This window comes from Ruditapes philippinarum, unplaced genomic scaffold, assembly GCF_026571515.1.
Source record: "Ruditapes philippinarum isolate M1 unplaced genomic scaffold, ASM2657151v2 ctg4881_1_1_1_1, whole genome shotgun sequence".
In the NCBI taxonomy this organism is placed as follows: Eukaryota; Metazoa; Mollusca; class Bivalvia; order Venerida; family Veneridae; genus Ruditapes; species Ruditapes philippinarum.
Window position 1 is genome coordinate 2,156 of NW_026854523.1, and position 72,089 is coordinate 74,244.

At 31.6% G+C, this 72,089-nt stretch overlaps 3 protein-coding genes and 1 long non-coding RNA gene across 4 annotated transcripts in view; all 4 read right to left on the reverse strand.

Moving 5' to 3' along the window:
- Window positions 1-10,814: 10,814 nt before the first annotated feature.
- LOC132740355 (adhesion G-protein coupled receptor D1-like) lies at window positions 10,815-26,313 on the reverse strand. Its single transcript, XM_060728240.1, has 13 exons — window positions 26,209-26,313; window positions 25,427-25,473; window positions 20,050-20,200; window positions 19,293-19,399; window positions 18,611-18,713; window positions 17,881-18,031; window positions 17,308-17,377; window positions 16,216-16,282; window positions 14,906-14,991; window positions 14,212-14,341; window positions 13,589-13,630; window positions 13,068-13,148; window positions 10,815-11,808 (listed from the first exon to the last, which is right to left on the reverse strand). The coding sequence occupies exons 3-13, from the start codon at window positions 20,194-20,196 to the stop codon at window positions 11,782-11,784; spliced, it is 1,011 nt and encodes a 336-aa protein (XP_060584223.1). The 5' UTR covers window positions 20,197-20,200; window positions 25,427-25,473; window positions 26,209-26,313; the 3' UTR covers window positions 10,815-11,781.
- Window positions 26,314-28,818: 2,505 nt separating this feature from the next.
- On the reverse strand, window positions 28,819-30,085 carry LOC132740358 (uncharacterized). The gene is made up of 3 exons (XR_009627142.1): window positions 29,991-30,085; window positions 29,594-29,713; window positions 28,819-28,891 (listed from the first exon to the last, which is right to left on the reverse strand). It is a non-coding gene; the product is annotated as an uncharacterized LOC132740358 (long non-coding RNA).
- Window positions 30,086-33,104: 3,019 nt separating this feature from the next.
- Window positions 33,105-38,933, reverse strand: LOC132740360 (plasminogen-like). Its single transcript, XM_060728241.1, has 7 exons — window positions 38,701-38,933; window positions 36,972-37,071; window positions 36,037-36,091; window positions 35,318-35,549; window positions 34,743-35,015; window positions 33,954-34,211; window positions 33,105-33,178 (listed from the first exon to the last, which is right to left on the reverse strand). The coding sequence occupies exons 4-7, from the start codon at window positions 35,544-35,546 to the stop codon at window positions 33,105-33,107; spliced, it is 834 nt and encodes a 277-aa protein (XP_060584224.1). The 5' UTR covers window positions 35,547-35,549; window positions 36,037-36,091; window positions 36,972-37,071; window positions 38,701-38,933.
- A 32,623-nt stretch (window positions 38,934-71,556) lies between these two features.
- The window catches only part of LOC132740353 (adhesion G-protein coupled receptor D1-like), a 5,918-nt gene continuing 5,385 nt past the window's right edge, over window positions 71,557-72,089 (reverse strand). The window contains exon 5 of the mRNA XM_060728238.1: window positions 71,557-71,613. Within this exon, the coding sequence (XP_060584221.1) occupies window positions 71,557-71,613 (57 nt within the window). The remainder of the gene's footprint in view (window positions 71,614-72,089) is intronic.

The following is a 72,089-nucleotide window of genomic DNA, read 5'->3' on the forward strand; positions in this document are numbered from 1 at the left end:
TTTTCTCCCTATATGTTCATTGACAAAAATCCTCTGAATACCGGAACCTCTGAATTCCGAACACCGGACTATTTTCTATGGATTCTAATGTTAAACATGCTTAAAAAATCCTCTGAAAACCGGACAGCAATTTAAAGTGTCAACTTTCTGTTTACTTTAATGTAGATCTAAACATTATCTCAACAGGTGACATGTTCAATTACCAGTTAATGGTAATCTCCTTTTATCTATGCAGGTGTGAAAACACTTATCAGTATGTGTTAATTTCTTATTGTCAATTAAATTATAGCTCTTTCGTTAAATTTGTGCCTTTCCTTGTATAGATTGATTTTTCAAAAATGTTTTTAATGTGTTATGTTTTTTTTTTCAACTATAAAATATCTAAAAGAGTTGGGAAACTTTGGATAAATGATTCCTGTTTTGCTTTAAATTTTGATCTTGAAGTTACCTTTGTTTGGATATCAATTATATGCAAAAATACTAATACAAAATTCATTAATTACATATTTCAAAGCTATGAAAAAGGTATTATGATATATTTCAGACAATGTGTTGTTTTACTTTCTGAATTATATTCATGGATTTGCATAATAAAATTACTTAAGACATTCTGATTCAGTGCAAAAAGAAATTAAAATGTGACCTATGTAAAAGAGTTGAAAAGTAAATACAAAATAATTGAACAAAGTCATTGTTCAAACACATCATACTTATCAATAAATGTATAAAACCTCTGAAAACCGGAATCCTCTGATCTATAATTATTATATTTTTTCTTGATGTGATAGAATGGAAATAGATATTAATTCTTCGTGTATCATTGTACTCAAACCGTGCATTATTCTACAACAATTCACTTTTCGCAATTGATATCTATTTATTAAACATTTTGATACTTAATCGTACTTGAAAGTGATATAAAAATAGACATCATTACTTCCAACAAAATAATAACCTGTTCTACAAAGATCTTTTAAAGATAAAGTGTTCACAATTTAGCTTCTCATGTATATTTTGTGAACAAGTTGACTAGTAATCTGACCCAAATTTTAATTTAATAAATAAGTTTCAATGTTTCAAATATAACAGTCTTTAATCCTGCAAGGCAAAGAAAATTATTCGCACTTGTTTACATTTTCACTCCTAAACAAAGTACACATGGTATAAGAGTAAAAACGCCTTTACCATAATTATAGTATCTATTTGTTATAAACGAGAGTTTGACCATGGCGATGAATTTATTGTTAGTCTTTGATTTGATTACTAAAGTCTAATGAAGATAACTTAATTTTCCAGATATTTTGCCGTACTTTGCTTCTTGATGCTATGGAAGAAATAATCGTTGTTTATGTACAGTATTGATGATATGTAAATATGTAAATGAACAATCCTTTCTACACGCGTCCTTAGTTGATTATCATGCAATATATATTTCTATTATAAATGTATTAAACACTCTTTTTTAACAACAATCTTTTATTAAATCTGTATGAATGTAGGCATGCATGAACATTTTACTTACTTTATTGAAATAAGCGGAATAAATTACACTTGGATTAGATATTATTTGAAAGACAATTTACGTAATAATATTTTGCTAATAATCAATATACACCGTATAATTTCCTTAACAATAATTTTTCAATTTGTGGCGCGGAAGAATATTAAGTACAATTTCAGTAAAACAACGAATTCATGTCTAAATGCTTAAAAACTCTTAATTTGAATGCAAGTATTGTCCAATTATACGAGGGGTGTTCAAATATGAGAATCAACTAGGCCAATATCTCGCTTTTAACCACTTTTTGCACAAACTATGTACAAGTACCGCAAAGATCGTTGTGTAAGTTCTCAATTGATACCATACATGTTTAAATCAAGATTTTCAAGATTTTATTTCAAGATTTTATTGATAAGTCTTTAGGCCTCCGGCCCATAAACATTTACAACATATATATAATATACATACATAAACAGTGAGTGATACAGACATGATTAAATACAAAACTAACAGTATTTCAGTATTCATTGAAAAATATCTAAGAAACCTTGTCTTTAATCTAATGCATAGAACAAATACATTGCAGTGTTTCTAATTTCATTATCGTTAGACATTAATGAATAAAATTTAACAAGTGTTGGTAGCATTCTGTAATTTTCCGAAATATTTTGGCAGCGTATATCATTATATAGAGGACAGATTAACATAAAATGGAACTCGTCCTCTATTGAAGTTCCACAATAAGGACATATACGTTCTTCTCTACTTAAGCCATAATGTCTACCTGTTTCAATAAGAAGATTGTGAACAGAGCATTTGAAAGAAGCAAAACATTTTCGAAATTTGACAATATCTAGGACATGTACATAATATTCAACTGTAAATCTTGTTTTATATGATGAATAATATGTCAATTTCTTATTAAGCATACATTTGGCACTCCAATTTTGTAAATCAGTTCTGTCTAGCTTTGACAATAGCTCGATTAACGCTATATACTCGTGTATACTAAAGCTAAAATGGTTGGGAAAAGGTCTCCTTTTACTGAACAAATACGGTCCTATATAAGGAGCCGCTGTATTGTTTGTATACTGGCGAAAGACATATTTTTCAAATATGTTGTGTTCATGGGAACAATGAACTTTCTTCTTCATCTGCCACACGGTGTTGTAAGAATGTTAAAAGTGGCGTGGATAAAGTAGAAGATGCACCTTATGTTAACTGAAACTTCCTCAAATTGTTTGAAAAAGTAAGGGATTTGATTGCTACTGATGCAAGATTCACAACTAGGTATGTATAGCTAAATGCGTTTGTATTTCTGTCGGAACCACCCATACAATTCTCAGTCGTGATTTGAAAATGAGAAGAATAAGTGCCAGATGGATACCCAATCTCCTTACAAAAGAGCAAAAACTTGCTCTGGTAAGAATTTCCAAACAGTTGTTAAAACAGTTCCCAAAAACAACAATCGATCTTTTGCAAATATCATCACTAGCGATGAGTAGAAGGTTCAGTTTAAGGCCCAAGCGAAAGACACATAACAAAATATGGGCAACTAAAGGAAGTCAAATATCTTGCATAGCAAAATGCACCATAAGCGTCAAAAAGGTCATGAATGTAATTTCGTTACCAATCAATGTCCTGCTATTTGAATTGCTGTACCAAAGGGTATATCTGTAAATGCCAAGTTTTAAAAGGCAAAGTCCTTCGTAAATTAAATTAATATTTCAAAATCCGTCGACCAGCAACTGGACCCCGTTGTGTCAGGTTGTTGCATGACAATGCTTCGTAACACAAAGCGTACATTGTACGAGAATATCTGAAACAGGAAATGGTTGTCGAGCTACCGCACCCTCTTTATTCGCCAGATCCTGACTCTTGTGACATTTACTCATTTCCGAGGCTCAAAAAAACACCTTGCTGGCAGAAAATATCAAACGCAAGAAATCTCGGTTCGGCTATAGTATATCTCGAACAAATTATGAACACGCATTAAAAATTGGATAAAAAGACTAAAACTATGTATATCGCATGGTGGTGGTGAGTGTTTGAAGGATTGATACAACTATTTTTTTGTAATGCTTGTTGGGCACTTCTGAAAATTGACACAGTTTCATTTATATTTGAACTCCCCTCGTTTGCAACAATATCAACATCATCATCGTTGATTTAATACGCAGGTGTGTTCCTCTACAAATCACCTTACTCTGTAATTGGCAATACGCAATAAAGTAGAAAAAAGTCGCAAAAAGTTTTTTCTCGTATGCCACATTCACAATTCAATTACAACGAAGACTGAAAACATAAACATCTTGCCAGAATTTGTGCTAAGAAAAAAAACTGAATTTAATTTGAAAAACTGTTTGATATATACACGCAGTGAACCACTAAAAGAAAATTTATTTTTGAATTGAATTAAATAAATCATACCTTAAACTTTTTATTCAATGTTCTGATGCAATAAAATCTTTAAATGTTATAATAATGTTCGGTTATAAAGACGATTCCAAATTCACATTAAAAAAAGCTTTTACAAAAAAAAATGTTTTTAGAAAACATATATTAAATCAAAACAATCAAACTGAGAATCAATTTGCATCATACATGAACAAGATACCAACATATTTGTTATTTCTGCTTCCGTTTTACTTTAACATCACTCTATTCGATCTTTTTACCAATAAGATACTTTTGCCATTTAATGTCTCATCATTTTTTAATCAGGTCAAATCAAACAAATGCTTAGTACTACGCAATAGTTATTTGCACGTAGGGCACAAAATGGGCGCAATTTAACGAAACTATTGCAATAAATGGGTCATTATACTCCTCCCTCATTTTCCTTTGATGAAATTATTTTTTAATACAATGAGTATTACGTTTGTTCATGACTTGAAAACCCCGTTTTCGATATACATATTTGTTCCAGAATGTAGAAAAACTTTGAAAACAGTTTGATTGAATGCTTAATACTTAATATGCAGAGCGTATAAAACAAGTCATTATATGCTAGTCTTCCGTTATTAAATAATTGAAATGTTTATTAAGATACACCTTTTCAAAGTTGTTTATACTACACGTCATAAGACTTTGGGTTCAACAACCTTTTAAAGATTGTTGATAAAAAAGGTTGTTGATACAAAATATACAAAACATGTTGTTTTTGTCTGGGTTTTCTTTTTTCGAAGACTATTGACCAAATACTTGCAACAAAGTTCAGCTCTGACATCTAATGAGGTCGACAACTATAATTATCACCTGCAACAACATATTATTACGACAAGGGTAAGTGTCTTTAATTATATAGATGTGACATGGCTTGATGAAACAAATGACCTTAAAAGTATCTCGTAAATAAAGTCAATTCATGTCGAACATTGCAAAAACTGATTTATTTAATAGGTTTTATTTTTATGTTTAAGAGTAGTGTTTCTAGTATTGACTATATACTAAATGGAATGTTGCGAAGAATTACCCCCTTATTAAACAAATCTTTCTTTGCAATATACAGTTCACAACTGTCTTATGTAAGTAGCATGTTGCAAACGCTTTAACTTAAAGACTGATATTACCTAGCACGTTACGTGTTCTGATATTTATGCTTTTTACATAATTTTGATAATGTTTTCAATGTATATTTAAGTGAATGCCATTGTGAACCTGGCGTATGAAGTCTCTTGATAATCAAAACGCAATAAGAATGTATATTCAATCGCACTAAATACCAAAAAAAAAAAAAAAAAAAAAAATAGAATGATAATTACAATTTTTTTCATGACATGTAAATACGAAACATATAGCTAATATATTATGAAAGGAAAGTAAATACTATTTTTACAGAATGGTTGCGGTAATCTGGACGCATGTGTCAGTTTAAAGATCATTGCGATGCATTTGCGCAGCATATTACAGATGCGAAGTGTCTGGTCATGCTTGGTCAATGACTTTTGTTTACTTAAATTACTTAATTTAAATTACAATGTGTCAATACCATCAAACATAACACATAGCTTATATACCGTTTATTGTGGTTTTTATAGTGATGGTTCCAAAGATATTCTTCTTGCATGGCTCAAGTTAGGTTTACATTGTATAAACACAATTAATACTTGTATCCTTGAAGTAAGCATTTGTTTTAGAGAACAACTTTTCATAACAATTAACGTATTCTTGCAAATAATTTCATTTTATCATTGCCATTTTTCTGAACGCTTGTTTCCAATTTTGACCATAACATTTCCATGTAATCGCATGAAGTAGCATGAGGGAGAGTTAGTTAAATGTCGAGTTTGTTTAGGTGATATAGTGCATACAAGACTAAGTATGCATACTTGATCAATATCCTATTTAACTTTTTTTTCGCTTTATTATGTTAAATTCTTTAAAACATGTAAGACAAAAGACAAACAATTTTTCATCAGGGCTGGTCATAAAAAGTATAATCAATGTTTAAGCTTTTGAAATGTGGTAAAATATTTTTTTAAATATAAATAAACAAATCTATGTCCACCTAACTTATATTTTTTTATATTTTCTAGTATTTTTATTGCAGTTGTTCGATCAAAGTTTTAAATCCCGAAAGAAATGGGTTTCTTCATTACACCATAATATTCTTTGTTATTGGCATTATGCCTCCTTTTATAACGAACTTTTCAGAAATCGACATACAACAAATCTCAAATTTATAAAGAAAAATCTAGCCCTCGGATTATATTTCTAAACTGTCTTTTAAAAATTATCATATTTCCTTTAGAAATTGTATTAACTAATATTAACCGACAGTGTACAGTTGTTTCGCTGAGTGAAGAATTTTAGAAATATATGTCATTAAAAATTTCTGATAATTACATCCTCCCAAAGCAGGTATTATAGGCACTTTTTGTAATGTTTTGTTACATTTTCTAGAGTCAGAAATTATTGTTGATAATTTAAACAACCGTTTGTCATATAGTTATAGAAAATCGTTGCATGTAGATGTCAAATTACTTATTGGCATTATGAACAGATAAATGTATCAAGATCATGTCATGGTATAATATCTTGTTAACATTTGGCAAATACAAATGTGTATTTTGTGTCTGACCTTTTATACAGATTTTCTTCAGATATTTCCTTACATGATAGTGAGACATTTATTTAGTATGATTTTATTAATTGATTTTGTAATGCAAAACAAGTATTTGCTGCGGTGAACAAAAGCAGACATTCTACCATAATATTCTATGTCATAGAAAACTCTTTATATCATAGAAAAATATTGTTCAGTCGTAACTGATATCTAAATTAAATTAATATTTTGCAAGAAATTGTTTATTTTACTTAAAACATGATCTACGAAGCAGCCGAAAGAACGTTTTGAAGTTGAATAAATTTGTGTTCTAGATTCGGAGCTTAAATGCTTAATTTATCCAAAAAAGGTGTTTATATATTTTACGAAGAACAATATAAATAGTTTGCCTGAATAAACCATTAATTTGGACAAAACTCAACTTCGTTTGTACCACTCATATAATGCATTTCCGACAGATAAGATACCGATATGTTTTATAAAACACGAGGTTTAAAATGCAGTATGCTTTGTTACAGACATAGGATGGAGTGTTTGGTAATTTTCCAGATTTAAAATGTATTCTTGAAAAGTTCTTATACATTCTTTTGCTATTTGCTAGACCTTTTGTATCACTTTGGCAATAAAATCATTGATTTCAACAATGTTCATGTTCTGTACAAGAAATAGATTATCACTGTTTCTTTTTCTGCGATTGTTATCGATCTTAATCATCAAGAATCTTAACAAACAAAATTGTGTTAGCCTTAATCACCTGACAAAATAGATGCAATGTTTACACGGAATGTGTCATCGTTCCTTTCACAACAATAACAATGGAACAGAAAACCTTTAAAAAAAACTGTTGAAATATGAAATTTAATCTCAGACTTTGGTTTCTGAAATATATTTTAAGGTGAGTATATTACAATTGCTAATCTCTACCAATTCATAATTTTCAAAAACACAGTTGGAGCACAGATGGACGTATAATTTGCTCAATTTATAATTTTATATAGATTCTGTAATAGATTTACGTGGAATAAATAGCATTTGGGTTTGTTTTGTTTGCTTAAAAATAAGCATTGCATTCTCTGCTAATACTTTGTTGAATACTGTTCAGCTAAAGCATAGACAATCACCTTGTACCTTGTGTTTTCTGTTTGTGTGAAATCATTGCGCTTGTAGAATATATGGAATGCAAGTAGTCAGTATGTTCTTGACTTTATAAAATCTTCTTCTAAGTTCTGTTCAAATGTATTTTAAAGCTAAAGTTGTTTCATTATCTCGGCGATTGGGTATAATCCAGTTTCAGCGATTGAACTGGTTCGGAAAAGGACAAAGACCATTTGTGGTGGAGTTTTATCACATGCTTGGAAGATAATGGTATAAAACGGCCGAATTTAATTGTTCTTAATCGTGTGCTTTTCACCATGTCTCTTGTATATAAGCACATAATGATATATTTGTTTATCATAAGTCTAAGACGATACCACCATAATGTATCGATAATATACTTATGTTATATGATCTAGACATATTGACAGGCGTATTAAATAACTTGAGAATAAAGCGTCGTATAATTGCGATAAAAATTCAGGTTAAGGCTGAATCTTTTCATGTTATTGATATGTTATTTTTGCATAACAGTATTATGAAGCTGTGTCTAAAATCTTGGAATAATGAGTAAAGAGCTTTTCAAGTGTATGAGTTATTTCTATAAGGCTTATTTGAAAGTGCGATACTGTTTATGACTGGTTAAATGACTTTTAGTAAAGAGAGATTACTGTAAACGGACGAACTGCTTAAGCCAATCGGTATGTTCTTTTTGCGTATATGCAAGGTATATATGAGACATTATTGCATCGATGCAATGTAAGTTTTCCTCTTATGCAGCCATGCGTGTGAATATTATGCAACACTCATGTGTTCAAGCACGATCGTAAGCGTTCAATTTCACAATTATATTGATATGTCCTTCTTTTTTCCATTTATTAATAACTCCTGTTAAAAGATTTTAATTGAATATTTGACATGTCATACAACTATCATGATCAATTGAGCAACGCTCCTAAAATGCTAATTATTTGTAGAGCATTATTGCGTTATTTAAACAACTGGAAAAACAAAAGTAGACAAGTTGGTGCAAAAAAATCTGTTTCGTTTTTACATAAATATTATTCACGTCCGAGTTTCAGGACACTGATCTGTTTTAAAAAGAAAAAAACAGGGTTTAAAGAATTGAACATCTATGCTTGATTACTTGTAAGAGATGTGATGCTAGGCAATTTTCAGAGTGGCAATTTGTTCTCTATGTTTTATTGCTTTGCTTTTGACAGCTTTGTTTAAATTTAACAAAACATGTTAAAATTCAATACTTGTGTTTGTAAGTGATAATGTTTTTATTTTTCATTTAGTTTTATCTTTTATTTTTATTTTTGTATCGCATTATCTACACTGTTCAAAAACCTGGAGTTGGTGTTTTATAGTGAATAAAAGTATGCTTCAAAAGAAAAAAAAAACAAGTCTTTAACGCCTTACCTTCCATATTTAGGCATATGATTTATCTAAACACGACCTAATATTTTATTCTAAATTTTATATGACATCATTATTATGTTAAATGAAAAATATATTACCTGTAGTGTTTTCTCGAAAATGGTGGACAGAAAAACTTTATTATTGATTGATACAAACATTTAACTTTTTAATTGTCAATTGTGTTGACGTGGTATATTGTTCACTGAGTTTATCCCTTATACTAATCACTTCGTTTAAATTATACAAAAAAAAATTTATCATCGGAGGAACGAGTAAGCGTGGGAAAACTACTTGAATGACGATTAATTTTAATACATTATTGTAAAGTGTTGATTGAGAAACACATAATTGTTAGATTGACATCTTTCAAAGAAAAAAATATGCTGCTATCATTCAATTATTAGAGAGGTGAATTAATTTAATCAGTTGTCGTCACCTTTATGCAAGTATTAGTAAAACTCGACTAATCCGCAACTGTTGTTCGCTTTAGATGATGTTCTATCAAATGCAAGATACATATTCAACTAAATTTGATAACGTATTTAACCTATAATTATATATTATTGATGTCATTGCTAAAGAATATTACATACAAATTATTTTCTTATATCTTCAGGTCGCCTCCTTTTTTCTTTGAATAATTTTTAAAAATATCTCGACAAAAACATAATTTTATAATGAGCCTTCCTTGTTCGATGTTTAACTATTCTTTTCGATAACTAACATTAAATTTAGTAACTGTTGAAGGGAGGTTACTCTTACAAGGTGTTATTTACAATACCATATGTATAGGTCTTCTTGATAATGTTTTCGCTAGGAAAATTGGCGTATGTTTAAGATGTCGTCTGCTTTATATTGATTTGTATAACATTGGTATCGAAAAAGAAAAACTATTTCTTTCTTATCAATATCACTTTTATACGAGGAAGGTATCCAGTCAACTTACGGAATGACGGTGATTCTATTCAGGTGCATGCTCGTGCCTGTAATAATCCAAGAAGAGGAACCTGGGGTCACGGCTATTTATCAACATAGTTCAAGTCCATAAATGACATTTAACATAGACAATGCCTACTTTTGGTGTCTCATATCAGGATAAGCGTTTGTTTTAACAAAATAGCGCTGAAATCGGTTCATAATATAAACATTCAGACCCCGTCAAAAAGGGGTTTTAGAGGGGGAAAAACAAGATTTTTACTTGTCCCTTTTTAATGCCTGCCCCCCAATATTGGTATAGATTTAAAATCCCCGTTAATGCTTTTTTGTTGATGCAAAAAAGTACGATATGAAAAAAAAAGTTTATATTTTGATTTCATGATAAAAAAAGCTAAAATTTTTTATGTGATACTTTTTTAGATATTTGTGCTCCTTAATGTACCTTTCTTTGTTCATAGGTTAGTACAAAAATTCAAAAAAAATTTGCCAAACCTACTCATGTTTTTAAACGTGTTATTCCAAAGGATCTGATTTTTAGTTTTGGTATCTTTGGATTGGTCGCAGGGTATTGGTTAAGTTTGTCTGTTTACTAATAAAGACATTTAACTTGAAGACTTTCTAAATGTAATACGAAGTTCAATCCTTTGCATTGATAAAATACAATTACAAATATGTAATCTACTTTAATCTTACGGCTTTGCAAGAAACAGTTATTTACAAAAATGGTGATACATATATAGTTGTGTATAGTTTAAAATGGTACGATCAATGTAAAGTTAAACATTATAAGTGACCGTGATTCACTATCAATTAAAATATGAACAACATTTAATATAATTATATAAACATTTCATAATATCAGAATAACAATTCGACATGAACTACAGTGGGAATGGCCTTTTATTTATTCTTTGCAAGAACGCATTTGTATTTATCCATATTATATAAAAACAAAAGAAACAATCACACATATTTGGAAATGAAAATACTAGGTTAATGCAATATCACGTGCACAAGATGTTGTAAAGAGTTGAGAATTTGCAGTCGTCTGACAGATATATATATTTGGAATATTTCATTGATCGACATACATATGGAAAGCTGAAAATTAGTAGATGTCTGGGGGCGTCCGTGACCGAGTGTTTAAGGTCGTTGACTTCAAACCACTTGCCCCTCACCGCTGTGGGTTCGAATCCCGTCAGGGACTTTGGATTCTTTCATGTGAGGAGGCTATCCAGCTAGCTTACGGAAGTCGGTGGTTCTACGCAGGTACCCGTTCGTGCCTGAAAAAATGCACGGAAGGGCACCTGAGGTCTTCCTCCACCAGTTAAGCTTGAACGTCGCGATATGACCTATACTGTGTCGATGTGACGTAAAACCCAAAACAAACAAACAAAAACTAAGATGTCTGGGAAATCGATGATTACAATACTTTATCAACTGATCCATTGAAAACAAGATGGATCCATGGACATATACAGACAATTGGCATACTGGCATATGAAACATTCAATATTTGATTCGAAGGATAATTGCGAATATGTAGACATCCAACAAATTAAACATTGATGGATCCATTGAATTTTGTAAATATGCGTATGGCAGACAAACATTTATTTGAAGAACTCTATCGATGTATCCATGGAAAGCTCTGCATGAACAGATATTTGACAAAATGATATAATAGAAACACTCTAGTTTAAAAAGACAGATCAGTTTTTGTAGTCCTCATCCGATAAACTCATTCTTCTTTTCTTCAAAATTCAGATGTGTCCTGTGTTTTCTTAAAAAAGAGAAATAAGAATGAACTGATTTTGGAAGTTGACACCCGGTATATGTAGATACAATTAATAGTGAGTTCCTTTTACCATTTTTATGATAATTAATCCATTACCGCTTGTGCATTTTGAGGGCCTCCTGTTAAAAGATCAAATTGCTATGAAACTATAAAAATGCTTTAATACTAATCAAACTGGACCATTGCCCTTTGTTACGGTATGCTCAATTGAGGGGACATCTCAAAAGTGCCAAAAGTGACTATTTTGCGTTGACTTTTTCCATCAAAAACGATTTCAAAGTGCTGCAATTTCTCAATCGATTGAGATAGAGTCCCAATTTTGATGGAAAAAATCAACGCAAAATAGTGATTTTTGGCAATTTTGAGATGTCCCCTCGTTGCCATGGTAACAGAAAATTTAAGCCTGAGCATGCTTTGGCAAGGGCTATAGTCCAGTCAACATTTGTGCTAAGTTTGATTAGTGTCGAAGCAGTTTTTATAGTATTATAGCAATTTGAACTTGTAACTGGAGACTTTTAATTTTCAATGAAAAAAGTCATTTTTCACAAAATGCTCATGAAGTAATGGGTTAAGAAAGTTGAACTGTTTAGGGCCTAAATAGGATATTTTTCACTATTTGTGGCCTCAAAAAGGGAGGGAGTGAAACGTCATGAAAGCACGTCTATATGAGGAAAAGGGTTAAGATATTACACGCCCATTACGCCTCCGAAATGTTTTTGCTTTCATTTCTCAATGCCTTTTTAATTTTGGTTTCATCTTACATTTTCCAAAAAGTTACTCGTCGGCAAAACACCTGAGCATCTAATACGTTGTTTATATTATATTCATGTTTAAAACTCACGTTTTCCTTATCAGTTCTTAAGAAAAGAAATTACTTTATTCGATTCTGAGCCATAATGTACATATAATTTATAAGTCATTTGCAGGCCGCCGTTAGTTCGTAATTCAAGGCCTATCCTGCTGTATAAGTATTATGAATTTATCCTCATTCAAAGTTTTCTGAATTAAATTATCAATTATTAGAAACAGAACTACCAACAACATTGAACGTGGTCATATAGGACGGACGTATAAGATAGCTTGGTTCTGTACTGGTGACAAAATAATAGTATGATAAAATTAAATAATTATGTACTGAAATTACAATTTATTTAGCTAAAATTTGTATTGTAACCCATAATTAAATATAATTTTCAATAGCATTGTTTTAATAGCATTGTTTTTATAAAAAATGAAGTAATTACATTTTTCTTTCCTTCAGGTACTCCGAAACCCTGCGACGACTGGAGCCACTTGTGTCTTTGTTTTGAAAATGCATCTTTTATCTGAAATTGAAATCATGACACGTTATGTTGATTTTATTTACATTTAATTACATTAAGGAAGAAACTAACATAACCACGACAATCTAGTAGGTAAAATGGTGATAATTGTGATATCAAAATCACATACACAAACTATTTTGTTCTGGACTAACTTCTTAATCTCAATTTAAATCATCAAGATTATTTCGCTTAGTGAAAATTCTGAAATACAGCGAGAGCAATGAACATATAAACAAATAGCATGACAACTGAGCTATCTAGATTAGCTTAATATCCTGAAAATAGTAAAAGATCGATTAAACAGGGAAATTATTTTGTTTTAAACCTGTCAATAGACAATGCCCTTTTTCTAAAAAACTATAATTATAATTAATTTCAACGGAATAAGGCTACAAAATATAGTGATGATACCAATTATTTCAAATAATTAAAACGGTTACCTTTTTGTCCATCAAGCAGTGAAATATGAATATTAGCAGTCCCTGTAAATTATATTAATTCTGATCAATACAAAAAGGTCATTAAGAAAAAGAAAATATTGATATTCTAGACAATGGTGTCCTTTTTATATTATTAAAGCAACATACGAACATTTATCATTGTATAATGTTCCGAAAAGAGTACAAATGCAACGAAGATAATGCTTACCATATCTATTTCCTGTATCAGTTTGACACTATTTGTGGCCCTTGATAACTTAAGGGATACCAAGTTTTCTAATACACAAATGTTATGCTGCGCTACTTCCAACGTATAGGAAATTACACACCGATCGCAGTTTAATATGGCGTGGAGGCCTGTCAGCTTCCTAATGTAAGACAATCCATGGAAGCAAATTGCCTAATGCTGGGTTCGAAAGCGTAAGGCGTGAGTCAATGATCACAAATTGTGAATACAAGTTATCGGTCTAGACCGACATGGACTGTTCCAAATTAAAAGCTAGGTAAATACATATCACATATTAAGCAGGAAATAGTTCAATAAACAGTCCTATTACTTTTGTTTATTCGTATGTTGCAGTTTTGATGTAATTAGTGCCATAAAGATTTAAATTACTGGATACCTGGAAACTGTTAAGAATAGCAAATATGAACTGGAAAACAATTGACGTGTAACTATTCAAAGACAATGCTCCAAACCCCCAGGTCAGACCCATCACCGGCATGAGCACCAATATGCAACGTAATGCTGCTCTGAAATCATATGATAATTATATGACATAATAATAAAATCAGTTTTCACACTTTTAAGTGCTAAAAGTCCTTTATAAACATATGGAAAATGCGATATTGTATTTCTGTGCGGATCCACTGCAATAGGAAAGTTAAAGACACCATTAGAAGGCAATTCTTTGTTATTCAAACATTAAACAAAATGTAATTAAAATAATTTTAATTAAACCTACTTATCATCTTGAATGTGTTACTCATATTCGTTAAATGTCCCTTTGTAAATCAATCTTCGTCTGTGTCAATAATTAATATATTGATTTCATAAAAGTGTTTATTAATTGCCTTTAAAATACACAGGAAATATCTAATTTGCAAAGATGTTAAACTGAAAAGTAATATTTCAAATGAAATCACAAATAATCGACCATTGAAAGTCAAAGGGTATTTCGTATTGCCTACACAAAACTTTTACAATTGTAGAAGAACATTTCACAAATAAAATTTGAAAGCAATTAAATTGACATTTAAAGAAAGCAAGGTGCACTTAAAGTTACAAAAACAAAAATACACAAAAAACTGTCATACTTTGCCCGTCCTTTGTTTGATTTCTTCGACATTGCTGTAGTGCCGCACATTGTCCGAATCACTAGGACAACAATTATAAAATTAACCTGAAATAAATTGTTTAAAACAAGAGCATGTTAATCAATATATTAACAAAATTAATCCATTTATTAATTATTTCTTTTTAATCATCATTTTCAATCTAGCAACCAAATAACTTGTTAGTCCAATTTTCAATTTTGTTTATGAAATATAACTCAAAACACATATTGTCCTTTGCTACTGACTTTGAGGTGTTTTCAATCGTGATCAACTTTTATTTATGCCCTGTGACAACTCACGCCAGGAGCAAATACATTAAGAAATGGTTCAATTCCATGAAAATTAAATGAATTTATAACGTTGTAAGTTGCACGGATAGTCGCCTCGGTTTTCTGAAGTCCCAAACGAAAGATTAGTTTAAAAAGTTGAAGCTGGACTAGCGTGATCTCGATTTCGCTACTTGAAAACAACTAGAATGCTGATACTGATAGAGTATTTCAGCCATCTTACGGAATGATGCTGACTTCATAAATTCGTTAAAAATTATTTCACAAAATCAAGCCATCTAAGAATGAAACACATTTCATGCAAATGCGAGTTGAATATGTACTTTCCAAACTTAATAAAGCGCGTTAAATACGATAATATGTCATATTACTTCTACGTTGTGATATTTAGGTTAATACATTTATAACGACATATATATTTTTTATTCCCATTATATCCTTTGCAAACTAATGAATACCACATACCAAGCTCTACATGTCTGTCGTCAAATGCTCAATTAAACCTTTTTATAACAGAATTGAAACCGAGTCAAATAATATTTTACCTTTCTTATCTAAAGGAGGACAAGCCCCCTTTTGAAATATAGGTTCTAGCTATTAGCTTAAATGATTTTAGAAAAAGTAACATTACACAATATTCCAAAAAATGGTTGATGTCCTAAATCATCAACGCTTTAGGCGATAATTACCTATGGCCTTTTATTCTTATCAAAATTTGAATTATTAATAAAGCAAAGCAGTCTTCGATAAGAAAACAATATTCATACGATAGACATAGATAATATTAATGTCGTTATCATCCGATGAAGCTCAAACCCAAGCAAGTGTGGTATTATCAAGATGATTAAAAAGAATGACTGTCAAAAAATCGACATTACAAACGTTCAAAATTATACATGTAAGCTGTAATAATAAAGCACACCAAAAGGAATTGGTGTTACATTTTCAACATTTGGTTGAAAGCTGATCTGTGTTACAAGAAAATAATTCAGACATACATACCAGTATAACAACAAGAACAGGAGCAAGAAAAGCCCATATCAATCCAGTATCAGTCGATAACCAGCATCTGGAACATAACTAGTTTCATTAATATATATTTTACATGAAAACATTGTTAATTTTAAGTTATATAAAACTTTGTTCAGTTTATGTGTAACCTTTGCTAGGTCAATCAGCTACTTTCTTGTTGATACAATATAAGTTAAACAAAAATACATAAATTATAATGTTTATTATATTAAGCGTTTATTCTGATTGTTATAAACAGCATAAAGTCAGTCTTGATTGTTTTTTGGTAGGTTTTTATAACTATTTGGGCTATACCAAAGAACGCACCGTTTTAGGCTTTTGAATAAAACATATGTAATTGCTCTATTCGTACACATATATAACATAATATTATCATAATATAAACACAAGATGAGGAAAAGGGCTGAACGACGAGTTCTTACAACATCAGCAAACGGTTCTTCCCTGATGTATGTATTTTTCTAAAATTATTAAGACAGTTACAAACTGTCTGTTTGTGTAACAGTGTTAATATCATTTGTTACTGTTTTAAGTTTGCGCTTGTGCAATGGCATAGAAAAGTCAAATAACTCCAATGCCGCATGTGATTTTATTGGTAGATGGCACAAAATAACAATACAATTTCGTAGTTTTATGATACCAAGTTTCATAATGAGACCAATAAGAAAATATGTTTAAGTATGTACAGCACAAATGTGACATTAAGTGCGTTTGCAAAATAACTGCGCATGCACGTATACATCAACGAAGAAGATAATATGTTTTCATTAAACGAAAACAAATAACCAAACGAGGAATTACAGGTTATAAGCATACTTTTCTGCAAAAAAGCTCTAATGCACATTATTTTCGTTCATTTGCAGAAGCTCACACGCAGATTTAAAGATTTAAATTATCCCTCGCCCTTCGGGCTTGGCCCTTTGAAGGCGCACTCATGCTTCTGTAGATGCTGTTGTACTGACAAAATGTGCATTTAACCTATATTCACAAATCTATCAGAAAAAAAGCTGAATGTAAAAACTCTTTGTTTAAAAATTGTTTCATAAAATAAGACAAACTTACGTCTGTTCGGTTCCATATCCATGCAGTTGTGATACAGCCATAGATACCACGACTATTATTACAGCGATGACTTGAAAATAATGGATATAGTATTTAATTGTAACATACATACATGTGTTATTGTTTTCCCTTGTTTTCTATCACCATTAAGTGTTTTTTATTATTTACTCGTACGTTTTATAATATAAGAAACTAAATGAAATATATTGCAGGATTAAATAAAAGCCAAACCATCTCTTGTATACAAAAGTATCTTGAAAAGTATATAACTTTGTGTAAACCTTTTCAAAGTGTCAGTAAAATCTAAATAAATGTTAATAAATAATAACGTATTACTAAATGAATCAGATTTTATGACACCGTCTTGGTATTTATCAGAAATATCCTTGTCGACAATTTACTCTGCAGTAAGAAGATCGGACTTACGGAAATGACCGGTGCATTATTCGGGGCAAATAATGGGAAAATGCCAAAGATAGTACTTAAATCCTGCGTACAATGGTAATATTATAATGTTAAAAGGAATATGATGAATATGATGATAATCTGATTTACTCAAATAAATATATATACCATAAGACGATATCATAAGTGGTATCCCGGGTTTTCTAGTACCCAGTGGTTTGAGAACCGCATACGAAAGGTTACATCCCTCTGTCAGCATTCCGAAGAAAACTATAAGAAACACCAGGTGAAGAAGTACTGCCATTGCTGTGCAAACGTCCTACAAATTGTTAAAAAGTATCAGATTTAGAAGAGCGGAACTATTAAGAAACAAACGATTTCTTACAGAAAGCTCGGCATAGAAATAAAACTGGATTATTTTATTTAACACAAAAATCAAATTGTTCATGCTGAGATATGTTTGGCATAGAATAAACTTCATATATATATTCAAATACATCTGCTTAGATTTAAATTGTTAATTATTGTGGCAAATGCCGGAAAATCCGTTCCCAACATGATTTTAACATTTGACATAATGACTTTGTAAGTACAGAATTAACAATATAATCAGGAGATTAACATGCAGTAAACGTGTATGACGTATGTCATCTCCTTTCTACACCCATTATAATGTACAAAGCAGAATGGCGCGAAAACTTGCACGGTGCTATACAGTGCAAATTTTAATTACATTATTGCTGATAAACATTTTAGAGTTAAGTAAAAGTAAAACAATCAGAAAATTTAGAAAACGACATAACGTTTTATATTCACAACAAATATTTACCAGGTATTCTTTAATAAACTGTTACAAAGTCTTTGGTTTTAGTTTCGTAATGTTCAAATATGTCATTACCTTGTTTTCTGTTCTGTTTATCCCGGCAAGAAACAGGATGTAGGCAACAATTAACCAACAGGATAAATTCATGTGAATGATTGATCGCACAGATTTAATGAACCTGAAATAAAAGATTTATTTATTTTTAAAAATTTAACCTTCAGAATTGTGTAGTTTAAGTATAAAGCCTCGTCAAAAATCGGCTTTGTTCGCCATTGTTCGTGATTTATAAAGATCTGGAAATATACAATTTCACTACGAAATAACACTGCCACTGAAATGTCGAATATGAACCACCATCTCTATGACAAAAAACATTATTTAGGTCAATCAATGCTCATTTTAAAGGCCTAAATGCCACAGAAAATCTTCTATTTTTTTTAATTAAAGCCTTTTATTTTCATTGTCATATTATCGCTTTCAAAAACAGAAGGTTACTTATCAGCCAATTACATATTACACCATCTTTGTCTTATGTTGTCTTTTGCTAATAAGATCATTTATAGTGATTTAGTATTTTGGCTAATTTTACTACATGTAATTTCACATTCAAGGCTAATTCTCCAGAGAATTTGCGTCTATTTTTCTCTTTAAAACATTATTCCTATATTTTAAGAGATAAGGGTTCGATTTGTTTTGTTTTGTTTAAGTTGTCATATTTTTATCCCTATTTTGTGTAATATAACGAATGACTGCAAACCTCCAGAAAAATGCATGTATAGCTACACCGAGAACTAGACATATTATTGAAACGATACATCCTATCATGGAAATGACTGATAGTGCCTTGTTATTATCTTCGTCAATCTGCAAGTATAAAATACATTATAAAAAACTGCAAAAGGCCCAACCCAAATGAAGTTGATATGATATCTGCAAAAACATTTTAAAATGTCTACGTAAGTCCAAATAAATTGACATTGAGGCATGTAAGTAAATATATAAGTAGAACTTTTCCAATTTCCTTAATTAACTCGTATTAAAAAAAAGTTGACAAAAAATAAGCATTTTACGCCGTCAAATACAAATACATGACAAGCAATACATATCTTTATTTGCACAAACGCACTATTCTTACACCATACAAAATGCTTCTGCAGTAAATGCACTTAAATTTGAAAAATACAAAATTAGAAGATTGAATGGCCCTTACGTAAGGATCGCTTACATGCCATTTGACAACATTCTTGATCAATTAAAAAAGTTAAAGTGATTTGCGCATATTAAGTCAGAAAAGCGGGTACTTTGGCAGTACCGACCTTGCTAGATAAGCTCTGTATGAAAACATAATTTCTCTGTCTGTCTGTAGCGATTTTTGCGGCAAGCATTTACTAAATCATGACTGATTGATATTTATTTGTCATCCGCCGGTGTGTCCGCTGACACTTAGATTTCTTCCTAGATGCAAAAACTATTTATAGCGGTGCAATATGCAAAATTGTTTAGTAATAACTCACCTTTGTAGATGATGAACGTGATGTAGAAGATGGACTCATAAGTAAAGCAAAATTAGTAAGATGATTGCAAACGCACACAACAGCATCTTTATCCTTTTTAACTATTTTCTGTCTACATCCCTCGTCAGACCAGTAACCTCGTGACATTTCGCTTCATAATAAAAATGCATTTATCAATATACTTCACATTACATTGACTTTCATTGGAAAATTATGACGATAGTATAACTTAAATAAAGAATATTGCAAATGTATGAAAATAGAAAGGGAAAGAAATCGTGCAATAATATAAAGAATTGACCGGTCATTTGACCAAATATATAAAGGCTATTCTTTTTTTTTCTTCTATAAATACAGGTCTTATTTTTATATGAGTGGCGCTAACCACGAGCAGAATATGATAAATTTCATACCACAAGATAAAAAAAAATCCTGTATTGATGAAAAAACATACTTGAATTTTCTGTGTATTATATAAAATTTTGTGAATTGGCAGAATTTATAAGATAGTAGTTCGGCGACAGACCTGTTAAAATACGGAAAATATGTTTCACTGCAGAAAAAAATAAATTTTTACAGTGAAAATACGGAAAATGAAAATAATAAACATTTTTTTATCAGTATTTCTCAATATTTCCTTAATAGATATATAATAAAACAGATATCTGCTATATAATCCTCGTTTTGTGGTTTTACAACATAAAAACCAATTAATATATGTATAGTTATATAACCGCATTTGTGGTGCATGTAATAAAACCAAGCATTATACAGTTTCATTAACCTTTTTAACAGTACTGTTGTAAATCTCATCAAACATTGTTCTTCATAAATTAGGATTATAAACGGGAAACTCCACGGTAACACTAAAGTTCGTATACGAATTTTAACATGCAAATGAAGACTATAATCAGTTCGTAGATGTGCTACGTCACAGTGTTATAGTTGCTATACAGAACACAGCAAATATAAGATGTTCATGTGCAAACACACTTTAACCGTTTTAGCTTCACGGTGCACTTAGCATGGCGTTTAGCAAATAGTAATCATCTGATAAAAATATCAAATTTGTATGAAAACATCCGTTACAATGCGGAAATATACCGTTATATTATGACTGCTACTTATCGCCATGTTCGTTGATTTAATATTGATGTACGGATAAACCGAAGGCGGAGTTTCATATGCAAACAGAAATTGTACTTCCGATTTCGCCACAATGAGGTCGCAGATATGTATGCTTATAAAACTCATTTTGGCTGTCTTGACACCATAATAAGATCTGGAGTCGATATAAAACCCAATGTTTTAATGAAATGTCGCTATTTCTGTTTTTATGAAATTTATTTAATGTAGCTTTAAATAAGTTATACCTGTGTGATTATCACATAACACCGTTTCATTTAAGGTTATATTAACCGGATTTTCGGAACCTTTCTTAATCAACAATAATTCCTTTATTACAATCTATTTGCTTGCATTTTACGTTTCTATTGAGCAGAACTTTCTTTAAAACAAAATGACAATAACTTAATTATTCAATTATTTCAGATTATTTATAAAATGTGATTTATTAAAATGCAACATTAATAATGAACATAATATGTTTTTTGCTGGTATTGAAATCATACAAACGATGAAATGTTGGCTGAACTTAAAACTATGAAAACTATGCTTGTCGAAGAAATAAGAGCGGTCAAAACGGATGTTGCTGGTGTTAAAAACGATGTTTCGTAATTAAAACGCGATATAGCTGAAATAAAATATAATATAACTAAACTGTCTAAGGAACAAAACATTATTGAAATAAGGGTTGGAGAATGTGAAAAGGATGTCGTAAAGTTGCAAGATTTGAGTGACAATTTGAGGATTGATACCGAAAATATAGATGGTCGATGCACCGAACACGAAGATAATGTTTTGAAGCTTTAAAGTGACGTTGACTTTTTCGAAAAATATGCGTATGCAAACAAATGAGAATTTTGGGCTAAAAATAGACCCTGAGGGTAATATGACACGCAGCAAGAAAAACGTTATTCACAATGTTATCAAAATTGCATATGAAAGAATTTGTAGGCGTTCCGATGATATTAAACACTTACAATATTTTGGTCAACTTACCAGTGATAGTACACCACTTACAATAGTCCACTTCCGGCTTCAGGATGACAAGGCTCATGTCTATACTGGTTAATTTTGATTGCGTGACAAAGGCATTCGCGTTGGTGATGATATAACTGTACGTCAATGTAGGTGCTTGAATGAGCTGAAGGAAGAGTTGGTCGTAATGGATGTGTCTGTTTGGGGCAGTAAGTTGTTTTGTAACCTAAGCAGCAAAATGTTGATGATACTCATTTAAAAGGCGTGCGTAAATTAACAAATGGGATATCTAAAAATGAATCTCAGCAAACCGTCGCCATCACACATTTACGTTTATCCGAACACAGGTGATGTAAATGATATGGAGGTGGTAACCTCTGGTGATGAAAAGTCCGTAATTAAACAAATACAGGAAAGTTTCATTTTCCAATGACTTACCAATGATTACGTCATTAAAGCAGGGATAAACATGTGGTAACCGACTGTGTGTTTTAATAACTAAATACTGACAATTGCGAGAATACCGCAGGAGTTTATTTGAAAACATTTTACAGAGAAACTTCAAGCCGGTTGACAATATGTTAAATAATAATAATTGTGATATTAATGGTATTATACAAAAACATGAAATCTAAATGGAAAAAAGTTACGAAAATAAGGAAAAACACAAGAGTGAGTTTGCATGGTTTGCTGCAAATTGCAGACAAGCAAAACAAAAATCGCAAACATTGCTAAAAAACTTTAGAAAAAGAAAATATTATGAAACGTTAAATGTTTATTTAGAAATAGAAATATATGTGACCATGCACATTTGTTGTATAATAAAAAGAATTTATCTAAAGTAGTTTCATGCGTTCATGACCCGCGTAGATTGTTGTGAGAAATAAAATATTTACTTATTAAATCTACAACTGAATCTTACGTATTATAAGATGACCAGTTTAATCATTTTAAAGATCTGCTTTCTAGTAAATGCAAACAGCATACTGAAACCTGTACTAAGGATGTAGATTTAAACACGCATTTTGATGAAATTGAGCGGTTAATATTTAATTGAATATCTCGGATGAAGAGATACTGAAAAAAATTGAATCACTTAAAATTAATAAAGCTTCATATGGTTATCATTTGCCGCAGCAAATTGCTTTCGGTGTTCATTATTTATTATTCAGTAAACTTTTTACGAAAGGTTAATTTCCAACTAGGTTGGCCATTTCAATATTATTCCTTTACATAAGAAAGGAAATTTAAATGATCCTAATAATAAAAGTGGCATTGCACTTGATGTACTTTGTAAAGTTTATATTACAATTGTTACCAAACGGCTTAATTTTACGCCGAACTTGTTAATAACTTTTTTGTGTTACCAAAGCAGGAATAAGAGCCGGATATTGTATTGTTGATAACACATCTGTATTGCAATCTATTGATTACATATTTTAATATAAGACGCAGATCTTTGTATGTAGGTTTTATAGATTTTCAGAAGGCTTTTCATTCCGTGGACCACACAATACTATACGATATTTTGAGAAGAGATGGAGTTACGGGCAAATTGTATAATACAATTAAAAGTATATACTTTTCTGTACAATCATCCGTACGCTCATGTGGGAATCTTTCAAATAATTTTGAATGTCCAATAGTACTTCATCAAGGTTTTAGTTTGAGTCTTATTATGTTTGCTTTGTTTATTAATGAATTGTATATCTAAATGTCGGAAAAAGATATCAAGGTATCCAACTTTTTCCGGATATTGTTGAAGTATTTTTACTTATGTTTGCCGATCATATAGCACTACTTTCAGATACAATTGTCGGTCTACAGAAACATAACCCTTGCTACAACAATATTGCATTAGTAGTAAAAGTTTTAACGTAAAGTACTTGTATTTAAAAAGGTGGTCAGTTATCTAGAAGAAAATCATGTAAGAAGTATAATGGTAGCCAGTTCGAAATTGTTAGCGTTTGGAATATGTTTTAGTAACAGATAATCTTTGTACAAAATGGCTGAGGCTATGTCAATTAATTTAAAAGCAAAACATGTACTTTTGTTCATTCTCAGTTTATTTCAATATATTTCTTGTTTACCATATAACATATTTTTCAAGATTAACTATTGTAAAGTAGCATCCATAATATTATAAGGATAAGAATTGTGGGGTATTAAAGACAATAAATTTGTAAATATTGTACAATATAGCTTGTAAACGTTTTTTGTTGTTGTTTGTTTTCTTGTAAGTGTCAATGTTTCTGCTTGTAATAACGCTATTCTTGGCGATCTGGGTAGATACCCAATGTATATATTTACTGCAAAACGTTGTATTAGATCTTGTTTGCGGCTAATTAACCTTTCTAGCGATAGATATATATACTATCATTTATAGTTCTATCAAAAGTTTCTTAATGACCAGTGTATGCAAATTTGGCAATAAGAGTGTAAAGAAAATGTAAAATTAAATCATTATACACGTATTATCTTTGCTAGTTTTAGAAGCTCGTAACATTGTTAAATGGTTGAAAAGGGTAGACATATTAAAATCGATAGAGAATATCGTACTTTTATGCTTTGCGAATCAATGTTAGAGGACGAATATCACTTTCATTTCGTGTGTTCATGATATGAAATTTACGTTCATCTTATATATCATTGTATTATTATTGATATCCGACTGCTGAAAAGTTTTACTCTTTGATGGCAACTGAAGTCGAGTCATTGACACGTAATGTTGTTATGTATATTAATTATGCAATGGCAGAAAGAGACAATTTTCTCAAATGTTTTGAATACCCAATGTACAAATATTGAGATTGTATGTTTAATTATATTAGAAATTTGACTATTTCAATATATCCCCAGCAATGCTGATTTTTATTGCATATTTATGCACTGTGTATTGACCGGATGCCTTTTGAACAATACAGCTATTGAATTAATTATAGTGTTACAAAATAGAGGAAGCAAAGGTAGCATTTTGTTTTGCCAGTAGTTACCCAATTAGTTTACCATCCAGTTAGTTTTGTGTACATAAGATAAATAAAGTAATTATATTGATCTGATTAGCAAGTCTTTTTAGAAGCAGGATACATGTTAATCAATTATCTCACTAGGAAAATATGTCTCTTTTTTTCCAATTAACTCGCAAACTAAGTAGCTAATAAAAGTTAATATAAGTGTTTAAATGCTGGCACAAATACGCCACCATGCAAAATACGTCAACAAAGATAATCTTTGATCTGCGAAAAAAAATATTATTGACATTAATATGATACTTTACCTCTTCGAGTCCTTCCAAAAAGAACATCTCGCATTATCCAACGAATGCTGAATATAAGAAACAATAACGTTTAACGAAAATATTATGCACTACTTAAGAACATCTCTTGTACTTTATGAACAGTTTTTGTATCAAATATCGACGAATTTGATTAAAAATACTTTTACGCAAGTATTACAAAAAAGTGCCTATGCATTTCTTAAAAGAATTTCAACCGATTGCTTTCGTAGCTTAGAGGTTAAGGACACCAATATATAATAACTTGACGCTCACCGCCCCATCAGATAATTTCGATTCTATCATGTTAAACGGCCTATATGACGGACGAACAATGGTCTCCTAAGGTACCCGTTTGTGCTTGAAAAAATGCACGAAGTGACAACTGTGGTCATTTGTCAGTCTTTCCAATTTTAAGTCTGTCGTCAGTTAAGACACCAAAACATCCAAATCAAGCTACGCCATGAAGTTGTTAAGCACATTTTTGTTGATCTATCTTTAAGTTAGACCTTTTGTCTGACCCTTAATTGATGCATAATCAGATATACGTGTGGTCTTCAGTCATGAGTAAGAATTTTAAAGATATTAATGAACACTGAAACATCAAAAGTACTAATTTTTTATTTATATCTAAATTGAAATTCCGCTAAGGTGGCCTTAATACGTCAACATAATCTTCAATCTTCAGTTCTTCAATAACGCCGTGTTTACATTGTCCGTGAACTTACCTACAATTGCAATGTTATATCATTTTGGAACATTTGATTTGAAAAATTTTGACTTACGTTAAACAACTGAAATGTAATTTCCACTGGGCTAACAAGTTGCCGCTTCAGGCTGGGATGAAATGTAAATGATATGACCGGGGCATTCAGTTGAAGACCTCCAGACCTGATAAGAAACAAAAAACAAAGAAATGGCGACGAATTTCTACATAAAATATGTATAAATATCTGTCATAGGATAATTTTTCAAATATATATTTATGAAATAAGTTCAGAACAATGTTATAAAGCAAGCATCTGAGAATCATGACTCTACCTTTTGTTAAACCCCTACCCTGCTGGAATTGATAGTTAGCATTTGTCACCGGTTAACTCTTCAGTCGGACCACGTTCTATAGTGTTGGCTCACTTTATATCTCAAAAATTGAAAACAGATAGTTTCAAAAGATGAAAGCTTGAAAAGTTAACCATTTGATATGATATTTAACATTTAACATATTGGAATCAATTTATACAAAAAATATAGCCAAGTTAAGCATTTTTTATAACGCACAGCATTTTGAATTTTTTTTTATGAAAGCAATCAATTTTTTAGCATTTGAAGCCAAAAAATTGTGAAGAGATAAAGACATAACTAGTATGTGTATATCATTTTTATGTTATTTTAGAGTATTTCAAGAGTTTTTAGTAAGGTACCGCGTGTATAAATCCAGAATCATGCTAAGCAAGAAAGTACAATATTATTTAACATACCCATTTTACAAAGTTTTATAACCTGGTATAATTGATAATTTTCTTAGCAGTTGCAACTTACTTATCTATGAAACTCTACATTATATATATACTGAACAAGCAAAGAAACTTCCCATATGCTTCAGTGGAGATATAGTGGTATTTAAAAAAGTCCTAATATCAAACGAGTACATATTTTCACGCAAACGATTATGTGTCCGACAAAACAACTTTTACCTCGATTTTAACTCGTTTTTGCAGGAGGAACCCAAAGAACGCGATTTTAACATGCATGCGCGGACCACATTCGTGTAAATTTTATGAAAAGTTTCAGCGCAATTTTAAAGACTTTCATATCAATAAGAAAACGCGATGAATTAATTTCTCAGTTTTCCTTATTTTTGATATGCCTAGAATTCGGCAAAATTTACGCGAACGTGTCATTGGCATGCTCAATGCTAGTATGACGATGAATGCTATAGCTATGAATATTGGATGTTCTACTCGGGCTGTTTGACACCTTAGATAACGTTTTCAAGTAACATGGCGTACAAAAAATATACCACGAAGTAAACGTCGACTCGTCACAGTGCGTGCCGAAGACCGCTATATTCGAAAGACCCACCAGCGCAATCGTATCCAAAATGCCAGAGATACAGCTGCTAACACCCCTGATACACATAACAACAGTTTATCTGCCCAAACAGTGCGCAATCGCTTGCGCGACAGTGTGCTCTCTGGAAGTCGATCATTGTTGACTGTGTTTTGGGTGACGTCACAGCGTAAATCTTGTAAATTGGACATGAACACACCAATGCTAGCTTAGACAACAATTGAAAGCATTCTTTTTTCTGGCAAGTCGAGGTTTTCATTCATCGAGCTGATAGCAGGGTTCGCGTATACCGTAGGAGAAATGAACGTTATGCTGACTGTTTTTGAACGAAACTAATTTTATGGTGGGAGATTTCTGTCCTGGTCTGGACAGGTATAACATATGGTTTTAGCACTTATTTCGTCGCTATCGAAGGGCATTGGAACGTCACCGAGATAAAATACACGAGAGACATGTTATCCCACTGTTTCAAAAAAAATGCTAATATTTTTCTTTTTCAACATGATAATGCCACAAGCAAAACACCTAGGGACTCTATTATTAATTTTTTCAGGGCGAATAACATTGCATTTATTACTGACACGTCTGATAAACGTCCTGATTTAAATTCCATTGACCATCTTTGGGATAATTTTGACCATCGTGTAAGATGTCACCCTTTTCCTACGTCAAACGCCATTTACCTAAGACAAGCCTTAATTCAGGAATAGAACAACATTCCACGAGCCGAAATCAAAACGCTGATTCCAGACAGTCCTTCGTGCTGAAGGTGGTTATACCCGATATTAATTTGTGATTTTGTAGGGCTCCCCCTTCTGCATTTAAACTACCATTTCACTACTCTTGGACATTCTCGTCTCAATATTTTTTCACGAAATTCTCTTTTGATGCATATAAATCTACTTTAATCCTGATTTTCATATGCGTATCTCTTCCCTTTAATTCAGGGGAAGTTTCATTTTGTTTTGTGCAGTATATTTTTTAATTATAATTATAAAAATATGATCAATCAGCACAAATAATTGAACAATGCATGTGTTATAGACCTTCTTACCAATTCTAATTAACTGGATCATTTTGAACTTCTTCATGCATTTGGTAAAGTTAACAATGGGTCGTAAAAACTGAATTGGAAATTTTATTTGCATGCAAACAAGTATTTTATAAAGTTGTACGGTCACGAGATGTAATAAAGTCTTTGTTATTATAAACAAAACATTCAATAGATCATTGTGGTGATATTACATTTGCAAACAGGAGATTATGACGTAAAGTTGAATTAATCTTCTAAGAAAATTATAATTTAATATAAATAAACCTACATAGTGCTGTTCGTAAAAGACGGTATAATCATTGAAAGATTTCTGTATATTATTCCACTAAAAGATTCAACAGTGCCTGCAAAGTAGTAACATTTAAAAAACACACATTATTTCATATTACAATTTAAGCATGCATTTAAAAATATGATTATTGTGTACTGATATTTTCAAAAATTAAAATATCAGAAATAGAAACAATAATGTAATAAGAAAATTATTGTTAAAATTATAAAAAAGGGCTTCTTGGAAAGTTATTTTTATCAGGAAGTTTCTTCCATGTTTTGAAAGCAAACATTACTCAGGTCACGTTGCTTCACAAGTCATTATTATTTCCGTTTAAATAGCAGTTGATAAGCTTATTGCTGCTAATACGCAATAAGATGAAAAGTGTGAGCATAAGAATTTAGAAACGTTATTTTTCATAAGGAAGTTCCTTCCATGTGATGAGGGCAAACGTTACACAGGTCACGTTGCTTCACAATACGTAATTATTTTCGTTCGAAGAGCAGTTGATAATGCTTCTTGTTGCTTTTACTCAATTCGACGGAAAAGAGTGGAGCATAACAATTTATACGATTTTACTTTTCATATATTTCTTAAATAGAATATTTTAAGATGACAATGAATTATATAACAGTTGTGAAATTGGAGAACGTATTTGATCCATAAAACTATGAAAAATAATTATTATAATTAAGTTTAATAGTAACAAAAACACATATTTTAATCGTTATTGTTTGCAAACATAGTTTGATACATGTAAAAAAGGACAACATACTGTCACAGTCAATCAAAAGTTTGTCCTTCCTTGGTCTAGCCCACTCTGAGACACCTTCTTTTTCACGTTCAGGGAAATTCAGAGCTTCGCTACAGGATTGCACTGGTCCCATTTTTAAATCTGCCATATAATAAGTGGTTATTAATTACGTCATTATCAGATTAATGTATACTTTTATGTTAACATGAAATGAATTAGATTCTCTATTCAATTTGATTTTAAAATCGATGTAAGCGTTTGATATTATTTTGATAAGAATTCCAAATGCAGGATAGTCTATTTATCGGCATTTAGTGAAATAAATTGATACTACGGTGTAATTTTCTAAACAATTCATCTTAGAGAAGTAACTTTGAAAATCAGTTAATTTCTAATTTTTAAAATAAGAGAGGCGTACACAAATTTGACTTTGATATCTCTGCAGTGACATTTTTTGAAGTTGTCGATATCTTCTCCACAAAACTGTCTGTTATCTTCAGAACAACGTCTGGCCCGGAGCCTGTCTAAATAAACAAATTATGATCAGAACAAAGTATTTACCTGTCCAATGTCTTATAAAAAACATACTTAAGGCAGAAGAATGTCTGTCACAGAACCAGTCTAAAAGCATGTATTATAATAAGAATGATGCCTATTCTATCCGAGAATCTGCTAAAAAACTTTACAAAAGAAAAACAATGTCTAACATGGAATATGTTTATATAACAAATACCATGACGGGAACAATATATTCGCAGTAAGGTGTTTATGAAAAGCATTTCATGATCATAACAATTTACACCGATTGTCATGGAATGACACTTAGTTGTCACATTGAAGGTTCCTTGATAACCGTCGTATGAACACATCTCTTTCTTAATTCAAAATTTCATCATTACCATAACTAAATGTTGAATTCTGCTGAAGCCTGCGCAGGGGTGGGGGGGGGGCTTGGACGGTAACTTTCACTTTTTAGTACCCTCAATCAAACTGAACCTGCATCATATTCAATTTTATAGTTTTCGGCGTTCTTTATGGATTCCGTTTTACTCTATTGCATAAGAATTACCTGATTTATGTTCACCTTCCAAGTTTGTGTTGTACTTTCATCCAGAATATTGTTCATTGTTTGTAAATATGCCTAAAATTAAGCAATATATGTTGTTGTTTTTTGCAATACCAAAACGTTCATTCAATTTTTTATGCTGCTATCTTTTTTTATGTTGCTATCTAGTTTCATGTCCATATGACATTTTACATGTCTGTATACTACATGTAATCCAATCTGTTAATCAGTTAAAGCACACTTGGGTATTTTATTAAGTGATATCTACAAACGGCGTTTTAGAATTAAATCAGTAACAGAGCTCATCTACACAAAACAACCATTGGAGAGGTATTTTAGCTAGAAAATTTTTTTATGATCTGAACAGCATGGCAATGTCTAAATATATTAAACCATCAGTGTAATACTGAGCTGCCACGCAGCATTTTACTATTAACATCCTGTTGTAATTCTGGCGTGTTGGGCTTATAGAATATGGACTGACATTTCAGAAATTTTATTAATCATGCACTATACTGATACTAGTTAATATTTTCAGGTAATATTTTTAACGATTTTACGTGATGAAATTATCTTACGTTTGTTACATTTTCAATGTTTGTTGTGTTGACAGTTACCACATCAATTATCTTTGTAAGTGTATTAATTGCAGTGTCTATATCTCCGATAAAAAGTGTACTGTTCTCGTCATTGTCGGATGTCGCAATTGATAGGTCATCTAATATTTCAACTATATCTACCTGACCAGTCTTCGTGTCCTCAATCAACTGTTATACAAGAAGAACAACTTGTGTACAAATTAAATAGTTTCAAAAACAGCCATAAAGGTATAAAGAATAATTTCGATTTAAGCAAAGCGTTAGTAAACCTTTTTGGATACTGAAGTTCAAGCCAAGAAAAATGAAATGTATAGATTTCCTTAGTTGAAGCATTTTCTCAAAAAGCGGTGCCAATGTACACATATTGATTAATATTTCTTTTAATGAGAAAGTCATGACGATTCCATTTGAAATCTAATTTATTTACATTTTAAATTCTCTGTTTGAAGAATATATCATTTATTTATTATAACCAGAATGGTTAATGAATGACTTTAGATTTTTAATGTAAGGAAGCTTTTACTGACGCATGGTAATGCCTAATTTGATGCACGGAGTTTTATTATAAAGTGAAAAATGCCGGATAGCCTATCTGAAATTATTATTTCTATTTGCATTTATTTACCTTTTTGTAAATGTTATCAATCGATGATTTCGTACAGTTGTACACGGGGTCCTGATAAACTCCACTTTTATTACAGTACCGTGATACCTGGCCTGCAAAAAAGTATTGGTATAAGTTGGTATTGTATGGTTATAATAAGTTTTTCGTGTACTAAATAAAATAAGTATTTGTTTTTGTACTCTGTTTGGCACCTATTTAACGTGCAGCAAAACAATTAGAAGAAAGTTCAATTTCAATATGTACACCTTTGTCATGTCAACACACGTGTATTCCCAAAAACATATAATATTATAGCAGTGTTATTCTGTATCAAATCTGGTATGCAATAAAGGCTGTCTTTAAACGTACTAATTGAAGTAAAACCGACTTATTGTGTTTAAGAGCAAACAAAAGCGACCGACACTTGAAGGTAAGACCCTGTATTCACATTTTATGTGTTATTTGTATAAATGTATAGGAAGACTTGAAAATAAATTTTATTTGATACAAACTTCACATGAATTTTAAATAACCATTTAGTATGCCATTAAACAATACAAAATTATCACTAAAAGCTGACTCGGACAGTGCAAGTTGTGGGCTGGGTCCATATTCCAAGTGTATTTTGGGGAAAACGTTAAAAGTTTAATAATACCATTTCATTTTCAAGTGCGTAACAATTGGATTACCGTCAACCACTTTTATTAAAAAATTATAATCATGGTCAAAATGTAATATCTTCAATAGTTCTAACAATCTCAAAACTGTTATTGTTTATTTGATTTGTATTGCCATATAAAAATTTAGACATTAGAAGCATAACAGAAAATAATACCAATATATCCAGCCGGGCATTTATTCCAAGTTGTCTGTTCTGGGATCCCTGTATCCCATTGTATATTCTCGTCATCTGTATCGCTTAAGCACTTAGTAACTGAAACGGGTATTTATTGGAGTAAGAAATAACTTTTTTTTATTCTATAAAAACATATTTGTTTACATTCATGATCGGTTTCTTACAAAATGTATGTTGTTAGTATTTAGTAAGCACTCTCCTGTTGTTTAATTGGTTGATGTCCTACTACATGTCTTTGCGACGATACTGCTTTTATATTAATGTTTTCATTCATTTTTCAAAAGATGTATTTTCTTTTACTTTTATCAAATTATTTAAATGCATAACTTAAACACATTACTAAAATGCATCATTTCTTATATACACTATTTATTAAATGTGTTGCTTTGACACTTTATATAAATACGTTACCTAAATTCAAACAATTCTAGTTCAAATGCTTTATCTTGTCTACCTATTTCCGAACAACCAAGAAATATATCTGAATTGTATAGATTTGCAGCTGAAATACTTACATTCAATATTTAAGGAAAAAGTTGTATTTAATGTTGGAAAGGCTTTGTCTGAAGCCCTAACTGAAAGAGTGCAATTAATGATGTTGCTCGAAACTTCTTTTTGCAGTTGTACCCTTCCATTAGAAGTAATGTTAAACACTGAAGGAAAACAATATCATTGATATTATATTGAATTTTTACGTATTTTAAGTTTTCAAACTAACATGGTTGCTGGTTTTTATAATTTCAATGAAATACTTTACAATTCATGGCTAGATGTTTTAAAAGAAACTATACTATAGCTAACACTAAAATAACCTACTGATGTATACAGTTTGTGACTATGGAACAAACAGAATGCAGTAAAGAGTTTAGCGCTACTACTAATGTAATCTTTTTCATACAAAAATATATGTGGTAGAAATATCAGAATTATCTTTTTGTCAAGTTTAAGTCACAGCTTCCCTTTTATATTTCTTTCTTGACGACCTCTAAACTTATGTTCAGGAATTTGACCAACATGAATCAATAGCACGTGATTTCAATCAAGAAAGATAGTGCACCCAACTATTATAAGCAAACTGGGAAAACATCTGAAATATATAACTATGAAAGGTCAACAAACAATCCCTGGTACTTGAAATTATTTGACTTTGGCCCACAGTGTGCCTTCTCTACGACGAGAACGTCTCTGGATGAAATTGGAGACCTATGATAGAAATAAAAATTATAGAAATGATTCTGCATTTATGTGCCACTTACCATCCGAACACTTGTAAATACTACAGTACTGCCATCTTAATTTAGGGTCTGTAGTAAAACACCATGGCATTCCTTCCCCTCTGGGATCTCGACAATAGTTAGCAGCTTCAGAAACAGAAATATCTGGAAACATATGGGCTTGATTGCATTTATGTCTGTGAGGTTTATGTGAATCCCACCACTGACACGTATGCCCGTCGTGCGTCGTGTTTATAAAGCCGTTGTATCGGTTAGAAGAAGTCTTGAAGCAATCTGAAACTATAACGGTGAAAACCTTTTGTTATTGTTCATACTTAATTTTCATTTTTTTCCCGGCTATTAGTTAAAATATAATCTGAATTCGGTCAAATAATATTTGATCCGAATTCGGTATCATTATATACAATCATCAGTCTGATTATATACAAATGAAATAAATACATAATAAAATCTATTGCAGAATAGCATAAGCATGTACTCATAGAATCATTGGAGCTTTAAGTTTGTTAAAAAAAAACAAGGAAATTTATACTAGTATTAGTTACGACGGAATACAAGCACAGTTCCACAAACCAAAAACTTACAGTAACAACTGTCTTAAATCAAAGAGTATGTTACTTCTTTGAAGAAAACGACAGCCCTGATATAGTTTCGGGCACGACAAAAACTGTCTAAACTGGTAACGATTGCACCCTTTGTCCAACGAGTTTGGTTTTTCAAAATTTATTGAAAATTGGTCTTATATCACCGACGGCTAATATTATGATTTTGGAACTGATAGAAATGAAGCAGTATTTATTTGCCACTTACTGCCCGAACACTTTTGAATATCACAATACCGCCATCTTGCGCCAGGGTCTGTTGTGAAACACCACAGAAACCCAGCGTTGCCGTTTACTTTCTTGCCGGGATATCGACAATAGTTAGCAGCATCAGAAACAGAAATGTCTGGAAACATTTCGGCCCGATTGTATGTATGTCCCTGAGGTTTTTGTGAATCCCACCGCTGACACGTGTGCCCATCGTACGTCGTGTTTTTAAAGCCGTTGTATCGTTTAAAAGTAGTATTTAAGCAATCTGAAACTATAAAGATGAACACCATTTGTTACCTTTTATACTTAATTTGCATTTTCATGTTTTCTTCCAGGCTATTAGTTAAAATATTATATGAATTCTGTGAAGGAACATCAGATTTTTTTGGTATTATTATAAACAATCAATAGTCTGAGTACATACAACTGTGATAGGACATCATAACTATGTGGTCAACACATATTACTGTATGAATGATCTTTAAGCTTTTTCAAGGCAAAAGAAAGAAATTAATACTGGTATTAGTTATGATGAAATACAAACGCTGTTCCACAAATCAAAAACAAACTTACAGTTGCAACTCTCTGAAATCAAAGAGTATGTCACTTCTTGAAAATAATCGACAGCGCTGATATAGTTTCGCGCATGGCAAAAATTGTCTAAAGTGGTAACGATTGCACCTTTTTTTGTCCAATGAGTTTTGTTTTTCAAAGTTTGATGATTGCAAACTGGTCTTATATCACCGACGTCGATAATTTTGATCTTGATTATGGAATGATCTTTTAACCCTCCGCCGTCCATTACCTTGAAATATATAGTCATATTTTGATTAAAATCCTTTTGGGGACAAAGTAATTAACGGAAGAAAACATATCGGGATTGACAACCCGGAGTGATGCTCTCGTTGTATAACGGTAAGGTCTGCACGGATATTCGTTCCTTTAATTAAGAGCAGGTTACAGAGTGAACCCAAACATTAACGCTATCCGAGTGACTTTGAAACAAATGCATGTACAAGATATTCTTTCTTTTATTATTACGAAGTATGTGTTCCGTACAAGAGTGTTAAAGCAAAAACGGTCAAAATAAGAAATTTAAAGGCAGTTAATTCTATAAAAATTTGTTTTTAAATAAAAACAGAGCTAACTTGATGTACATAATACATTTTTATAAATTTTATTATATAATTCATATTTCATTTCATTTTTCATTTCGTTTTTATTGTGAGTTTATTAATTCAATTGATAAATATATAACTTGAAATTCGTGAAAAAGAAAAAGAACCGCTCACCGCGACTTCAAAAGTGAAGGTAGGTCCACGTCTTTCATCGTGAATGACATTTTTACTGAAAATGGTGCCTCATTGTAAATGTATGCAAACGTCAATTTTATAAAATAAAGACAATAATGAAAGAAGCTCGAGTTAATAAAAATTTCAATACCAAAAAAATTATTTATTTATTTATCAAACCCTTATTTATTTATCTTACTGAATTTTCATTCCTTCCTTCATTTTAGTAAGCATTTTGTAAGGTTTTTTTATGATTATTTTAGTAACAATTCAAGAACGTTGTCTCACAATAAAATTCATATCTAAGGAGGATCATGACGAATTTAATACAATGTCGTCAACTGTCATGAAAGTGTTTGCAAAAAATATCGCCATTTTTTTCAAGGAAATACCTTTATCTTTATGTTGTATTTATTTATATGTTTATATTTGTATTTATTATTTATTCATTTTTTACGGGAGGGGGTATATTTATTATCAAAATAATTATTCTCAGGATGAAAAAGTAAGAAATATTTCATAGTGATTTGCACCAAATATTTCCTCTCCATAACATTTACCGCACTCTATCTGTGCAGATTGCGATGCGATTACATTTATTTTCAAAAAAAGATAGCGAGTGTGTTTTTACTTCTGGAAGTTAAATAAACCGCCTTAAACCGCTATAAGATATGTCATCACAACGGTTTAGATCCAGAGCAAAAAGTGCCACAAGTTTTGTTAAATAACAAGAGATGTAATCAATGTATTTGAACAGCTGGAAGTTGATCAATCAATGAATATATCATCGCAAGGGTTTAAATCTAGAACATAAAAGCGCCAAATACTTTCATAACCATATATTCTTTGAACAAGAAACACCATGTCACCAAGTTTGATGCAAAAGTGTATGTTTGTCAGAAATAGTAAAATACAGAGTTACTACATATCTTTACCTGTTCCAGTATTCATCCGCATCTAGTACTGAAGCTGTCCTAATTTGGATAGTATCATTTGATGATTTAACCACTTCAAACCATTCATTTATATCTATATCTAGAAAATAAATCGAATTACATAATAATATCCCGCACAACAAAGTTGTAAGGGGGAATACTGAAATCAGCTTGTCCGTCCTGCTGTCCGGCCGTCCGTCCGGCCGTCCGGTATACTGAAATCAGCTTTTCCGTCTTGCCGTCCGGCTGTCCGGCCGTCGGTTTTTTCTTGTCCGCCCAATAACTTAAGATTCCTTTGACCCACAGTCTTCATATTTTGCATGGAGGTTAGTCATGAAAAGTAGATGACCCCTATTGATTTTGAGGTCACCAGGTTAAAGGTCAAGGTCACAGGTGCCTTGACTTCAAAAAGCTTGTCCGCCCAATAACTTAAGATTCCTGTGACCCACAGTCTTCATATTTGGCATGGAGGTTAGTCATGATGAGTAGATGACCCCTTTTGATTTTGAGGTCACCAGGTCAAAGGTCAAGGTCACAGGGGCCTTGACTTCTAAAAGCAGTCCGCCTAATAACTTAAGATTCCTTTGACCCACAGTCTTCATATTTGACATGGAGGTTAGTCATGATGAGTAGATGATCCCTATTGATTTTTAGGTCATTGGGTCAAAGGTCAAGGTCACAGTGACCTTAACTAAAAAAACCTTTTCCCCTCCATTGCTTAAGAATGCCTGTCCGCAGTGTATTGATTTTGACATTTTCACATTTGAAGCATGTAGAATACATAACTTAGCAATGCACTTGTTTAGTAACCTCAGATTTGGCGGAGAGGATGTCCTTGAGCTCTAAATGGCCACTGTTGATTCTGACTAAGTGGTATGCGGGGGTATTCACGCCATGACAGTGGCAGTTCTAGTTATATTAAATAAAATCAAATCTATATCAGAAAGGAATATTTGTTTTCTTTACAGGTATGTTTTTAATAAAACGTACGAACCAATACCATATCAGTTCCGACATTCAAATTTGTTTCTTTCTTTTACGAAACAACAGAGGCATTTTTATCTTGTATTAGATCGACATTTAACATTTAGCAAGGCATAACCTGGAATGCTGATACAGAATATGAGAACATTAGGAAAAACGACAACAATAAACGCAACTGTTTAAGTGTATAAGCTATATCCGATAAATTTTTATACAAATTTATACAAATTTTCAAACAGGTAAATAAGTTTGTTTTAATAATCATTTAAATTACAATATTGATAATAAATTTACAATCCGCAGGCAGCATATGTTAGGCTTTAACACACTTAAGCAAAATATATGCTTGTCAATAATTGTTAAGTTTAAACAGAGTATTCGTTACAAAGTGAATAATGTGTGAATTTATTGTATTATTTAGCTCAACATTCAATCAATATTGAATAACACACAATTTGATTTGAGATACAATTAGCTTATAATAACCCGAGTGATATTGAATAACGAACTGAAATAAGAATTTTAACCTGCAACGACTAACAACAACATATGTTTTTGCCAAATCGTCGTATTTAATAACATGTGAAACACAATTTATTTGCTTTAAGCAAATGTAAGCAATGGAGGAATTATTTATAAGAAATATAAAACAATATTTTATTTATTTAATTTGTTTAAACAATAAACTAGAGTAAAAATACTTCTTTGAAGAGTATTTTAATAAAAACAAAAAATGTTAAACTACCTTCCCGGGTTTCTATTCCAACTTGTAAATCTCCGAAATTCCCATCATCTGGATCAGATATTGAGAAGTTTGCTACTATTGTACCGACTGGGACATCTTCACGTACTTCCGTTAAAAGGTTTTTCGGTAGAATAGTTGGTCGGTCATTCACTTCCTTAACATCTATCCTTATTGGAACTATATTTAATGTTTCATTTCTGTACGGCTCTCTCAGTACAATGACATTCGTCTGTTTTCAAATTAAACAATGCATGATTCAATTATGAACGATATGGTGTATAAGGTTTCAATTTTACATTTGTAAAGAACTCATGATGTTTTAAGGAAGGACACACAATTTTTTAGAGCCTTTGATCGTTTCAAGTAAGCTGTATCATAAGATAATTTGTACTTTCTTGTCGGGGCTAAGTCAATGATGGACAGGTTCAACTTAACCACTCTCATATTACTTTATAATATCGTCGCAGACTTTTTACTTTAATTTTATTTACGAGATCCGAACCTATTACAATCAACGTCAAAATGTCGTAATAAAGTAATCTTGCTTATAATGCATGATTGTATTCGGGAATAGACTTGATGAATTACTTAAATACGTTTCAAAACAAAACGAGCTATTATTGTTAATATTGTTTACTATAATATAAATATGTATCAAAAGATTTAACAAAGGAATCAAATGTGAAATCATTATATCAAAGGTGAAATCATTAACAAGGCTATCAAGTTTAAGCAGAATTTATTGTACGTTTGGCTTATCATGTGTAGATATTTTTAATCTTTTAAACACGATTTCGTTTATACGTTATTTTATTCTAATTGAACGATTTTGAGACAAAAATTAAAATACATGCATATGTAACGAAACATTTAATAAGGAAATATTAATCAATCTCAAATGTCTTGTTTAAGACCATCTCAAATGTGTTAATTGGGGTCTTATCTTAAAGGGATTATGTGAAGAAGTGTGCATTATGTCATTTTATGGGCTCAATAAATTAAACAATATTCAAGTAAAGCACATATTATCAAAAAGTTGTTGATTTTTTAGACATTTATTTCTTTATTTCTTGTAGGGTTATAAAAGTTAATAATAATGGAACCATATTTTATTCAACTTCGAATTTAAAAACAGATGGCATTACATCAAGAAATTGGAAATTATTTTGAACAAAAATTTTTTTTTTTCGAAAAAGTTATAATTATCTCCTACAAAATGGTGTCATAAACGTGTCAGCAATATAAAAGAAATACGGGGAATGAAGATCTATAAGGTATGGTCATAAAGAAAGATACTAAAATGGTAAATACATCTACTTACGTTCCATGTGTTTATATACAATTCATTCTTTATTGTTAAAATAAGGTAATTTAAATTTCCTGTACTGGCATGTTCTATCGAAAAGAGTCTGTGTTCGTCATATGTATTTTTTAACCAAAAATAAACGCTTATACTGTTCCAATTGTTGCAAAATAATTGAACTTTAGTTGATCTGTCGTTCTTTGGAAGGTCGTCACTAATTGATAGGTTTATAAAATCGGGTGTGCAACCTACAATAAAAATAGATTAACAATGATTACAATTGTTTAGACATTCAGTGCTGGACCTGGCAGTCATGAGCACCGTAACAAGTCTAAAACCAGGTCAGGAGCATGCACATCCGGAGATTCTTACCAGACTTGAAACTGTAAACTGTAAATAGCACACTTGCATTTATTATTTTTTCCCGTAAAAAAAGAATTTTCTGATTTAAAAACATGACAATAGCTGTAAATTCAGTAGATCTTTCAATCATTAAAAATTTTCTTTAACAAAAATGTATCTCAGCGTTTGATTAAAAGACATTCTGTCTCTGAAACACATAGATATTTCCTTTTGTAAAAATGGCTCAAATGGAGTCTTATGACTTTAGGTTAATGGTGTATAGCATGATATATCCCTAAAGAAAGTAGTGCTTTAAAAAGTAGTCTTCATAAAAGTAGCAAACTGTAAACAAAGTAGTGTTTACCTTGCAAACAAAATACTAAATCACTATAACTGTACTTATTGCTAAAGAGCAACGAAAGAGACAGATGAATCAGGTAATTGGTCAATGGATAACTTTTTTGAAAATATAACCATTGGCAAACAAAAACGACAATAAAAAACTTTTGAAAATAATTAAAAAGTTAACATTTCTGATGTAAAATGGGCCTTTAACTGACATACATTAACGGGAAGGAAACTAAAAACTATAATAAAAGAGACAAAATCTTCATGACAATATCAACACTGCATACTTTTGAATGATGTCTCAAATTGAACAATATTTATACAAAAATGTGAGACATTTATTTTTTCACCACCCAAACAATAATGTACCGACAACAATGCCTTAATTTTTAAAGGTTTGTTAATTGTGATGATATCGTTTTATGGTTTAAAGCATTGTATCTTTACTACGCTTATTTTCTAAAATATAATTATTTATTATATTAAAATCTAGGTAAAACAATTTATTATATTTTAGGAACATTTCTAAATAAGTACCGGCTGAATTCCGAGAATTACAGATTTATTCCATTCATATTTAAACCAAGCTTCAAAAGCTATAAATATTTAATGTGTTTGACTATTTCAAACTTTTTATTCTAATCTAGGGACGTGCCATTTCAACACCAGATTGTCGTACACTCATAGCATACAAATGTATGAGGACAATTATGTACAGCTATAATTGCAATTAAGTTTTGTATTTTGTGTGAAAAATACTTCAACATTTCCGTATTTGTTAGATAATAGTCAATGTTTATTCATATGATCTTTCCTAAAATTAATGAAGTGCCAGGTCAATATTGTTGGACAATAATAGAACTTGGATGAACATAATTAAGCAATAGACATCAACTTTGCGTCTATTGTAACAGTTGTAGAATAAATTATGTTTGTGAAGTTATAAAATCATGCAAGCCGGTATGTGAATATCACAAAGCATGCTAGAATTATAAATGTATTTTGTAATTGAAAAAAATAAAATAGACGAAAAAACAAGAAGTGACTAAAACAAAATAAATGTTAAATGTTTGCGCTTTGTTGTTTTGATAAAGGCTAAGCTGTACTGATTGTACGGATTGTAATAATGCAACCCTTCGAAGAAGAGGGAGTTAATTATTTTGCTAATGTCGGTCGGTCTGTAAATCTGTCGGTCAGTCTGTCTATAGACCACATGGTTTCTGCTGATAATCTTAAAAAAACTATTTATCACAAAGTGTTCATATTTCACATAATGATTTATCATTTATAGTTAATTACCCCAATTGATTTTTGGGTCACTAGGTCAAATGTCAAGGTCACAGAGGCCTTAAATATCACAATTGTTTCCGCCTATCATGACACCTTAAAATGTATTCATCACAAAGTCTTCTTATTTCACATAGTGATTGGTCATATCGTGTAGATGATCATATTGGTTTTTGCAGGTCAATGTCACAGGGGTCTTAAATGTCAGAGTGGTTTCCGGTCATAATCTTGGTTACAATTACAATTCATTACAAAATCTTAATTTTGGGGTCACTATGTCAAATGTCACGGTCACAGGGGCCTTGCATGGTAGTAATATTTTCGCTCATAATCTTGGTACCTTTTTATCACAAAGTCTTCATATTTCACATATTGATTGTTCATAACTAGTAAATGAGCCCTGTTGAGTTTGGGGTCACCGGATTATATGTCTATGTCACAGGGTCCTTGAATGGTAGTATGATTTCCGCTCATTATCTTGGAAGATAATTGTAACAAGGCCTCATAGTTCACATAGTGATTGGCCATAACCAGCAGATGTATTCTTGAATGTTAGCATGGTTTCCGCTCATTATTTTTGAAAGTTATTAATCACATTTAAAGTCTTTATATTTATAATAAAGATTGATCATAACTATAATATGACCCCTTTTGTATTTTGGTCACAAGTTTAAAGGTCAAAGTCATAGGAGTATTTAATGTCAAACTGGTTTCCGTTCATTATCTTGAAAACTATTTATCACAAAGTCTTCATTATTTTTCTTCTTTTTTTCATAATTAAACATTACCATATACCCATTTATGGCAAGTTTCTATAACAAAATTATCAATAATGTGAGTCAAGGGCTATAACGGAGGGAATATGTGTCGTTCGGCATTTCTTATTTATGTAATTAATTGTTGTTTTCGTTGATGGTGTGGGGTGAAAGAAAATAAGTGGGGAAAAATAAGTGTCTTATTGTACCCAATATAAAATAAATCTTATTGTACAATTGAAATAAACTTTGCAATTATAACTCATCTAAGGACTTGAATACTACTTCAACTAATATGGATCCTTCATCCAGTTGTTTTTTTAAACACATGGCTTTTGAATATCTTGAATATCCTTTATTCAAGTAAATTCAATTAATTTTACAATTAAAAGTTTCCAGAAGAAATTAAACAGCCACAAAATGTCATATCTGCAAATGGAGGAGGTTTAAATTTTAGTCAGGAGGACGAACCGTGAAGCTGAGCACAGGGCCATTATTTAAACTATCTTGGTAGAGCCTGATAAGATAAGATTTTCATGTTTACTGTTTGCATGTATTAACAGAAAATATAATCCTATCAGTGCAGAACAAATGTTGTCCCTAGAATCATACTTTGAACACTCTAAGAAGATTCTTGTATTAAAGATAATAATGGTACATATGCTTCGGCCTTTTGATTTCAGAGAAAAGGATATAATAAGGAAATTATAGAAAATCAATGACACCTGGAAAGTGCAAATTTTGATTCTAGGATCATAACTTTAAAATTTTGGTAAAAGTGTACTAGAAAAAGTAGCATGTCAAGAACGTAACATTCACAAAGAATAACTTTTATTATTTTATATGTATACATACAGAAAAGATTTAGACTTTTTGATCCAAACATAATTTGGACCTCAGAATGATATTAAATCAACCAACAAATCAACGCTCTAGCTTTTGTATATTCAGAAAAAGAATTTATAAATTGTCATTGTTATACCACCATTTTGCTCAACTACCATTAATTAATGCAAACGTTTGAACATCCTAGGTTGAAAGGATAATCCCATGAAGAATAGTTGACTTACACTGACAATGGAGATGATCTTTTAATTAATACATGGCGACAATCGACGCACGACGACGAAGTGAGGGCTACGAGTATCAAAATAGCGAACCACAAACATATTATGTTTAAATGAGCTAAACAGGAAAACCAGTTCTTCTTACATAACAGTTATTTATAAGCCCACATATTATTATGGCCACTACTTTCATCATGCTTTGTTCTTTACAAATGTCATGCTGCATTGCAGCTTTTAGAGTAATCATATACGGCTTAATATTGTCAAGGACTACGTTCTGTTAATATTATTTCACCTTTTATTTATATATTTCATACTTGCCTTACCGATATATATCAGCTATCGGAATCATTTTTGCAGAAGAAAAATCGCGCTAATAAGAAATTGAAAATATTGCACTCGATATTTTTGGCTTGTTAAAGGGAGTAACAGAAAATCGCTAAACTATGGTTAAATGAAACTAAATCACATTTAACCAAGCGTTAAAAATAACCTAATGCTAGTATATCGTACCTATTTCCCTTAAATAAGAGTCATAAATGACGTCTACTGATGTTGTTGAAAAGTCTGTATTTCATACTTTTTAATCTTGTCACGTGTAAAACCCTTAATGAATAATAAAATTATCCTTATCAATTAATTAAGTTAGATAATCAAGATCTAGACAACAACAACAGTAATGTATTTGATGTCTTCGAACTTCTTTAAAATTTCGCTATCAGATCATCTACAACAAATAAAAGTTATAAATGTTAAATCATTTATTAGGAGAGATTTCAATATCGAAAAGGAAAAGGCTCCCTAACATAGTTTCGCTGCTAATACTGGAACTTATAAACTGCATCCGTGAAAAGGTTTCACAGACAGTCTTTGCTTAGGAAAATTGTGGCTGAAGAGTGAATAGGCCTATAGAAGTTTAACTGAATTTTTCGAGTGATAAATGTCTCTCAATTATGGAGTTAAATATAAACTATTAACGTTATTATGATCTTAGTCAATGGTTGCAATTATCAGGCAACTAGGAGAACAGTGACCGGTGTCGGCGCGGCAAAAGATTCCTTAATTTTAAACTTGGCAATAAATGAGTATTTCTGGAACAATCAATACTTTTTGTTAAGTTTGACCTTTTGAAACTATGTTTTAACCTTATTTAACAATTTGAAGTCTGGCGGGAATACTGTGCGCCAACATGAATTTAACGGAAGTTAAATCCGACCAAGTGTCGCAAAAAGCTTAAAGAGTGAGAAAATGTATATTGTACAATATGGTGAAGGTCACATTTATTTTGTATAGCTTGCCGGACATATTCTCCTACGATTTCGGAGGTTGGGGCTCCTGTCATTAAGTAATGTTTACTTCAATACTCATATTATCTTATCTGTTACAAGACAACATAGCAAAAAAAAGGTATTCAGATTTAACATCACATTGGTTATTTCTATGGTTTTTTATGGGTTTCAGCGAATTTAATAACATGTATTTTTACTTTAAGAATAGCGTGAATCTGTTATGTTATGTTATTAAGTTTCAAGTAAATTGCTTAACACTCGATAAAATAAAAGTAAAAGAATAACCAGTTTAAAATAATCAAATTAAAGGTTTCTCTTCTTCTTCTTATTTTTCTTCTTCTTCTTCTTATTATTATTATTATTATTATTATTATTATTATTATTATTATCATCATTGTCATCATTATCATCATCATCAACATTATTATTATTATTATCATAAACATTATTATTATTATTATCATTATTTATTTATTTATTTATTTATTTGAGTATGAAAAAGAACATCCAAAATTATATAGAAACAGGCAGCTTCAATTATTTTCGCTTGAAAATACATTGACTTACTCTTCACCATTTGTTCAATGAGTAAAAGATCGGATGACCAATTTAAATTTTGATTACGGAAACGGATATAAGATATAATTTCTATTCGTGTTACAGTTTTCCTATCAACCGATTCATTAACACATTAAGTATGTTTAAATGAGGAATCTGCGGGTTGACAAACTGATTTTTTATTATTTTTACATTTATCTCTAAATTATTGGTAGTTAATTCAAACTGACACTTATTTATACCTTTGTAACTTACTACGCCTTATACTTGCGGCGAAGACTAATTTAGTTCATGAATATTCAAGGATCATGTTCAAAATTTATGTTTTGAATTTTAATATTTTAACGCTAAATGTGGACTTGAACTAATTTAAGATGATTCATGGAATTACAGAAAAGGGTCTTGAAATAATTTTCTTAAACTGCCATTTCAAATATTGAAGTTTATTCAAATGTTGAGCCTTACCTAAACGTTTTCTTTTATATTGATCCGATTTGAACATGTACTCGTATAATAATCCTGATGTTAATATGTGCTATTATCTTGATCTTGATATAAACTTAACTTTATTATGTACATTCATATTTAACCTAGAAACTGCGTGTACTACAATATTAATCTTTATCTAAACATGTTCCCTTTATATTGCTCATGTTTTAATCATGTTCTCATATTGATTTTTACCTGTCTCATTGTAAACATAGCCTCTTATATTGATTTGGGTCTTAGCATGTACTTTAATATTGATTACTGTATTTTATTCCTAATATCTTATCCCGGAATTATTCTGTTTCGAGGTAGAAAATAAATAAAAATCTATTTGTGTCCAATGCCCGACTTAAGCCTAACTTTGCTGAAACCGAAGTGATTAGCCTTTGGCACCACTACATAGCAAGGCCAGCCTGCAGATTTATCCATGTACCGTTTGGTCATTGCGCTGATTTTGTTTTGCAATAGAAACATGAAAGTGTGGATTTAAAGCAGGGAGTCTATCAAAACTAAACGATGTCGTAATCGTGTTGAAAATCCAAAACTTGGATTTCCAGCTATTGCAATTGTCTGGTATTTTTTAATATGAAGGAAGATGTTTTCGAGTCCGTGACATTGAGTTCTTTTCTGGTTTTAAACAATATTTAAAAAAAACTTACCATTATTTGTTGGATTTTCCGTCGCTGGTGTTAAACTTCCAAATTTAAAGAATATAATGTGTAACAAAGCTGTATTCACAAAAGACGCTAAAGTTAACTTAAACATTTTATGAAATTAATAATCAAATTTTAAAAATACCATCCAGGTGGTTCAATTTGATATTATTATAAGTTGGTGTGTTTAACGTGGATGCATTTATATAAGCAATTAAGCGTTATACCATGTCAAGGAAAACCAACTTTATTTGTTTCATGTAACTCTATAGTTGAAAACATATAATTATATATGTATGTTTACTTACGGGTATATGATTGGTTATATACGGAGTTTAACAATTTATAAACCGGACTTAAACTGATGTTTGAACACATTTCCGACAATAGCTATACATCAATTAATCGTATAAACTATGGCAATATACCTTTTATAAAGTTTTCATAATTACCTTAATGCAACTGACTGACTGCTTACTTCGTTTAAGATATAAATTTTTACCTGCAATTTGCAGCAGACCTGTATATAAGAAATATAAACACCATAATTGTCCAGTGCAAACTGACATTACAGTTCGTGAAGTCCATTGCCACGACCAATAAACATAATTGGCACGACTTTATGCAAATTACGGGGAATCATCCGTTTTAAAAGTAAAGAGGCCTTCTATAATGTGTAAAACACGTATTCACAGAAACTAAGAATTCTCTGTAACATGATTAATTAGAGTAATGTTGAGGCATCCTGGTGTCAAACTTGCTTCCTACACTTAAAGTAAGCAATTTAGGAACCTATGGTGCTTGTGCTGGCTATAAGATATAATTGATAATACCTATTGATTATCTAATTCTTTGCAGTGCACTGCATCTCACAGGAATTATATTGTGTTTGCTTGGAACTTTTCGATCCTAGGTGTTTATAACAGCTTTTGATTTGATGTATTTTCTCACTGATGTATTTTCTCACTGATTGTATTTTCTCACTGATATTTTCTCTCACTGATTTATGTTCAGGATAGCAGGAGAACCAGATATTTCGTACAAGGTAAAGTGTTCATGCTTATAAGTGGGGTTTTTGTTTGTTTGTTTAATGTAAAAATCTAAACGAAGCATCATTTAGTATGTAAAAAAATTAAACCAGATATCATTGTGTGCAAGGAAAGTAACCTTTATAACAATTTAAAAATTTGCTTAGAAATTATATATTGTATAAATGTTATTTCGGAGATGGAAAACAATTATTTCAATTTCAGCGCTTGAAATAAGTTCTGCCTATTTTGTCATTTCCCGCGTCATTAAGTCGGATACGTATTGATTAAGAGTTTGGAATGAACTGTGTATGAATGTAGTATCCCCACCTTATTAGGACGGCATGTTAATAGTAATGTTGTAAGCGAGAAATTGATAAACGTTTCTTCGTACAATTAATCAACTACCGCTTTTATCGCGGTGTCGATTTAATTATGATTCATGGAGAAAATATACAACTTTTACAACATGATTTATTTTACTCAGTTTGATCTAACACGTATAAACTCAAATGGATGATGGTTGTCATTTAAACTTTTTTCAATTAATGCACAAAGTTGCATAAAGGGTATAGTTTCACACCTCTTTTTACATTGTTAAGAGGTCATTTCAGTATATTTTATATTGAAGTATCCTCAAACCATCAGCGACAAAATTATACAGAGAATGACTAAGGCTATCAGAAAAAAATCATTTACGCCCGATACTTTCCAGAAAATTGCAACATTGAAGAAATTCAGAGGTACTCGATGTACATAACGTGCCCTCTGTCAAAAGACTTACACAAGGGATTATTCAGCGTTCATTGCTTGTTGCCCTCTTTCATGCCCTGCCTACAATTCCTATTCATTCTATTTATTGTCTATACCCTTTTGAAAGGTCTGCCTCTACGGTTTATGGCAGAACATTTAATACACTTTTTAACTCTGATATAGGCTAAAGTCAACTCATTTTATGTATGTGTTAACATGAAATACAGTATGTTGGGCAAACAGGACGCTCTCTTAAAATTAGATTTCGAGAACACTTCTATGAAATGAGAAATCGTAGCAAATTTACAACTCTTTTACATCAACATTTTAGAAAAGTTGGCCATTCTTTTAAACGTAAAACAATTCAACCAGTGTAACAACTATTTACGATTCTGATACATCGTCTACCAGACACCTAGCTATGTTGAAATAGATTTAACATTTACAAACCCCTTTTCAACTTGGCCTTAATGACAATACCTTTCAACAAGGTAATGTTTCTAAAGATCCCAGTATTGACATTTTTTCTATTCTTAACATACGGCAGCGGAAATCTCAATCCCATGGAAAACGTGAAAAAGGAACATTTAACGTTAATCAGAAAATACTCTGTTTCCGATTTAAATAACATCTTGACTTATTCGGGTAGACATGCTGTGTTATCACGTCTTACATTTTTTTTATTTCGCTCTCTTAAAATAGATAAATATAGAATCCCTAAAGAAAGCCCAACACGGCAAAATTGAAAATGTTGCAGGCTCGGTTTGATTGAGCCTGTTCATGGACGGTACTGGAAAGTGCAAATCACCGTCCACGCCCCCTAGCACCGGCTTAAGCAGAATTCAACATTTTAACGTGAATGTTAAAACTTTAGACGAGGAGGCTGATAACATAGTTATCCAAACCGATCCTTTATACTAGTATACTGCAGCCAACCTTATACAAAGTTTTACACGACATATTTTAAGACTTCATATAACACCATTGCTAACATGACAGACACTTTCTTGAAGTTACTTTTCTTAACAAAGGTATTGATTTTATCGATTAACCTTGTATATTCCGTGATAAACGCATTACTGATGCGATTCCTAATTTTTAAAAAAACTCTGAGATTCCAATCATTTGCTATAAATATAAAACGCCTTTCAATAATATTATATTCAATTATAACAAAATTGTCACCGACCTAGACGTTGAATCCAATACACCAACTAGTTGAGACTGCAAAAGTTCAAAATGCTGTAACTTGGATTTTAGCCATATACTCACTGGTGATTTTGATATAATAAACGACAAGAGAATCCGTAATTTCATTTCTTAAAGGACCAAAAATATAAAATTCTTTCAGATATTGATTTTAATGCTTGTCGAAGTCAGATAGCTGAAACGATCGAGGACTTTTCAGTAAAATGGTGTCGTCGCGAAAATGCTGATAATAGTGCACTAAATATTCGGGCACTTGTAGGTGATTTTCTTGTTGTTCAGCCCTCCTTTAAGGCATCGAGTACTTTGGTAATGGTCATTAGGCTGTACCTTTTTCTACATATTTACACAACCTTGTATGTGTTTTATTTATTTCGTCTTATGTTATCGTGACCATTGTTAGAATTTCACTTGGCGGGGAATATTTTTATTTACACGTTCGTGTCATTCAGGAACATATTGGGGCTAAGATTGAGGTTTGGCGCGCCTAAAACCGGTTAACCTCCCTAGTGGTTTAACTACCACTGACCGCTACCCCTCTGTATTCTTTTACGTGTTTTTCATGTCTGTAGTGTTACTTGTTTTTAAACGTTTACATGTTTTGTGACGTCTGCCTTGTTGGATGTCGTTTACGGTAGGTATTTTCAACCCCAACCCTTCCATTTTTTACCCCCTCCCCTTTTCACCCTTCAAACCCTTATCCCTTTAATTCCCATATGGGCCCGTTTTAGTTGTTTTATTATTTCACACATTACAAGCCCCTCTCCTTTTGTCGCCCTTTTGTCCACTCCAGGTTTGTGTCTGGTGCCAGAACAGCGTCCTTTGAACGTTGCCTTTACCTTGTTGATCTTTATTCTTGTTTTTCTTATACCTATTTACGATGTAACTGATAGCTCCCTAAACTCATACCATTGTATGGTAAATAACTTTTCATATGCTGGAGGCGGGGTCAATGAGATTCAACACTAAGTAAGTTTTACTAAGTTAACATTTTAACGGTCGCTTCCTTTGAGGTTCTTGTCAAAATTCCACTTAATTTACACTCACATATACTTAATTTCTTCTACTTTACAATATGATCTGATGTGAATTTATCAATTTTAGAAGGAATAAAAAATTCTGGAAACAAAGTGATCCCTCGGAAGCAATAATCACAACAAAATTACATGAGAATTGCAGACCCGGTTTGATTGAGTCTCGCCAAAAGACAATCACAATATATGTCTCCTTTGACAACCGTCCCAGTATTAAATGAAGATTATAATTAAATTTTATCTCTGTGAAAGAATACAGTGTATAATATAGTTCTGATTTAAAAATATGGCAATTACTAGTAAGCAAAGAAAATACTGAGTACTGGAAAGTGGGAAAAAATGAGAACCTTCTCAACATTATACATTTGTTTGGCATTTCTTAAAATATTTCTGGTAACGGGTGATTATATGCTATTGAGTATCTTTAATGTTGATCATATCCCGCTGTAATCTTATTCCACATTGCGTAGCCAAAGTTTTCAGCAATAAATTCTTATCTGTAGTCTGCAAAGATTTCTTCTGTTATTATTTTTGGCTTGTTTCACAGCTTTTCTTTTTTATTTAGTCGTACTGGTTATAATTAAAGTGATATGAATTCAAAGTACCCGTAGACATAGCCCGGTCATTTTGGCGCAAAAAATGAATTAATCGCATTTACTTAACAATGTAGTGAGATACGAATGGTAAAAACTCAGTTCTTTTCGTTTCTATCCCTGTATTCAGGTCCGTCTGTTCCTTGCCACTGGTTTTTGTTGCTGGGTCGTATGAGGGTTGCGTTCATTGAACGCCGCCTTTCCTTGTTGATCTTGTTTATCATGTTTCTGAGGAAAATGAGCCAGAGTTCCAATAGGCTGATGTTTTGTTTAGTAATAACAGCCAAATTTCGAATAAATCAGGCGATTATTTTGACAATGAAATTTTATTTACTTTGTTTATCATACAAATTGTAGCATGATTAATATCTTAACAATTTATGTGATTATATCACTATAAAATTGTGACTTACCATTTCTAAGTGTTTCTTGGACACGTGCTATGTGCCTTTTATTGCCTAAAGTGCCAATTCAAGATATTGCACAGGTTACTATGGAGAAAAGAAAAGAAACAATGGGTAAGTCTACCAGTCCTTTCTACGATTTTTTAACTTTTTTTATTACGATAGCATACTAAAACGTAAATGCGATTTTGTCACCTTTTAGTTGTATCTATTCCAAGCTATTTCTTGTTTCAAAATGTCTCTAATATTGAAATATAAACATAGCATAATACAATGAAAATACATGAAGTTTACTCAAACGATTTGTGCAGGTTGCATCTTTTAAGTACCGTAGATTCTATAATCATTAGATTTCTCTAATTTTGTCGTGGCTTTAACCTTTTTCTAAAAATGGAAATCACAGCTCTGACAATTGCATAATTTGTGCAAAACATAAAAATTCATTAGAATTATCTAAATAATTATATCCAGTTATAATAAAAAAATTAGTTGACATGGACGTTGACGCCTTTAACGTGTACTTACCTCTAAGAATGGCGAAATTGCGCAATTACGAAGGAACCTGAAAATGTATACGCTATGAAGCTGTAACTGTATACGTAGGAAGAATGCACAAAATAAAGATATAAGCGTATGTTTGATTATGCGTGTAATAGGTCTTGTAAACATTTATATTCCCAGTCAGGAACATTTCAATAACATTTTATAATTGAAATATTGTAAGTCACATACATCTTAGTATTAAAATAAAAATTGTTTTCACTTGTGTCCGTATGTCTTAAATTGTTTGTTTTAGATGTGACCTAACTAGGATACACAATGATCTTATAATTTATCTCGTAGATGATCATTTTGTGCCGAAATTGAAGAAACCCATTTTTGAATAATTATATGAAATAAGGTTTTTGATACTGACAATATTAATATATAAAATTATGAAAAACAGCTTCTCAGTAATTTTAATGTCTATTCATAATACGTCTTATGATAACAGCATGCTGAAAACGTTTGCAAACACATTCATTCTGCAAATACATGCACTGTTTATTATTTTTCAAAACTTTAATAATGTTGTCAACAGACACTTAGGTACAATCAAAGTTTATTAATCTTCACATTTGGGAATATTAGTAAGTCGCTGCAGTATTGTGACTCTGACTCACGTGCACCTTAACAGATTAAATCATTATTATCTATTAAGGGTTAAAATGTCTAAAAGAATTTATTTATTAAAACATGCATTTATTCTAATAACGCTAAGAATACGTGGATGTTTATAGACAGTCACTCGTATTTCTTAATAAAATACCAATTTCAGTAGCCCTTTGTTCGCGGTAGCGTTATCATGGAGAAAATACAGGGCTTTGATACCACTGGAAGGAGAACTTTATTGAGTGCTTTTTAATTTTTTCTGAAGACGATATCTCTATAATAATGCTTTAATGTGATTGAACGGCATCTAGAAACAAGGATTTGGACACCCGAGTATTGAATAAAATAACGTACATAACTTTCTTGACACTTCTCGGTCGCTTTGAAACGCATGGTCGAAGAACAATTTTGGTGGCCGATATCTTATTGTAACACATGCGAACTGGCGTAATCGTGAAACTAGCTTGTATCACAGTCACAATACATGTACTAGAAAACTGGCGACTGTCATATCTAGGAAACATTTTCAATAACTTTCGAACTTTTTCAGATTTTAGCATATGGGGTAACCATCTGGCAGTTCTTCGCCTTACCTTAAGGTAAATATGTAAACTCATTTTCATAACTTGACCCTTCTGAAACCTGTAATATTGGCTTTCTTGGTAAATGAATGTGTCGCATCATTGTCAACGACAAGCTTGATTTCATTAATGGTTCGATCAGTAATTATGGAGCGTTATCTACTTACAAATAGGCATCTTTATTTGAGTAATGCTTTTTTAACTTATTTTTCACCTCGAAACAGTTGCACACGATACGTCATTGTTGCCGTAAATATCACAAATTTCATTACAAACATAAATAGCAGATTTTTCTAGTTTTCTAGATAGTATTTTAGCACGTTTATTACATGTATTTTACATGAAGTTATTCTTGTAAGGCATTTCAAAATGTTTATAACATTCTTAATCGGTTGGCGACAATCATGATTTTGTATGATTTCAAAGAAGATGATTTATATCATAGCAGACTTTTAACAAACACAATGATGACGGACTAAATTAGAAAATATACTTCATATTGCATTACACATTGACCCACCCTCGTATTCAATTTACTTAATTGATAAAACGATTTTAATTTAGATAGTTTAATGGCGATAAAAGACCAAATATAAATGTGTTCAATTTTTTAAAATTCCGAAACATTTTAGAATTGTTTTTATAACCAGTCCTTTGAACTACAAAATTTAACTACAATGTATTAAATAATGAGAGTAACAGTAAAGTTACAGAATTAACCCATACTATGGACACTAAAAATCAGTGGTTTCATCAATTTTGTCTGTAATATCTTAGAGGATATTTCGAAGCACATGCAATTTGATGTTTGTCAACGGATGTTTGAGTGACATGCGTCGTTGTTCTGTTTCATGTTTTAGATGGTGAGTATAAATAATGCTCATTTCTCAATGGAATTTTGTAAACTAATTTTTAAGTCAGTTGTCTATTTATACTGATTCAAAGATGTTTTAACAACTTTAAATGCCTAAAAGAAAGAATATTTATGCGCATTTATTTGTTTCATTGCTAAATGGAAGTACATAGTGTCTCAATAAAAACTAGTTACATATAAAACTTGATACTCAAATCCTTTGTATTCAATGAGGAGACATTATTCACGATAAGTTCCCAATTTGTTTTGATTCTGTGGCGTATTTCAAATATTTTGGACCCTAATTCAAGTGGCAAAAATAGCCAAACTAATCCATGTAATCCAAAATAGACTTTCCCTTTCTGTACGTTCATTTTCCATTTATTTACTAGGAGCCGCTGAGTAGACTGGCTATATAAATATTGATTTTTTTAACTGAAAAGCTTATACTTTGAAGAGATAATTACATCGTGGCCCAGAATGAGGTCAATTTCCTTTCTGCATAGTTACACCGCTTTAAACAAAATGGGGAAACATGGACGAAAAACATCTAATATTTGAGTGCAGTCTTGCAAAACATTTAAGGATCTTACCAAGCCAGAGCCTTAACGGATGTTGTGAGAAATTATTTTAAACTAAAACAAGCATACATCATCATCTGGTTAAGGTTAATCTACGCAAATAAATAAATTGTTAAATGATACCCAATTTTGTTTCTGTGCAACCCAATTGCGTGTCAAGTCCATGGGTATTGATATCTGTGCATGGTCTAATTATGGTGATCACTTGAGTATTTCAAAACATTTTCAGCGGTTTAAAAGAAAGTGTTAAGAACGGACAGAGGCCATTTCTAAAATACCCTCCTTTGTGGAAAGGATTAGCACAGCCAACACAGAGGACCAGGTGATAAGAATAGCTCTACTTTTCCTCAAGGTTGAGCTTTAAAGGATCAGAGTTTTAAGGGAAAAATGAAAAAAAAGATAACAAAAAAGATAACAAAAAGTATACCCGAGAGACTTTGTCCTTGATATTCCTCAACCTTGTATATGGTGGATTCTATATCATTCATGAGTTCCACTGTGTGCCAAGACAAAAGTACAAAGTTGTCTTAACTTCAATTTTTATTCCAGTTAATCAATCATAGGCAGTGTTTTACCCACACTTTTGATATAGATGACAGGCCCCATCAGGTGGACAAAGTGGTCACTTTTGTAATTTTTGGAAAAGCCAAAATCATTATGTAGTAAACAAGCCTAAACATATATTCAATATCAAAATAAAAAAATGCATAAATCCTTTACTGTTCACTGAAGTTAAGTATCATACAAGACTGCTTTTATGTATTTGAGGGTGTGTTTTTCAGACTTTTGACAGAATATTGGTTCTGAAATTGAAAAAAGAAACATATATGAGCCATGACATGACATTTCCAACAAAATGATCAAATGATGTAATCGTAGAAACGTTACGTCAAAGTTGTTTTTTTTTAAAATCAAACCACGCGCGCTTTTCAAATAAAAACTGTGCATTTTTTAAACAGTGCGCATAACAGTTGTATGTAAAAACAGGGAATTCGTTACTGCACTAAATAATTAACTTTTGCACCACAATTATGACGATTTTCAACATTTCAAAGATATCTGTAAAATGACTTATTTTTACAACGAAAATATTAAGTACAAACTGCTGCGCTGAAAAACTTGTTCTGATGACCTTAAACCTCTAACAAAACACTCACTGAATCGTGATCTTACGTGCCAAGGATATGTGTAAAATGACTTATTTTTACAGCGACAATATTAAGTACAAACTGCTGCGCTGAAAAACTTGTTCTGATAAGCCTGGACCGCTAACAAAACACTCACTAAATCGTGATCTTACGTACCAAGGAAGAACATTTCAAGGCAAGGAAAAATATGAGTTGACAAATCTAATTTCATCTATTCAAACGACACACACGTTGTCCTTGCAACAGATTACACTTTCCTGTCTTACTTATTTAAAATAGATTAACAATAATTAAATATTATCTTTTGATTGTTATTTCATTCTAGTATCAAGATGTTTCCAAGTATTTCTCTTTATTGTAACATGCGTGGCTGATATGTATATAAATCGGAATACACACTTTAATGTAAATAGATAAAGGAATATATCACATCACATACATATCATTGATTTATATAGCAGGCACTAGAGACAGGAATATATAATTGAGACACAATTGATAAGTGTAGGTGATGTGTGGGTAAGACCCTTGAAGTTGTTAAAATCCCGTCATGCTTTATATAAGATTAAGGGGAAAACAAGATTTCCATGAAATTACATCACTTATTAACATATTACATTTATATAAGTAGCATGCCCTCAAGAGCCATACTTATTTTCATAGCAATGAGGAAAATGTATTTTAAAGTATTGTGAAGTGTACAAGGAAGTAATTAACACATTGCATTCAATCCACTTTAATTACCAATTAATAGTCCCTACTCCATTAGTCATACAGTAGACATATGGTGATTGTTTTATTTTGTGAATAATTTGCGTTCTTATCTTAAATTTACTCTGTCAAGTGGTTGCAATACTTTATGCTAATAAGTGAAAATTTGATGTTTTATTTCGTGCGATTAAACCCATATCACTCAGAGTATATCACTAATGGCGCTGTGAACAATGCTTTGGGCCTACGTATTATTTTATGATTCCGTAAGTGTCCTAAAATGTGTTGTGTATCTTTTTCTGTTAAGCTATTTCTTGAATCAAAAACAATAACGGCGCTAAAATTATAAAAAATCACCGCAATGATAACTATAAGCTGTAACTTTTTTTTGCGCGATAGTTCGTGTAGCCGTTGAACGTCTGGTGACACTTTCGTTACGTATGCCTAAATAAAATTATTTATCATGCTAAAAGAATTGTTGTTGTTGTTTTCACGTGAATATGCTATATAGAGGATATTAAATGAGTGTTAGTTCAATACTAAATTTATTGCACGAGTTGAATAAAATTAGATTATGCGAGCCTCTGGCGAGCATAATATTATTTTATTCAACGAGTGCAATAAATTAAGTAATGAACTTACGCAAATTTAATATTCTATTTATCACATACCCGAACTAAAGACCGTTTAAAGTGAAATAAGAGTCATTTTTCATTGACGCGCCTATAGTACATGTATAACACTAACATTTAGCGCGTCTTTACACTATGTTTGTATAACGCTAATGACGTCACGTCAAAATAATATGCACGGCCATGCAATACCAAAATCGGCACGGGTGTGTGATAAATATGTATATGATCACAAAACGATGTGATAAATCATTATTATGTTAGGGTGTTTTTGTGCATATTCATTCTTTGAGTATGTAATGAAAGCCTGGCGATTCGTCACACTCTTTTCGCGCGGTTTCATTACTGACATAATCTTGCGTAACAGCCATGCGCTGTAAATGCATTAATCCTAGTGCATCGTCGTGGATAAAAAGATATCACATAATCCGAATTCTGTTATAAGTATGATAAGTATGATGTACCATGCGTTTTCAGACATAAGGTTATAAATCTTAATACGAGACAGACAACAAACGAACGTTCAAGAACATCTATTGAACATACTAAGATAAAATTTGTAGATACTGGGTTTGCAAATTATAAGAGACTAAGTATACAGGTATGTTAACTAAATCTATGACGTCATTAGAAGAAACGTATCTACACAAATAACCATAATACCGCTGAAAGAAATACATGTGAAATTGTCTTTTCAGTTCGATTATGCTTCACTGTTAGTATAGACTTGTATGATATAAATAATATATGTCTTTTTTCGTCAAAATATGATATCGTTATTTCGAAATATCTTCACTCAACGTTGTCAGGATTTAGCACAACAGACCAGGTGTTGTAACTAAGGAAAAACTCCCGATGATGACGTGAAATCGTTGACAATCTTACGTTACAGGGATACTGCATGAGCTAATGAAGAAAATCCAAATATACTAGCGCCACTTGGCGTATTATTGGAAAAAGACAAACATACTTGTAAATACTTATTTGTCCGTCCGAGAAGTCGTTACATGAACTTGATATAGCTTACAATTGATAGGTACTCTTTAACAAATTTTGTAAAATAATGTATAAAAATATAAGCTACCCTGACAATAATTTTAATGTTAAATTGTGCATGCGTTTTACGTACTAAGATACATTTAAACATATAGGAGTATATGTCAAACAAAATGCTGCTTGAGTTTAATCCGTGTGACTTCAATTTTGAATGACGTCGTCACCGACGACAAATAAAACGACGTCGCCAGTAATGTTCAGTAGTGTTATAAATCAAGTTTTCATTGTCAAAAATTAAACCAATTTGTCTTGAATGATCCAGAAAAGAATGCAATTTGAGAATCTTTGAAAATACTAAAATTTTATGTCAAATTTGACCACTATGTTGGAAATGTCATGACATTGCTCATATACGTTTCAGGTGGGACATTTCGGTCTCAATTTGGATGTCGAAATCACTGATATGACTTTTAAATATTATTCCGTTTTTTACTCAATAAGATGAACCCTCTTGGGGGTGATGCACTTAACATGGAACAACTACATTTATATCTTTTTAGACATTAGTAAAGATAAGGTTTATAGTTTTGCTAACTGTAAAAAGGTAAGGTTACCAGAGTCGACTTGCCATCCAAAACTTCAGCCACAAAATCTTCTGTCCATTCTGGATAGGTCAACAATGTGTGTTCGTATACAGCTTTCTTACCAAAACCAATAACGGAGGACTAGGTCCTACAATATCTTGACTCTATCAATGTATAAAACCTCAATAGGGCTGCAATGTATTAACATTGATTTGTTTCACACTTTCAATCAATTGAAACAAAGAACACCTAAATGGCAAAATTGAAAATGTTGCAGGCATGGTTTGACAGTTTGTTCTTGGACAGTTGTAGTAAACCAGAAACAATCAAAACAATCAGTAAGACCTTGTGATCCACCATTATGAATGATAGCAAAATGAAAAATAAAATGATTGTAACCTTTTCATTTTGAAAACAGAAATCTTTACCTTCTCTTAACAACCACCCAGGGAAATGAAACTTAACATGCACACATAAAAATAAGATAAAACATAATCTTGACCTTCGACCTAGTGACCACAAAACAGTAAGGATTGCTGAGTGACATACTTGAATCTATGAAAATAGAACCCGGTGGTAAAAGAAACGTTTAACTGCTTGTCAGACACACTGACATGCAGAGGGTCAACACAAATAAAATCCCACTCTTTATACAAAATATCATGCTTTAAACTCTGTATTATTATTATATGTATGATCTTTAAAAATACATAAATCAAATTTGTCTTTAAAGAAAAACACTTTAACACCATGTCTCGTGGCTTAAACAAAAGTCCCATCTATAAAAACAAATTGTAAATAACGTAGCACAAATATACAAATACGAACAAAAATTTCAAGCTGATTGGGCCAAAACTAGAATTATGTTTATTTCCCCTTCCTGACGGACCAGACAAAAACACAGCGACTAGGTTACATATGTTTCATGTCTATTTTTTCTGTTCTTATTGGCGTATTAAATTGACATGTGACGAAATCGTCTACACTCCGCCTTTTACAAAACGATATGTTTAACCTCTTTTCATAGGTCAGTGGAACTCATAAACCAATAAAGCGCGGCGAAACAAATTACCGCTTGTGCTGAATAGTCATGTTGGGATGCCAATAAACATTAATTAAAATAATAAGTATTTTTTCCTCGACCGAATATACAGAGATGAAGGATAATTAAGTTGGTAGGCCTTGTTCCCATTCGTGTGCCACATATTATTGCTTTTCGAAGCGTACTATATCGCTAATTAATGTTGATTCATTTTAAAATTTGTGTCCATAAAATACAATTGAGCCGACAATTCAAATAAGTAAATGAGTTTTAATAAAATGATCATTTTAAAATATTTAATACTTATAAAATGTATATAAATATTATTAATATTGATATGTGACTGATCCTTGTTGATCTTGTTCATTATATTATAATAAAACATGTACGTCATACGATATTATACTTTTAGGGAATTTGAAAACAACTGAATATTTCCCCCTATGCAAATTGATTTTTCAATTATAGTATAAATTCCAAAACAGGTAGAATATAAGTACATTTTGTAAATTGTTAGCATAGTTTTGGAATTTTTGAGTGCAACACCACTTTGATTCCAGTTTGTTCCAAAAAAAATTCCGAAAATTGCAATACATAGGTTATAGATTCTACAGTGAAACTTGCAACCAACTTGATATCACTTTTTTATTCTATCGTTTTAGGGATTGGGTGGGGTGAAGATGTTTGAAAATATTGAAGTCTTATAAAATGTAGATAAATATTATTCATATTGACAAGTGAGTGATTTGCTTAATAAATATGTAATTTTTTCTATTTCAGCACTGTCACCTGATGTCACCAAGTAAAACTACATGAAGATATGCAGAAACTGATGTCAACTGAAAAGGAAATAATCAAATAGAATGAAAGTAATTACTGCTGCTTCATTGGAGCAACACGAGATTGCCGATACCTAAACAGCATTGAATCAAATCATCATTGTTGATTAATCTAAAATAACTTGCAGTTCTATACCCGATTTTATCAGCATCAGAAACGTGATGTAGACTTTAATTTTCCAAATGAGATTCCATACATCTGCTCACATAAAACTCAATTTATGCGTGTCATTTACTGAAAATTCCATCTTTCAGCGACTTCATCTGGAGTTGGATCATCCCACCCTAACCCTAATCTGTATGGTGATTTGAAAATGTTCTTGGCATATAGTATCAATGTTGCTTGAAAACCATCAGGGTCATAAACAGTGCTTAACATAGACAGCATTCCACGCCTTTCAACTGTTTGTCATTTATATCGATCTTGAATTGAAATTCGTCTCATTTAACACACTATTAAATTCCATAGGCTCTATCAATTTGCAATGTATCTCGATCCTAATCTAGGTTGACCGTCTATCAATAGTCGGTATTGTGGACATGATCTCAAGACTTGACGATAACCACTTGTGAATACGAAAGCCCCCTTTTGATAAATAACTTTGAAGTTTTTGTGTAAGTTGTCTAGCGATTTCAGCATTTGGACCGACTTCCTGCAATTGTCAACGTAAAAGAGAACGATTTTTATTACTTGGCTGTCATAGCTTTCGCTTTAATCTATCGCTGTCTTTCTTGAAGCAAAATTAGAACAACTTGTTGAAGATTTTGCGCCAAACATATGTACAACCATTTGATATTCTAGAACAATCTTGTTCATATCCCCATCTTCAAACTATCGCAATTGAAAAAACTTGCGTCACTACCCAACCTAATACAGTTTTACTGCAAATGAGCTGACATTTACACGTGGAACAACATCCTATGGTTTCAGGGCCTTTGGAACCTTTAACCTTTATCAAAATTTCAACTTAACTTTCAATGATATTCATAAAAACCTTTCGAAGATGAGCTATTGTACAATTCTCAAGCGGTTATCAAATCCGCCTTAGACACAGGAAGACAACATTGTGTGTATACAGCCGGTAAATCAACATATTCTAACATGTCAAACGAAATTACCTCCGAGTCTGACAGAACATAACAAGATTTTTTATAAGTCATTGTTTCAACATTTATTCTTTTATAATCCAAAGGTTTTCCTGTATTTTTTCTATTTCTCCTTTTAGTTTATTAAGTTTTCAAGACATTGTTTTAAGTCCCTGATCACACAAAGGGGCGCAAAAGGTGCTCAATTTCCAATAATACTCTTTTCTAATCCTCCTTTGCTTTTGATTTCGCATCAATTATCTTCAACTCGCTTCTATTTTTTAATTTTTTCCCAGCTAGCTTTAATCTTAACCTTTCAGTTTCAATGTCATTTTGTTCCTGAAGTGCGGCTTCCCCTGCAGACAATTGCGCCTTTCTTGTACATTCCTTTAGTTTAGCTGGCTTAGTGCTGAACTAAGAGAAATATTTTTAGAAATTAATCGCTGGCTATACTATCTTTAAGCCAGTTATCCACTTCGAGATTTAGATTAATAAGCCTTGTGTTTTTAGAAATGAGCCCGCGAACATGCAGTTATTGTGTCTGTTGCGACAACAAACTGCAGTATGTCATTGCATGCAAATAGTTTATGTATTTGAATTAAAAAAAAAGTCGAACTCGAATTCGACATTATAGTCAATATGTTTCAATGTTGTGCTTGCAATTTCGTCGTCCAGGTTTTCTGGTAATGATACTGAAAGCATCATATATATGTATATGTAACTTCATCCTTGGAGTTAGTAGACTTGGCCGTTCTGCCACCCTGTAACCCAAATTTAAAATTGTCAATAGATGTACTGTCAAAATATTTCATTTGAAGAGGAAGTAAATACATATCTGATTAAAAAAAATTTATTTGTAAAGACGTCTGATAAGATTAATTGAAAATACACAAAAGAAATATACATAAACGAATAATATGGTTTTTTTTTCTTGAGCAACAAAATAGTGCATTTTTATTGTACTGAAATCGGAAACAATACTTTAAAATTGGTAAGATAAAGGGCCAATCTCATCTATATGTTAAAAGGGCAATTTTCTACTTAAAACGCTTTGTAAGTGTATATAATTTGTATCGTATAAATCATTAATGTTCGTAATTTTTTTTTCTAGAAGAACATTTTTAAAAAACTAAAAATGTTTGTTAAATGTTTATTTGCATCAGCGCATGTTTTGAGTAGTCTTAGCATTTGGAACAACGAGCTACGATAAAAATTGTATCTTTTTTATTTTCAAGGGAGATTACTAGAATTACTTTGGGAACAAACATGATTGGGTTGTCTTTCTTGTTAGTACTATTTTCTAGAAGGATTTTTTTTTATGAAAGAAGTCATGATTATTGAATTTCTAGATGCATTTTGTGTAAATTATTCTTTTATGCATATTTTTGTGTGTATTGTCAGTCAATTTATCAGATGTCTTTACAAATAACCATATTATTCAGATATGAATTAACTTCGACTACAAATAAAATATTTCGCCAGTACGGTCAGTAACGTTTATTAATTAATTCTTTTCATTACGCGAGTTGTTCATTTGTTTAGAAGTAACATTCCTATTTGACAACTCAAATTATCATTCTAGAATTCCATTGTAAAACTAGAATTGGCATATATTCCTGAGTTGTTTTTCCTGTGTGGATACTTAATTGAGTCTAACTCTTAGTGTGGTCTCACAACGACATTGTAATGTAGACAAAAGTCACCTATTACTGCACAGCAATACTGTCAGTTCAAAATTTTGAAACTAAAACCTAAATGACAGTCATATTATTTTTCCTGTCATTTTGTCATGTTAGATGCAGTTTGACATGCCCCCTGACCTACATCTTTTACAGGAAACACGCGATCCGATACTCTCGCACTTGATCCGAAATTGCCGGAAATTATCCAAGTCAAAAAGATCAATTGTGGAATAGAAATATCAAGTTCAACATAAATCTTTAAATTTGATAAAAGATGAAATATTTTGGCGTTATATTCCAAAGATTTTTTTCAATTTATGACCATTATACATTTTTCTAACGACATTTATTATGCAAGAGATCTGGAATTCCCATACGAACTGTATTGATAATGATGGCTAAGGCGGTTGGAATACAGATAGGGAAGAAAAATGTGTAATGATTATAAATATGATTATGATGTTGACTGTGCGTTTGTTTTTTTTTTCTTTTTTAACCATTTATTTACACATTTTTGGTTAGTTCACCAAACCAATTTTATTTTCGTGAAACGAAAATAAAATTCTGCACACGTGATTTACTACCATTCAACATGATTTCTGAATCAACAGTTGAACACAAGTGATGATGATTATGATGATGATGATGATGATAACGTCAGCGACGATGTTGGTTCTAATAAAAATGATGGTAATGGTCATAATGATAATGATGTGGATTTGGATGTTTAAAATGGCTTTTAGTTCAGAAAGTTGTAAAAATTTGTGTTATTTTTTTCCTAAATTTTCATGGAAAGTTTTTGCAATGGACTTGTTATGTCCAAAATTTCCCATGGCAAAATTACAAAATGTTGAAATTTCAATGAAAATTAACACAATGGTCCTTTATATTCGCGAAAAATATAAAATTCAATAAATAGTATGCGTTTTATTTTAAGGTTGTCATGGCAATGTCATGGCTACAAATTCAAATTTTGCATACACAATAAATATAGGAAAGATAGAAAACAGCAACACTTTATTTTTGAATCTATTTTATAATTTAACAATATATCATATTTTCTTTTAAAGTGCGTAAAAATATGGGTTGAATTTGCCAAAATAATTTGATAAGGTAATTTTCAGGTAAAATAATTTTGATTTATTTGTTCGAAGCTTGATTAGTGCAATAAACATTACTTTCTACAAGATATTATTTTAAAACAAGCTCTTTATTTTCTAAATAAACAGGTTTTCCTGTTGTTCCTTCTTAAATTGACCGAAATAAAAGTACGCATTCAGTTGTAAATAATCGCTTACAAAATTCATGCACTTCATTATTAATCTACCGTAAAAAGTGCCCCTTCAAAAAGTTACCTCACTTTATAGTTGTTCTATTCTTCTGCTCCTCCGGGATTTTATTTAATATTCAAAAATAATACCATTACTACAAAAGTTATTTTGATGCATGCACGTGATTTTCTCCTTGAAGGCATTAACAAAATGTCATAAACTATATGTTGATAAAAGAAACCTAGCTAAAGTTATTGAATACCGATTCCGTTTTCATTTAACATGTTTTTGTGTCGCCGCTACACTCTGACATATAGTTATCATTTCTCTGGCGTCAGGCGTACGTTTTTCCGTCACAAAATGTGTCCAGACTACCCCTCAAAACCACCTGGTGCAATTCCATGAAATATTTACAGGAATGTTGAGCGCGAAGGCTTTTTGTGCTTATTTTCGGCAATTTGCAGTTCAATGATTTTTGTCAGAATTATAACCCTTTAAGATTTATATTTTTAAAATTTGCCTGAATACAAAAAAAAAAATGCAATTTTAATGAAACTTAATATGATTGGTCAGTTCTTGTGCGTATAATAGGTTTTTTTTATGACTTGATGGTTTTAGGCTGAGTTATGGTCCTTGAATAAAAAATGTGTTTCGGCCTGACAATGACTTTTGTGTTTTAAACTACAAAGAAGGTAAAAATACATGTTACAAGGTAATAACACATATAGCGATCATTGTTTATGTGTTTGTCTGTCTGTCTATCCGTCCGTCAGTCTGTTTGTCCATCACAAAACTTGTCCTGACTACTTCTAAGAAACTATTGGTTCAATATCATCCAAACTTTACAGCAATGATCAGTACTAAGTCTAATTGTATATATTGTCGGCCGTTTTGTTTCTTTTGTATGCTTATTGTCAAATTCCTGGCCCTTTAATGATTTTTATTTTTTAAAGTTATTTCTTAACTACTTCTCACAAATATTTAATGGATCGAATTCGCTTAATTAAATGTTCAGTTATACAATCCTTGTCACCAGATTTTTTATAGAGAAGTAACACGTCTATTATCCTGAGAAATCATTTCATTTATTAACTGAATAGATACAGAGTGTTGCATGTTTTGATAACGTTAAGTAGGCCGGGCATATTAGTAATTCATCTTGGCCAATAAGTAAGAGAGTCATACACAACAAATTCTATTATATTACTAATGCAAATAAAATAAGACTTTACAAGCTTGTTAGGTACCATGCGTATATATCACATTTTCCTGTCGAATGATATTTGACTAAGATATGGGTCTTGAATAAAAAATTACGTGTTGGCCTATCAATGATTTTTGTGTCTCCTAGTAGCTGCAATTGCAATTGGATGTTATCAGCTGACACTTGATCACCGGTCGCTCTTGTTCAAAAAGGTATGCACTTCACAAACATATGCGTGTTTTGTTAACGATTTTTGTCAATATTTATCATGCATCAATTTTCAGCGCATTTGTGCATACTAAATTAAATCACTTAACGAAACAAATCAAATAACCAATATTGTCAACCATGTCTTTAAACAAACATCTTTAAACCAATGACTGCAAAGTAACTAACTTTATATGAATGATCCTTGGGTGGTCATGTTTCAAAGTTGTTAAAATGATTCCGGTATGTTGCCTAAGTAGGTTACATGGCCAGAAAAGTAGTTTCAAAACGGCAGATCTAAAAAACTATTTACAAGATCAAGAGCTTTGATATTTGGTCTATGACATCACCTGTAAGTCCTATAGAACAGTTGTTCAGATTGTGCCCCTAGTGTGCCCCGGGATCATAGGTTTTCCATATATGTACATAGTTACTGTAAAATCTTTTGAAAAATCTTCTCTTAATTGACAAGGACTAGAGAGTTTTATATTTGACATGAAATATTGTGCAGAGGACATCTACTAAATTTGTTCCAAATTATATATTAAAAGTGTCCGCCCTGGGGATCAGTGATTTTCATTATGATAATAAGCGTAAAGTTACAATTAAAAAAAAATGTTCACTGTCTGAAGGTACAATGTTTAGTTGTTTGATTTATATTGTCATCTAAAGGTCCTCTACCAAAGTTGTTCAAACTTTCCCAAAGTGTCAAATTGGCCCCATCCCGGGTGTCATAGGGTTTCCCTATATTAATTGGTACAATCTTAAAAATCTAAAATTTCACAGGCTAGAGATTAGACATTTGGCATTTAATTAAAGAATATGTTTTGGACCTATACCAAGATGCAAAACAATCAGAGCCCTTGGGTCCTTAGCGATGCCCAGGAGGCCATTGATTTTCATAAGGTAAATTTAGTAAAAACGTTCAATATTCTCGTGTCAAAGTGAAATGACCAGAGATTTGATATTTGGAACATGATATCGTATGTTTGCCCTTTACCAAATAAGTTCAAATTTTGCTTCTGGTGTCAAAATTACCCGGACCCGGGGGTCATAGGTTTGTCTGTTATGTATAATGTGAAAGCTTAAAAAATTGACTAAGTCTTTCCCCTACTTCGCATCAGGAAATTATACATGCATTTAACAACACTTCCCGCTACCTAGATGATATTTTTAACATGAATAATCCTTATTTCGATCAATTGGTTTCTAAAATATATCCCAGTGAACTTAAATTGAATAAAACTAACTCTTCAGACGTTATTACATCTTTTTTAGATTTAAACATTTCTATCATTAACAATACTATTATAGTAACTAATAGATAAAAGAGATGATTTTGATTTTAATATTGTTAATTACCCACATTTAGATGGAGATGTACCTCATCATATGGGGTGTGTATTTCTCAATTAATTAGATTTGCTAGGGCGTGCAGTCGTGTTGATGTTTTGAATAAACGCAATTTATTTATTACTAACAAACTTCTTAAACAAGGTTATCGCTATCATAAATTGCGTAAATATTTTACTAAGTTTTACCATCGTAATTCAGACTTAGTTTTAAAATTTAATTGTAATTTAAAATCCTTTTTACGACAAGGTATTAGCAAACCTGACTTCTTTGGAGATGTGGTTTACAAACTTCGTAGGATCATGGGTCATAGTAATTTTTCACTTCACTAAAATTATCAAACGGTTTATTAAAAGAGGCTATGACCCAATTACTGTAAGACATACCGCATTCTTTCTTCTTTTCATTACATCTGACGGACCAAGTGGGAGACTCTATGATGGACAGTTAATAAAGCCCTTTAAGACTGAATTGTCTTAATGCTCCTCTTCTGTCTTGCTTTGTTAGGCCCTTGTAGGTGATTTTCTTGCTGCTCTGCCTTCCTTTAAGGCATCGAGTACTTAGGTAATGGTCATAAGGCTGTAACTTTTTCTACATTTTTACATAATTTTGTATGTTTTTTTATTTATTTTGTCTAATGTAACCATGACCATTGTTAGAATTTCACTTGGCGGGGATAAATTTTATATACAATTTCGTGTCATTCAGGAACATATTGGGGCTAAGAGTGAGGTTTGGCGCGCCTGAAACCGATTTAAACTCCCCAGTGGTTTAACTACCACTGACCGTTCCAAGGCGGTACCCCTCAGTGTTCCTTCACGTGTTTTCTTGTCTGTATTATATACTTGTTTTTGGATGTTTACATGTTTTGTGATGTCTGTCTTGTTGAATTGTCGTTGACGGTAGGTATTTTCTCTCCCCCCCTTCCATTTTACCCCCCCCCCCCACCTTTTCACCCGTACAGCCCTTTTCCCTTTAATTCCCGTATGGGTACGTTTTTGTTTATATTATTTCACATTACATGTCCCACTCCTTTCGCTCTTGTGCTTTCGCTCTTGTGTCCACTCCAGGTTTTTGTTTGGTGCCTTCTGGATGTCCTGCTTGGGTGTGTCCGGGAGCAGCGTCCTGTGAACGTTGCCTTTGCCTTGTTGATCTTTGTTCTTGTTATTTTACACATTTTAGGATGTTGCATCTGACCTAGACAATAACAAGTCACCTACTTCCTTGTCCTTTGATGTTCGGTCCATATGCACAGTTAAAGATGTAAACATTAACGTAAATATAAGTTTTTTTTGCAAGTGACCTACTGTCTTATCATTTGATGTATTAGTATACAATTTGGACCATTTGCACATTTTAGATGTAAAATTTCACTTTGCTATCAGCTGACCTAATTTGTATTACGTGATCTACTTTCTTGTCCTTCAATGTACATGTACGTAATTTGGAACATGTGCACACTGTTTGATTTAAAATTTAACGTTAATATCATCTAATTTTGATTTTTGTGTGTGTGTGTATGGCATTTTGACCATGTTCACAATTTGGGGAGAAGGAGGCTATTTAGCAAGCTAAGAGAACATCGATGGTTCTACTAAGCTGCCTGTCCGTGCTTCAAAGTATGCAAACAGGGCCACCTGATGTCTTCCTCTAACAGTGAAGCATGAAAGTCGTCATATGACATTTACTTTATTCGTGCTTTGTAAAACCCAACAAAAAACAAGAATAAGATTAAAATGCTAATATCTGGCTTCAAGAAATAACAAACAGAAACCATTGCTGAAGCTTGATGAAACATGCTTTATCATAGATATAGTTTTGTACGAGTTTGTAAAAGAACCTGAAAATACTTCCAAACACTGCAAGCGTTTCTTGCATAATGACGGATGCTGACAATGCATTTTGGTAAATTTGGAGCGGAAAATATCTCCAAAAATATGAGACGATATAGATTACATCCAGGTATGACCATACTTATGCGTACAATGAAAATATTGAACTATTTACAACTTTATGAAAAAAGTTTTTAGCGTTTTAAATTTACAAAGTTATTGACATTCTGAAAAAAGTTTTCGTTTAAAAGAGGGGACTTTTCATTTTTTACTTTAAGGGAAAAACAAATTAACAATCTAAAAGAGCATTCTTATAGAAACTACTTTCATATTCCTAAAGAGAAACAAATAATAACATTCACAAAACACAAAAAAAATCTGTTCAACACAAAATTGAAATTTGAAGTATGTATAGAATGTAACCCTAACCTATTAGTTTTACATACGTGTTTAACCACATTCCTGCTTAGACAATCTAATTCAAAATATCTCTAAATTCACTTTGAAATTTTTGCTATCATTGCCATTGTGATAGTCAAGGGGGGGGACCCAGGGGGGGGGGGAAAAAAAAGGGGGGGGGAAATTTGTTTTAAAAAAAATGTTTTTTTTTCCTTTTGGGGGGGGGGTTTTGGGGGCGGGAAAAAAATATGGGGACTTTTTTTTTTAATGTTTTGAATTCTTATAACAACAGTAAATACATTTTGTGTTAAATATATTTTAAGATGTACTTTTTTGTGTATTTTTTCTTAAATTTCTTATTAAAAATCAACTGAATTTAACAGTATGTGTGGCCGATTTAATTACCCATGAAAGTTAATGGTGCTCCAACTTAATCCAGATGATGAAAGATATATAAAATATGAAAAACAAGATCAACAAGGAAAGGCGGCGTTCAATGAACGCAACCCCCATATGACCCAGCAACAAGAACCAATGGCAAGGAGCCCAGGCGGACCGCAAACATAAAAAGGACAGGGCAACGACACGTTAATCATTAAATGATAAATAATTTGTAACTGAATAGGAATTCAAAGAAAATAATAATAGGGCCCACAAAGGGAAGGGGACAGAAGACCGGGGGAAGGGGGGGGGGGTTAATCAAAGAAAAAAAAACTAGAGGCAATGGGGAAGAGATAAAAATCCTTTTGTACCTCTTTGTTCAGATAATTATGTTAGTACATATTCATTTGTTCAAGATATTAAAAATGTCATTCCAAAGGATGTAGTATTTAAGTTTTGGTTTCTTTGGATTTGGTGCAGGCATTGGTTAAGTTTGTCTGCCTCCTGATCAAGACATTAAAACTGAAGGCTTTCTTATTACTCAAATGAAACACAAAGTGCAATCCTTTGCATTGATAACAAAATGAAATTACAAATAAGTTATCTACTTTCATATATCATGAAAACCTTGAACAACTTTGAAAGAAAACAAAACAGTTATTCACAAAATGGTGATAAATATATAGTTCTGTATAGTTTAATAGGCCAAAAAGTATGATAAATGTAAAAAAAAAATATAATGATTTTAAATATGTGTGACCATCACTATCAATTAAAATATCATAATAATTTTTTAATATCAGAATAACAATCATACATTTTTGGAAATGAAAACACTAGGCTTATGCAATATCACGTACAGAGGATGTTGTATAGAGTTGAGAGTTTGCAGTCGTCTGACAAATCTATATTTTGAATGCTTTATTGATAAGCAGACACATGGAAAGCTGAAAATAAGTAGATGTCCGGGAAATCGATAATTAAAATACAGTGTCAACTGATCCATTGAAAGCGATGAATATACAGACATTCGGCATTCTGAAAACATTCAATATTGATTCGATAGACAATTTAGAATACTTAGACATTTAACAAATACAGCAAAAAACAGATATTTGAAGTACTCTATCGATAGATCCATGAATAGTTCTGGATGGACAAACATTCGACAATGTGATGATATCTAATTACTCAAGATTTTTTAATGTATTCCTCAATCGATAAAGTCATCCCTTTTTCTGTCTTCAAAAATCAGATGTTTCTTGTGTTTCTGAAAAGAGAAAATAATAAAATTTCTGATTTTGATTTTTTACACCTAGTATATTTAGATATAATTTTATTGCGTTTTTATTTTGACCATTTTTACAAGAATTTAAGTATAACACCTCCTTAATGCCTCCAATTTTTTTTTTATTTCGCAATAGCTGTTTAATTTTTCTGTGTCATCTTACAGTTTCCAAAAGTTACTCGACGGCAAAACACCTGAAAAACCGTTCGCCTATGTTGCGTTTCTAGCAATTTTGTATGGAAATTAAAGTTTTTTATTACTCGTATTTACATTTTGCTACTTTAAAGCCAATAGTTTTATCTTCAAATCTATTATCTTCAGGTAATAAGCATCTGACATGTTGTTAAACATTAAAACATGTGCACGTTTTAAAACCCATGTTTTTCTTACCTAAAGAAGTATATTTTTATTCATTTCTGAGTTATAATGTGCCTATAATAATAAGTCATTTGCAGGCC

Coding starts and splice junctions, on each gene's coding strand:
- LOC132740355 (XM_060728240.1), bottom strand. CDS start 20,196: ATGTCACGAGGTTACTGGTCTGACGAGGGATGTAGACAGAAAATAGTT. Junction 18,714..19,292: donor ATACATGCATTTTTCTGGAG/GTTTGCAGTCAT, acceptor CTTTTATTTCAG/GTTCATTAAATCTGTGCGAT. Junction 17,378..17,880: donor ACTTATGATATCGTCTTATG/GTATATATATTT, acceptor ATTATTTTCAAG/TCATCGCTGTAATAATAGTC.
- LOC132740360 (XM_060728241.1), bottom strand. CDS start 35,546: ATGGACGGCGGAGGGTTAAAAGATCATTCCATAATCAAGATCAAAATT. Junction 35,016..35,317: donor GATTTCAGAGAGTTGCAACT/GTAAGTTTGTTT, acceptor TCATCTTTATAG/TTTCAGATTGCTTAAATACT. Junction 34,212..34,742: donor TATTCAAAAGTGTTCGGGCA/GTAAGTGGCAAA, acceptor TCACCGTTATAG/TTTCAGATTGCTTCAAGACT.